General features: G+C 54.6%; 1 protein-coding gene across 1 annotated transcript; it reads left to right on the top strand.

Annotated features, from left to right (window-relative positions):
• The first annotated feature begins 18,287 nt into the window (after positions 1 to 18,287).
• On the top strand, positions 18,288 to 56,475 carry KCNK3 (potassium two pore domain channel subfamily K member 3). The gene is made up of 2 exons (XM_039238315.1): positions 18,288 to 18,868; positions 53,629 to 56,475. Exons 1-2 carry the CDS (start codon positions 18,586 to 18,588, stop codon positions 54,561 to 54,563), a joined length of 1,218 nt encoding a protein of 405 aa, XP_039094246.1. The 5' UTR covers positions 18,288 to 18,585; the 3' UTR covers positions 54,564 to 56,475.
• Positions 56,476 to 70,451: the final 13,976 nt, after the last annotated feature.

The following is a 70,451-nucleotide window of genomic DNA, read 5'->3' as shown; positions in this document are numbered from 1 at the left end:
GTCCATTTCATCACACTCACCCTGAGCCTGCCGCTCAGTAAAACTCAGTGGGTGCTGAAAGCTGTCAAAGTCATTACCCTAGAGCTACAGACAACCACTGGCTGACTTCTTCAGAGGGTGAGCATAAGTCTCTGAGGGCGGCTTCTGAGACTTCCCCAGGTCCTGCCCGTGAAGGGGGCCTTGGGCTCTCCCAAGGCAGATGTGGAATCCCTGAGAAAATGTAGGCCTCCCCTGACAGAAAGCCAGGGCTGGTGAGGAGGGCTTGATAGGCCTCCCTGTTCATGCCACACACACCACAGACAAGGACCCTGAGACCCAGAGCAGGGACGCAGCTACTCCCTGGTCACAGAAATAGATCCCAGGCGCCCCTGGGCTGAACCTTGGTCCCTCTTTCTCTTGCAGTTCCCCCTACCGTTCCTGAGCCTCTGCTCAGACATGGAGACACAGCCGTCCCGAGCCTGGGTGAGTACCCCACACCTCTCCCCACCTTCCCAGGTTGAATGTGGGTAAGGGCCAGGGCGAACTCCGGCCAGGGCAGGAAAGTGCTGTCTAAACATGCGGTGGGGCCTGCGCGTCTGGCTCGGCTGGCTGTCACCCGGGCCAGGTGGGCCTCTGACACACAGCAGGAATTTTCCATTCGCACATCCTCTGGCTGGTTGGATTCCAAGACATTTTTTAGCCTTCCCCCCGCCCCCAGTTGTCTCCCGTGACCCATGAAGTTGCACCCTGGGGTTCAGAGCATGGGTTCCTAAATTCTCAGAGGCTCCCGGGAGTCCCACCTTCCACCACCCTGGAGCCACTGGCTAGTACTAAAATATAGAATCCTAGAATGTAGGAGCCAGGAAAGAGCTTTTTTAAAAAATCTACACAGTGCAAATGACCTTCAGAGAGAAAGGTGACGTGCTCACGTTCACTGCACCAGTGAGTGGCGCAACGATGATCAAACACACAACGATGATCCAACCCTGACACTATTGTATTTCCAAGGTCACTGAGAGACACCATAAGCCACATGAGGGAGTTTCAAAGATGCAGCTGCTAGATCTCAGAAGAAGACTCCAGAATGGACAACAAAGTCACCAAGGGCACACGCCTTCGCTCACTCCTTCTCCTGGCCTAGCAACAGCTCCCGTAGCTCCTTCTCGAAGGCAAGGCCAGTGAGTGGTAGCTGTATCCCTCGGGGGCCTCTGAACCCCCATCTTGCATCACAGTGGTGGGGATGTTTCCCAGTTTGGGGTGAACTTGACCCCGTTTCCAGGGCATTCCTCGGACAGTGATAAGGGCCTTGACCTGGTGAACATGTGTGAAATGCAGAGAGGCTGAGCCCACATATTGGAGCCTGATTCTTGTGGGATCTTTGTCACACTGTGCAGAGGTCCACAGTAGGCTGCCATTGGCTGGAAGGTTGTCTCCAAGGCAGGGTCACCAGTGCTTAGAGCAATACCTGGGCCCGCAGACCAGGTTCACTGCCAAGGGGGAAAAACGGACTTACAAGCTGAATGGCATTCTGCAGGCTCCTCCCTTGGACCCTGGGAACGTTCCCCGGAGTCATAACTAACACCCCAGAGTGGGGTTCTACAACCAAGCTGGAACTCTGGAGCCCCCAGCCTTGTTCAGGGAACGAGAGGTAGGGGAGGCGAGGCCATTTGGCCCATGCAACTTTCAACTCCCATGAAATTCCTAGAATGAGGATCCCCAGTTACCAGCCCAGCATTTTTCCAGATTAAGTTCTGTGAGATAAAATCGAAGGGTGCTAGAGGAAAACATTTTCCGTGGTCAATAAGGTTAAATCGGTCCTGGTTCCTCAAACATATTACATATTTCCCACAGATCTCCTGAGACAGTGGTTCTCAGCTGCAGCAGACCCAGCCCCCGGGGGACTTTTGGCAATATATTTAGACATTTGTCGTTGTCACGACTGGAGGAGTGCTATTGGCATCCGGGGAGTAGAGTCCTGGGTGCTGCTGAACATCCTGCATTGCAGGGGACAGCCCGGCACACAGGGTCATCTGGTCCAAAACATCGTCAGTGCTGAGATCGAGAAATCCTGGCCTGGAGCAAACTCCCAAGGGGCGTGTCCAGGGTCCACAGTGCAGAGATCGGTTGTGATTCTTAGGGGATGCTCGGTGTCTGCTCTCCCCTCCAGCAGGAGAGGATCTCCTCCCTGCCCTGAAGCAGCGCCTGCCGCCCAGTACAGTAGCTGAAAGTGGCCAATTCACACTGTCCCGGCTTCTCTTGAGCTAGGGTGCGGGCATGTGACCTCACCCCACCAACAGGACGCAGCTCCCCAGGCTTTGAACCCCAAATGTGTGGGAACCACGCAGAACGCATTCTGGAAAAGATGGCGGCTACCGTCTATCTCCAGAGGCTACACTGGTGATGGTTTAAACCCCCTTTAAACTTAAGTTAGCAGAATTGGCCTCAAATGCTTGCAAACAAGAACTAACTCTGAGTGATGCTCAGTTTCCCCAAATATACTTGGACACAAGATCCTTTCTTCTGTAGAACATCTCAAGGAGCCTCTGTTCCATGAGCCTGCCTTGAGGAATACTGACCCAAATGACAAAGAGGGGTTCCTGTAACCCCTGCTCCAGCCAGAACCAGACCACCATCATGGTCTACCTCTCCCCAAGGTCACTGAGGATACCCCGCACCTCTCTCTTGGTCCTCGCCGAGTCAGAGATAGCCCCCAACTGCCCTCCTCTCCAGCACCCAGAATAACCACTGTTGTCTCCAGCCCCAAGAGCAGAACATAATCAGGGGGCGGAAATGATCGGGCTTATTAGAAGGTGGAAGGAACTGAAACGTGGATGTGAACTCTTTTACTCACGCGGGCTGAGGATGTTGGCAGGTCAGAGAAACGTTTAAAAAGAAACTTGAGGGAAAAGGAGGAAGCTTTAGGGAAGGTCAGCTATCTACCCAGAGAAGAGTGAAGCTATTTCAGAGAACTCTGTGCCCTGATTTTATGGAAGGTGCAGAGCCTGGTTTCAGGTGTGTTTAAAGAGAGCAATTTTAGACGCCAGTCATTCACGTACTCAGAAGTACATATTGAGCATCAGACGTTGTGCAGGTGCTGGGGAGAGAGTGTTGAGCCAAACAGACACACCGACCTGTCCCTTCCTTTCTCGAACTTATGGTGCAGTGGGAGAGACAGACATCCAGGGCCTGAGGTGCAACTGGTCTTTTCGTTGGGATGCATTTCATCCTCAAGGAGGAGAGGGGAGCCAGAGGACCATAGCACGAGGGACCCGCCCTCTCTGGGGTCAAGAAGGATTTCCCTGGGAAAGGGACCATCAGAAGAGCAGATGTGTGCCAGGTGGAGACAGAGGCGAGCCTGGGTAGAGGTAGAGGTAGAGTTCACTTGGAGGCTGAGACAGAAGGAATATGGTGGATTTGGGGACCTGAAAGAAGGCTCACAGAGCCCAGAGGGCCAGGGCAAGTGGACCTCAAAGCCAGGCTGGGGAGCAAGAGCCCACAGGCCACAGGGAGGTCCCAGTCTTCATCCTGAACGCACAAAGAACCGCTGGAGGGTTCAGGTTGGACTCACGTGACACAAGCTAAGGACTTAAACTAGAGAAAATGATACGGCTTCTTCAGTGGGTGAGGCCGATGAAAGGAAATTCGGCCCCAGATGCAGGTAGGCATCCAGGCGAACTAAAAAGACGGAGCAGCAGGGGGAAAGTGGGCTTCGGGAAGCACCTACCGCATGCTGAGTGCTTTCCATGGATTATGCACCTTACAGCAGAGCTGACAGAACCACAGAAGCCGTCCTGGCCCCGCACAGGTCCAGAATGTATGCCCCTCCCCCCTCCCTCCCAGGGCTTGCCTGTCCAGGCCTGAAGGCTGCAGAGAAGTTCTGGAAGACACAGGCAGGGCTCTCGAGAAGTGAGGGGGAAGGAGAAAGAGTAGGAGATAAGCAAGGGAGCAGGCAACCCACAGTGCTTGAGCTGGCAGCTCCGGAGAGTGGGCTGGGAAGGAATCTGAGAGAACTGGCCAGTCCAACCACCACCTTTCCAGACGAGGAAACTGGAGGTTCAGGGTTCAGGGGCTGAGCTGGAAATAAAGCTCAGGTCTTTGGCTCCTTTTCCAATGCTCTTTCTGCTGCTCCGGGTGTGTGTGTGTGTGTGTGTGTGTGTGTGTGTGTGTGTGTGTGTGAACACACGGACAGGACAAGGCCACCCTTCTCTCCATAATCCAGCCTGGCCGTGATGTTGGCAGGAATTAAGATGCTTATAGAAATGAAAAAAAAATTGCTGAAGACAGAAGTTAATCTCTATATGGGGGTGTCCAGTTTCAGAAAGGTCAATATCTTGCTTTTTTTTTTAAGTCTCCTTTCTGTTTTTTCAAAGAGGATTTGGTGTTCTCGGTGGGAGCTTAAGAAACAGATCAGTGTTTCTCTGCTCTGCTCTCCTTCCTGCATCTCTAGGTTTCTCTTACTGGACCTGGGGACAGGCATGTTGGATCCTGGCCTTGGTGCAAACCAGTTCTGTGCCTCAGTTTCCCTCTGTGTCCAGAGAGGCACGGAGCTTTCCCTTTCTGCGTCCCTCTCTCAATTCTCAGGGAGAAAGGTGTATCAGCCAGAAAGCAAAAAGGCTCAGATACAGGAGCGAAGAAGTGGGACTCACAGTTAAAGGAGCTCAGGGGACCTGGCCTACCAGCTGAAGGGAACCACGGGCCACAAGGAAGGCGCTAGAGGTGTGTGCAGAGAGAGGAGGAAGATGCAAAGACCAAAGTGTGTTGTGAGGAACAACCCAGGAGTCCTACATCCACCATTTACTGTCCGGGTGGACAGTGGAGACTTGCCTCCCCCTTTGGGAAAATGGAGATGCCAGTGCGACCGGACACGCACTGGATATGTGCTCTTACCACTGAGTTTGGGGGAAAACAGGAGAATTATTTCCGGGGTCACCACGGGTGGGTGGTGTGGCCATTTGTTTTTCCTTAACTTTAAAAAAAAATTTTCATGTTTATTTATTTTTGAGAGAGACAGATCGTGGGGGAGGGAGGGGCAGGAGAGAAAGGGAGACACAGAATCCGAGGCAGGCTTCAGGCTCTGAGCTGTCAGCACAGAGCCTGACACGGGGCTCGAGCTCACGAGCCGTGAGATCACGACCTGAGCCGAAGTCAGATGTGTGACCGACTGAGCCACCCAGGCGCTCCTTAGTGTGGCCCATTTGTATCCCCCCAGTCAAGTTCCTGGAGGTCAGCCACCTTTTGGAGTCCCTGCCTACCAGACCCCAAAGCTTCCTGGCCCCAAAATTCCCAGGAGACCCTCCTCTGAAGAAGGCTGGGCCACCCCCCAGGGCAGCAGGAGGTGAGCTGGAACCCTGCCCAGGGCTAATTGGATTCTCAACAATTTTGAGTACAACAAAAAAAGCAGGTTCCAGTTTCTCCAGATTCCAAAGGTCAACACAACTACCTCCCTTCAAGTCTGGAGCCCTGGCCATCGCCTGGAGCCCCATCGTCTCTGTGTTAGGCAGGGATTTTTCTTATTAGGAAACTCAGCAATGACATTCCAACTCAGTCAAGATCCAGGCGCTGTCATCATGTTGCATTCCCTTGACCCTTCCCCTCTCTGCGCCTGCTTCCTCACCTCTTAAGTAGCCACTTAGGCCAGATGAGCCCCCCACACCCACCACCTCACATACACACGAACGTAAGTTCCCTTTGGCGCTTATCTCAAGATTCTAAATTTCCACTGGGTCTCTGCTGAGTGTCTCGCCTGCCTCTAACCAGCTCGGTCTTTCCGTGGCCCAGTCAGACCCAGCAAGCCCCTTTCCTCAGCCAGATGGCCTAAGCCCCCGGGGGCTTCCTCCCTGGGCCGTGCTTCCGGGTTGGTTTCCCCCAGCCCTTATCTAGGAAAGAGGGAACAGAAGGAAGGGAAGGAAGTACTTCTGGCACGCCAGTCCTGAATTAAGGACCAGTGATCCCGTATCTCACCCAATCCTCCCAACCCATCTTAAGAAGGTAGATTCAGGGGCACCTGAGTGGCTCGGTTGGTTGCGCATCTGACTTCGGCTCAGGTCATGATCTTGCAATTCATGAGTTCGAGCCCCACATGGGGCTCACTTCTGTCAGCCTGTCAATGCACAGCCCGCTTCAGATCCTCTCTCTCTCTCTCCTTCTCTCTCTCTCTCTCTCTCTCTCTCTCGGTCCCCTTCTCTCTGCCCCTCCCCAGCTTGCGCTCTTCCAAAAATAAATAAATAAATATTTTTTAACAAAAGAAAGAAAGAAGGTAGGTTCACAGCGGGGCAGGAGTAAGTCCCACGCAGGGATGCTAATCCCAGAAACTGCTTTTCCCTCTGCCTCACAGCCACCTCCTTAGATCGACTCCGTTGAAACGGGGCAGAGTTCTCTGGCCTGCAGGTCTATCCTGACTCAGTTCATCAAGCCTTTATTAATAGACCAGAAGGTTTGCTTGGCAAGGTATTAAGGGACAGAAAAGGTCCGTGGAGCCTATAGGATAATTCTTTTCTGGCCTCTGGGCTGGGGCTCAGTCCCTCCCCTAGGGCAGTGTCAGGCCATCATCAGACACCCCTGCGCCTCTGGCAGCCGTTTTCCCATTTGTCCTTTTGGATCCAGCAAGTTACAGCTCATTCCTTTGGCCACATTGTTCCTTAACGACATCACTTTTTCCATCGCCCTGACGGCGTGGTGCCCTTCCGCGCGAGTGCTGCCTCCCGGCTGATCTCCCTGACACACTGTGGAGTCCGGGGATCACTGGACGGCACCGTCTCTGGACCATCTGAGATCTTCACAGAGCAGAGACCACGACCCACCCGTCCCTCTCCAGGACGACCCAACACCAAAACCAACCCTCAACCAGGTGGTTGAAAGGTCCTTCCCCTCACATCCCTTGGTGCACCGAAAACACTGCCCTTCTCCTGGGCGCCCACCTCAAAGCGTCACAGGCATCCTTAAGTTTATGCACAGCCCAGGGAACCTTCTGAGCTCCTGCCGAGGCCGGGTGCTGGGTACTCTGCTAGGGCTGCGCCATGGGCAGCTTGGCCTCCTCGTCACCTCACCTCAGATTGGTCATTGGGTCCCGATTGTTCACGACAGCCCTGTCTCCCGGCCCTTTGGCAAGCTGGCCTTCCCCTCGGTTCTGCCCTGTTTCCTACTCAGAGTCAAGCATCTGTCCCTCCCGGGGCAAACCCAGGCGCTGGGTCCTGGACCTTTCTGTGGCCATCCTCTCTGAGCTGCCTATTCATTCACACAGCTAGTATTTTCTTTTAGTGTTTGTTTATTTTTGAGAGAGAGAGAGAGAGAGAGAGAGGCAGAGACAGAGTGTGAGCAGGGGAGGGGCAGAGAGAGAGGGAGAGCAAGAATCTGAAGCAGGCTCGACACTATCGGTGCAGAGCCTAATGCAGGGCTTGAACTCATGAACCATTTCCAAGGGCTTTGGGGAACACTAAGTGCAATCATACATGTACCTAGGAAGATGTGCATTCCTGGCAGAAAGGCAAGAAAGAGCCTGGAGCATTTGGAAGAATTGCGAAGGATCTCGGATGGCTGGTGACAAGAGCCGTAAGCGGACCCAAGGGGATGAGGCTCCAGAGGTCGGAAGGGCAGATTGTGGAGGCCACACCAAGGAATGCAGGCTTGGCTCGGAGGGCCGTGACCTCATGTTGGATTAGCTCTGCCCACACACCTTTCGGGCCCCTCCACTGCCTCCAAATAGCGGTGCAGATTCTCCGGCTGGTGCTCCAGGCTTTCCAGCAAGCTCTGGGGCCAGGCTTCCCTCCCACCACTCCTGGAATAACATGGGGGAGAGGGTGGCTCCTTCCTTTTGGCCTCTCTCCTGGAAAATGATTTGTGTGGGGTGCCGAGGAGCAGGGCAATCCAAGCTTTCTTGGTGCCTCCTCCCCCCCCCCCCATATCTTACCCCCGCCCTCCTCCCTGCCAGCCTCATCCAGGAGAATCAGCTCTCCTCAACCCCAGCGTCTGAATCAAGGTTGCTTCTCCCTGCAACAAATGCCGGAAGGCTGTGCATGGCCAAGCAAGGCCACTGGATGCCAGGCAGCACGAGGGCTCCTCTTGGAGGACACACCAAGGCTTTGGTCTAATTACACCGGCCATCTGAGATCACCAAGGCCAGGGAAAGCTGGAAGTCAGGTGGCCCCCACGGTCTGCTCCAGCAAGGCCATCCTGCTCTCCAAGCTACAATCATGAAAAGTGAGACAGAGAGAAGAGCTGGAGAGGGAGAGCTGGGGCCCAGCTGTTAACAATAACATTCTCATCTTTTTTTTTTCTTTTATTGAGATATAATTGACCTATAACATTGTATTCGTTTAGGCGTACAACATAATCATTTAACATACATGTACATTATTAAATGTTGACCCTAATCCGTTTAGTTGGCATCCAACCTCACCCAGAGTTACACATTTTTTTCCTGTCATGAGAACTTTGAAGGTCTAATCTCTTAGCAACTTTCAAATATACCATCACAGCATCGTTAATTGTCATCACCATGCTGTACATTACGTCCCAGGAGGGTGAGGTGTGTACACTTCGCCCACACCTCCCCCTCTGGCAACCATTGCTCTGTCTTCCAAATCTATGAGTTCAGATTTTTTTTTTCAGATTTCACATAGAAATGAGATCACAGAGTATTTGTCTTTCTCTGACTCTTTTAACTCAGTGTGATGCCCTCAAGTTCCATCCATGCTGTCACCAATGGCAAGGTTTCTTTCTTTTTTGGGTCTGAGTAATAGTCCATTGTATACATATTGTCTTTATCCATTCATCCATCAACGGACACTTAGGTTGTTTCCGTGTCTTGGTTATTGTAAACAGCATTGCAATGAACGTGGGGGTGCAGGTATCTTTTCAAGGTAGCAATTTTACTTCCTTCACATAAATACCCAGAAGTGGAATTACTGGATCATAGGGTAGTTCTATTTTTTTTTTAACGTTTTATTTATTTCTGAGAGAGAGAGAGAGAGCTTGAGCAGGGGAGGGTCAGAGAGAGAGGGAGATACAGAATCTGAAACAGGCTCCAGGCTCTGAGCTAGGTGTCAGCACAGAGCCCAACGCGGGGCTTGAACCCACGAACCGTGAGATCATGACCCGAGCCAAAGTCAGACACTTAACCGACTGAGCCACCCAGGTGCCCCGGGGTAGTTCTATTTTTAATGTTTTTGGAAAACCTCCACACAATCTCCCTAAAGGCTGCCGCAACTTTGATTCCCACCAACAGCGCATGAGGGGTCCCTTTTCTCCTCACCAACACTTGTTAGTTCTCGCCCTTAACCATTCTCACAGGTGTGGGCGCTATCTCATTATGGTTTTGCTTTGCCTTCCCCAGGTGATTAGTGATGTTGAGCACTTTTTCATGTGCCCGTTGGCCATTTATGCCTTCTTTGGGAAAATGTCTATTCAGATACCTGTCCATTTTTTAAATTTTTTAATATGTATTTCTTTTTGAGAGGGAGAGACAGGCAGGCAGGCAGAGCGTGAGCAGGGGAGGGGCAGAGAGAGAGGGAGACACAGAATCCGAAGCGGGCTCCAGGCTCCGAGGTGTCAGCACAGAGCCCCATGTGGGGCTCAAACTGGCAAACTGCAAGACCATGACCTGAGCCAAAGTCGGACGCTTCACGGACTTAGCCACCCAGGCACCCCTATCCATTTTTCAATTGGATCATTTGGGGTTTTTTTTTTCCTACTGAGTTGTATGAGTTCTTTATTATTTTGGATCTGAACCCCTTATCAGACAAATGATCTGCAAATATTTTCTCCCATTCCATAGGCTGCCTTTTCATTTTATGGACGATTTCCTTCACTGTGCAGAAGCTGTTAAGTGCACATTCTCGCCTTTTAATCAAATTAATTAATTAGTCTTAGTTTTACATTCGTGATCTTGGAGTCCCCCAACCGCCATGTGAGGGAGGCAATGTGGAATTTGCTCCACAGTTTAAGGAGGAAACTGAGGCTCCCAGAGGGGCCATGGCTGGCCCAGGTCCCACAGCTGGTCACTGCCTTCTGTTTCCTCCATGACCCTGCTGCTCAGATGAGTTTGGTTCACACACCAGTTGTTTGGTCCTGACCCAGAATCCCAGCATTTCGGTGCTAGAAAGGGTTGATGTTTAAAATCTCCCCTCCACATCCTGCCAGTATCCAGAGATCTTTCGCGGAGTTCTTCCTCTGGGAAGAGAGCCAGCACAGATAGAAGGGGCCCTCCCATGGCCCGAGATGTCACCTGTCTCCATCTTGCTCATCTCTCTCATCTCCAGGGACCTCCTCTACCATTTTCTCCCTCACTAGCATGACCCAAATGAATCTGGGACTCAGAAGCCACTAAATTGTGGTAAATTTATGTTCAGAAACATACATTTCATTAAATTTCTAGAGGAGGGCATCCAACATTTAAAAAATATATAATTTCAGTTATTTTTTAAAACCATAGTCTGAGTAATTAGACCACGTTTCTGTTTTGTTGTTGTTGTTTTTCATTAAACTGCCTTGTTGAGATATGATTGACATACAAAAAGCTATATATATTTAGTGTATACAACCTGATGAGTTCAGAGATAAGTATACATCTGTGATGCCATCACCACAATCTATGCCATAAACATACCCATCACCTCCAAAAATTTCCTTCTGCTCTCTACTTATGATTGTTGTTATTTTTTATAAGAACTCTTAACAGAAGACCTTCCTTCCTGGGAAATTTTTAAGTATGCATTACAATATCGAGATGGACTACAGTTTTGAACTCTGAATCCTTTTGAGTTTATCTTCTTCACTTGACAGACCGGGAAACTGAGGCTCAGGTCAGAGAAGTGCTCTCCCCAGTGAAATTAGGCTCCTTCGTGACAGAGCCAAATCTCGGTCGAGGTCTTTGAGTCCTCATTCAGGGCCACCTCCATAGTGCTGCAGCCCCACTGTGGCCTGAGATCTGGTAGCCCGGGGAAGGGACCAGGGGCCCACTTTCTGAGCAGCCCCTCGCCTCAGACCAGCCCCCGTTGGCCTGAGGCTCGTGCTGCTTTGATGCTTCTACTCACGCATGTGTCTGGCTCAAATGGCTGTTCCTTTGGACTGCTGCAAGGGGCTGATTAGATGTAATTGCTTTGCCTAGAGCGAGCTATCTGCTTAATAGAATCAGCTCCCAGTAATTAGCCTGCCAAAGGCCCATTTCCCTTGCTAGAGTCCTAGGGCTTCCAGGCCCTTCCTGCGACCCGTGAGCATTGGGCCTCTGCAGGCAGATATGGGGCATAAGTCGGCGGGGCTTTGCTCGGGTTGGGGTGACTGCGAGAAAGCAGGGCTGTGAAGGCTTAGCAAGGACTCTAGGGGCAGCCTTCCCTGAGGCTAGGGAACTGCAGCATTTCAAGGTCTGAGGGACATAGCGCCTGGCATGGAGGGATGGCGCCTTGAATGTTGGCCTGAGTCCAACTGAACCTCAAGGGGCAACTCGTCCAGCTCAAACTCAGTACATTCAGCAACCAAGTCAAAAGGCATTTCCTGCAGACCTACTATGTGGCAGGCACTGTACTAGCTCCTCGGATCCTTCTAAAGCGGCTTCAACCCAAGGGACCAATGCGGCTGTGCTTGCTTACTTCCACTGACCAGGAGCTTATTACCTCCTGGGCAGCCCATTCCTTCTTCAGAGCCATATAGAAAGTTGTACCTATTTTGAGCTGAAAGGTCTTCCACTGTAGCAGCTCCCACTGCTCACCTGCCCCTCCTAGGCGATCCAGAGCAAAGCCATGGGACGGCTCACATGAGCCCTGAATCTTTGCTCTCCTGAACACCCCAAACGCCGCCTCTGGTTGTGTTGTGCCGGGTACCTCACGCTGGTGAGGCCCCTCATTAATCTCAGTAATCATGGCTGGGCCTGAACGCTGCTTCTGTGTGTCAAGCCCTCTCTCCCAGCATGATCAGGAGCCCAGCGATGGGGACCACAGGGCTCAGGAGTCCTCTCCCAGCAGAAAGAACTACAGCCCTAGCCAGAACGGGACACTATGCAAGGAGCACCATCGTGGTGACCCAGACCCTCCACTGAGGGAAAGACACCTAAAGCCTACTCATTGGAGGTAAAGTCACCTCTCTTGCCCTCCCCCGCTCCCCCCCCCCACCGGACACAAACATGCGTGCGCGCGCACACTGCTGTGCCCGCTCACAGGCGCCACTCAATCCTCACTGGCTGATTAATCACTGCAAGTGCTATTATAATTATTGCGTTTGGTCCTGAGAACAGGCTGTCTCTGCTTGTTTCTCAGAAGCTCTAAACCTGCAGAGGATTTTAAGATTTGTGAGGATGTTGACTGGATCTTCAGACTCTTTTTTCCTTAGCAGCAGTGTGCTTGTCGGTAAACACGCCCATGGCCACTCCAGCAGAGGACAGGCATAAGGGACTTAATTCTTGCTCTGGGAAGGAAGCAAGTTTAGGGACTTACCTTACAGCTAAAGGCTCAGAAGTCAGGAGAGCGGGTCTTGAGTCCCAGCTCTGGTCCAGCAACCTGTGAGGCTTGGAGGTGTCCTCTCCCCACGCTGGGCCTATTTCCTCATCAGACTGTATGGTCTGAGGTTTCCTCTAGCTCAAACTACTCCGGAGCCGTGGCCAGACACAGAGAGAATGTGAGTGGAGGGGGAAAGAAGGACCAGAAGATGGACGAAGGGAAGACTATCACTAAAGCCAAAAGTCTTAGAACTCACAGCCTCCTCTCATCTCACACACACACACACACACACACACACACACACACACACAGGCCCCAGGCTGGAGAACAGTGGCTGGTTTTCTCCCAGAACTCTCTAATCACCTGCTGGCCTGCCGAAGACCCCGGTCATGGTGGGATTGCTCACTGTCCCTGCCCCAAGTATGGAAGAGGGAGAGGTGTTAAAGGGAAAAGGGAAAGGGAGAGAAGAAGGCAATTAGTAGAAAACAGGGAGACACACAAATGGCGAAAACAGAAAAGTGAATCAGGAGCACCTGGGTGGTTCAGTTGGTTATATGTTCGACTCTTGATTTCGGCTCCAGTCATGATCTCAAGGTCCGTGAGTTCAAGCCCCATATAGGGCTCCAAGCTGACAATGCAGAGCCTGCTTGGGATTCTTTCTCTCCCCCATCTCCTCCACCCCCCAACCAAAGCTCATGCTTTCTCTCTCAAAATAAATAAATAAACTTTAAAAAATAAAAAAAAAAACAAAAAGGAAAAGTGAATCACATCAGAGTCGGTGAGGGCCAAGTCGTCAATCCTGTGCATTACTGGGGAGAGTAAAAACCAAGACAGCTGCACTGAGGACAGCCCGGCAGTGTTTGGGGACACTCTGGGTACGCGTCCCAGTGCGAATTCTCCACAGGTCTTCAAAGACACACATGCGAGGATGCTCATCTCAGCGCAGCATTCAGAGTCAGAGATGGGGGCCACCAAGGAAGGCCTCTCTAGGGGAAGAGGATGCAGACTTTGGAGCAGGTGTCTGCGAATGAATGAAGCAAGCCTGACCCCCGTGGCAGCTGGGCACAGACTGGTCGTTTCTCACTCTCACTAATGGGACACGTGAGTCTGGATGCGGAGCTGCTCACCCAGCTCTTCTGGGGCAGGACTAAGAACAGAACCAGGTGTCCACCCCCTAGCGCAGTGCTCTCTCCCCAATGGCTTCCAGAGCCTCTCCTTTGTGAACAGCTGCTTTTCTGTGTTTGGTTTGGGCTTGAGATGTTAAACAAATAGTGTCTCTTGACAAATGTAAGCCGGCCGCACCGGGACTGGTTATGCTCTGTAAATCCAGACTAATCCTCTGCGTCTCTGCCTCAGGGGTACACCCAGGAACACCTCAGTCATGCCCGAAGCACCCTGAAGCCAATCAACCAGCCATCGGCCACCAGAGGCCCCAATTCCTGGTGCAGCTCTCCACCCGCCATGTCCCTGTCTGGGCTGTAGCTCCTGGGCCCACCCAGCCCCTCCCCATTCTCAGGCCTCCTCCTAGCTGGCTTTTGAGATGGTTCTGGATTCTCCTTCCTACCGCAAACCAGGGACCCTATCACAAGATGAGGAAGGCCTTATCTCTGCTTTGCGCGAGCTTATGTTCTGGTCTAGACAGGATAGACCAGTCTATCATGTGAGGCTCAGGTCCAGCTAGTAATGAATAGAATAAAGCTCAGGACTTGAACCTGAGCTTGTCTGAGTCAGAGTCAGCTTTTTTACTCCCTACCTCACCCCTTGCCCCCATCCTCCAGCCAAAATGGCCAAGGATGGGGGCCTGGTGCTGGGAAACAATGGACAGAGAGGGCTCTGGGCCCCTCATCCTTCCCACCACAGTCCTGGCCATTGCAAGATGAGCACTGCTAATCACGGGGCCAAGTCTGTCATTAACATCACAGAATGTCAGATGGAAGAGACTCTTTGAGATAAGCAAGTGTCTCATTCTAGAAAAGGAAACTGAGGCACAGAGAGGCAATGTGATTCTCTCAAGTCCGCCGTCTAGTTGGTAGTGGGTGGTAGCTGGGCCCAGGCTCCAGGTGTCTAGACTTCCACTTCAATGCCCTCTCCCCATGCTTCCTTGGGCCTTAGGACGCTCACATGGGACTTGACCCTCTCTCCCTAAGCCAGGCAGGGCTTGCTCCAACTTTAGGAGTGTCTGTTGGCAGAGAGTCACAGAAGCAAATTGCATGGATTTTTCTCCCTCCAGACTCTGCTGTCTGTGCTCCTGGCCCCGCTGACACTGATCTCTCACCCAGCAGGTGTAGGAGGCTTTAAGGACTTCATCTTGTACTGAATACACAACGAACATAAGAACAAAGCACTGAGCTCCCCACTGCAGGGACGGGTGGCATGGGAAAGGTGGAGACCCTGGAGAAGATAATGAACCAGTGGGGAAGACAGATATTAAAGAACCAATCAGTCTACTAGGTAGGAGGAATGTCTACTGAATTGAAGCTTCGACAACGTGCTATGGAAGCACAGAGGCACTAGTGGTTCTGATTGGAGCTAACTGGGGAGTGCTTCACAGAGGGAGTGGCCTTTGTGTTGGGTCTTGAAGCATGAACAGGAGTTCAATAGATAAAAAATGGAGGAAGTACCAACATCCCAGCTTATGGGAGTCACATGAGTCAGAAGTAAAGCACGAAAGTACTTAAATGTGGCTAGAGCTTAGAGAAGAATGGTGTGGAAGATAAAGCTGGAAAACAATACGTGTATAATGTTTAGTACATTATAATACGCAGCAACTAATGATGGTTAAATTCTGTGCCATTTATCCTACCTCTGGTTGTGCCCTTCTCCCCACAAACTAAAGTGTTAAAAGCTGTGACTAAATCTTTTCACCTGATTCTTGGAAGAACTAGTGAAGCAGAAGCAGGCCAGGAAGGTCACGGGATGTTATAAATGAAGGGAGCATAGACATGTCCTGGTCCAAACCACTCCATTTATGGGCGTGCAAACCAAGGCCCAGGAAAAAAGAGTGACTGGTCCTGAGTCCCACAGGAAGCAGGTGGAAGAGATAGGACCGCAGCCCAGGCTCCCCAACTCCCTGTCCCCTGTTCTCTATAGTAGATCAGATTTCAGAAAATAATCACACACGAGTCTGACCAGCATAATGATTGGAGGGATGTAAAATATCTCTTTCTTACCTGCTCAAGTCTTCATCCACCGGCGTCACCAATGGATTGAAAAAATATAGAGCATGGAGAAGCCATAACTGAGCAGATTTTGTCATTGATAAAAGACAGGGTGGCTAGAGGTGCTTTCTGACACTTGGCCCTGGGCAGAAGGTGAGGCAGCCCCAGCAGGGGTGAGGATGTACAGGCAGGTCACAGGAGTCCTGGACAGAGGGAGAGGTGTAGGCTTCTAGATCTTTGGCACTACTATCCCGCCTAGGTCAAGGGTGAGCTGATGGGACTCCTGTCTGCAGGACCCAAAGGCTACTCAGAAATCTAGACTGTCACCAGCATGGCTTCCAGCCAACCAGCCCCCTCTCCTGAAGAGTAGAAAAGGAAAAGGGGCAGGGGGGTGGGAACCGAGCTGACCCCCTGGGCTCCAGGGATGCTATGGATGTGTCGCGCTTCCCTGGCAGCAAGTGTCTTGGTCCCATATATATGGGGAGTACAGGAGAGACCCCAGCCATGGGACCTAAGTCCTGGCCCCCCTTCACTCCCTGTGTGACCTTGAGCAACCCCCTTCCTACTCTCTGGGCCTCAGTTTCCTCATCTGTAACATGAGAGGATCAGGTTAGCCGATCTTTAAAGGTCCTTCCAGTTCTGAAGTGCTGTGAGAACAAGCTTCATCATAATTAATAATAAATGCCCTGCCCCTAAAGAGAGCTTTTTCCCTTTTCCAAAGCTCTTTCACTCATAATATCACCTTTCATCTGCACAACAGTGTGGCCTGGCAGCCAGAAGCAAGCAGACCCTGGACACACAAGCTTTCACACTGGAAAGCAGGCCTCTTGAGCCTTGCTCATCTAGACTGGCTTTGGGGGAGTTGGCTTCTGGGGTAGTTGTGGCCAGGAGGACACAACTGAGCTTCCACCCTCACCCCTAGGAAACCAGGAAAAGCAACACTTGTCTTCTAGGGAGCCAGAAGATGTCAAGGGGGAAGGCCTGCAATGGGCCGAGTTCATGACCAAAGGCATGGGGCCAGAAAGTTGGTGTTAGATCAATGACTCTGGGATAATTTCCTATCCTATTTACAAGTGAAAACAACTGAGGCTCCAGGAGTCATTACTGAGAAGAGAATGGGGTCAGAAGGCAGATTGAAGTCCCTTCCAGCTGAACAACCTTGGACAATTCTCCGCACTGCCTTGTGCCTCAGTTTCTCCATCTATAAAATGGACATAACCATACCTACCTTTTAGGATTGTGGTAAGACTAGAGATAATAAATGTAACGTGCCTAGCTTGACACAGGGCAGATGCTTGATACATACTCTTTGAGTGAATGGTTGAAAGTAGCAGTGGGTTGGTGGCCCCGCCTCAGAGAAGCATTAAAATGCCCAACAGTGACAGGTCAGGCCAGGATGTGGGCAGATGGCACTCCTGCTTCTGGATGGCTGCCTCCTCAACCTACCCACAGTCAGGGGCCTGGGGCCTCTTCCATCCCGTCTCTCCTCGTGGCCTGTGCCAGGGTCCCGTGAAAGACTCTCTGACCCTCCTTGGCAATGGGATTTGCATTCCGATCATTCTGCTCACTCAGCCCATCCAAGTCTGGAGCTGTTTGAAGCTAAGTGAGGCCTTGTGGGATCATCTGCCTTGGCACCTCATCGAGGAGATAAGGAAGTGAGACTCTGAGAGGGGCAGTGACGCCTCCTCTGAGGTCCCGCAGCCTGCGCCTCCTCACCGCCACTGCCACCATGTTGACAGAAGAAGAAACTGAGGCATAGGGAGGCCTCCTGCTTCCCCTCGCTTTCAGCAAGCCTCCTGGTCTGGGCTCCAGTCGCCCTGTTCTGTTCTGTTGGGATGCCTGATGTTGATGTCCAGTGCTATCTCTGGCTTCCCAGCCCAAGCTCAGCCTGGCCCAGGACAAAGGCTATGGATGTCTGGACGGCAAGATAGCCCCAGCAGCGCAGAGGAGGAGAGCCTGGGATTGAGTGCTGCTGGCCTAGGCTCCCAAGCCTGTGCTTTCCCAGCCAGTTCCAGGAGCCATGCTGACCTGGGAAGGGTCACATTTCATGAGAGCAGGGCTTTCCCTTGGATGTTGGCCCACGCGTGCCCAGGTCCACAGCTGCGCCCTGCTGTTTCTAAGACAGCCGGTGGCCTGGCGCAGGGTGGGGGGCGTGGCCTGGGCGGAGGGAAACTTGGCTGAGTCCTAATGCTGGCACTAATTCCCTGTGTGCCCTTGCTTGTCGCTCGACCTCTCTGCGCCTCAGTTTCCTCATCGACATAATAAAAGACAGGACAGCGAGGCCCAAGGTCCCTTCCAGTTAAAGCGTGCTGTGATTTCGGTGGAGATTGGGGTGTGGGCGTCGCTCTGCCCGTTCCTTTTCCCTTCCTTGCTCTTCTTTTTCCGCCACCAATGTATCTCCAGCTATCCAGGTCTCCCTGTCTCTGTCGCTCTTTCTGTTTCCATCTCTCGCTCTCTGTCTCTCTCGCTCTGTATTTTTCTGCCTGCCGCTTCTTTTACTGTGGCTGTGAGTCTACCTCTGGTTTTATCTCCTTATCTGTCACACCCCCCTCTGCCTCTTTTTCCTCGCTTTCTCTGTAGTTATAGGCGTTTCTCTCTGTGTCTAGTTATCTTTCCCTGGGTCTCTCTCCCTCGGTCCTGCCCGGTCTCTCCGCGGCTCTCCCGCTCGCTCCCTCACCCCTCCCCCTCCGCCAGCCCCCCTCCTCCCTCCCTCGGCGCGTCTCCCCAGTCCTTATTTGGCTGGGCGGGAGGGCTGGCGGGAGGAGGCGGCCTGCGGGCGGGGGGCGGGGGGCGGGAGCGGGGCCGGGCCGAGGAGGGCGGTGGGTGGTGCTGAAGGGACAGCTCCGCGGCGGCAGCGGCGGCGGCGTTGGCGGCGGCGGCCCCTGGGCGCGGAGCGGGTGCCCGGCGCGGGGAGAGGCGAGCGCAGCCATGCCCCAGGCCGCCTCCGGGGCAGCAGCAGCGGCGGCCGGGGCCGGGGCGCGGGCCGGGGGCGCCGGGGGGCCGGCGGCGGCTCGGGCGGGACGATGAAGCGGCAGAACGTGCGCACGCTGGCGCTCATCGTGTGCACCTTCACCTACCTGCTGGTGGGCGCCGCGGTCTTCGACGCGCTCGAGTCGGAGCCCGAGATGATCGAGCGGCAGCGGCTGGAGCTGCGGCAGCAGGAGCTGCGGGCGCGCTACAACCTCAGCCAGGGCGGCTACGAGGAGCTCGAGCGCGTTGTGCTGCGCCTCAAGCCGCACAAGGCCGGCGTGCAGTGGCGCTTCGCCGGCTCCTTCTACTTCGCCATCACCGTCATCACCACCATCGGTAACTACTCGCCGACGGGGGGCGGGGACCCGGGGGCTGGGCGCCGCGTACCCGAGTAGTCCCGAGCCGGCCAGGGCTGGGGCGGGGGGTGGGATCCCCCGGAGAAGGTCTAGGCGCCGAAACCCGCGCTGCCAGAAACCCGAGTTCAGCCTGGCTTGTCTGCTCCGCGGAGACAGGACTCGGGGGAGGCGTCGATTCCTGGCTCCGGACCTGACTCTCCGGCCGGGCCAGCCCTAACTTGTCCCTGCCAGGTTGCGCGAGGGCCTCAGGGGACTCTGAAGTGTGTGAGAGGGGCAGGAACGACCGGCGGAGGCTGGGGAGGAGGGGTGTGGCCGGACCAGGCCCTGGAGCAGAGAGCTGAGCGTAGAGCGGCGGGGAGCGCGCGACTCCTCCGTGTCCCTGGCAGATGGGCTTCCGCACCTTGGCGTGTCTACACCGGCTGGGGCTCCCGGGAGACGTGTGGATGCAGGTACTCTGGCACTCCACGGCACTCCCGCCTACTCTGGGTGCTTGAAACAACCCGTAACTGCCTCTGTGAGTGCCGCTTGGAGTGTGTGTGTGTGTGTGTGTGTGTGTCCACCTCCCAGAGTTTGGGCAAAGCCAGCCAGTGCCTTTAATTTTCTTAGGGCAGCAGATCTGATGCTGGAAGCCAGATCCAGTTCTGTCTGCCTTCTCTGCTGTCCCAGGAAAACAGTCACCTCGCAGGAATGGCCTCAGTTTTCTTCTCCAAACAGCGGTGCAGCAGGCCACACACACACACACACACACACACACACACACACACACACAGAACACGAATGGATATCCAGGAAAGGAATCCCCAGGAGGCCCTTGACTTGCTATTCAAAAGTGTCCAGATAGGAGTAAACACCTTACTCGCTCCCCAGGACTCTGTGATTCCAGCCCAGCTCCATCACTTTTCCCACTATATGACCTTGGGCAAGTCCCTTCTCCTATCTAGGTTTTAGGCTCACCTCCAGACAATGAGGGGTTGGCTGGCTGAAATGATCTCAAGCCTTCCTCCAAGTCCTGGCGTCCTCCCAGCCCACCTTCCCACAAAGCCCATTAGGATGTCTCCAGGCCTCCATCTTTCCCATTCCTTGTCCTCTCTCTGGTCCCCCTCCTTGCCTTGGCTGAGCTCCCAGGGGCTCATTGCCACATGGCATAGCCCATGACAAGATGGCAGTGTTTTCCTGGGAGTCTGCAGAAGTTGAGGGGGTACAAGGCAGGACTGGACGCTGTTCTTGCAGTCCATCCACTTGGGACTGTGTCCCAAAGCTCCACTCCTCCCTGGGGTCCATGGGGAGCACTGCCATGTAGTCTCTGGATTCCCCTTTTGGAAGAGGAAGAAATGGGCCCCAGGAGTGGATGGGGGCACCTCTGAGTCAGGGGAGAATAGTCAGGGCAGAATAGTCAGACTCAGATCTGCCCAAAAGGAAGCCTCCCCTCTCCCACTTCCCTGCCACCTGCCAAGGTTTCAGGAGCACTGACAACCAAGTTAGGCCTTCCCCCCACCTCTTCCCACATGTGGTGCCTTTGATTATGTGTCCCCTTTCTTAGTCCCGTGGTCCCTAGCTCCACAAGTAACTTCCCAGCTGACTTTGCCTGCAGCCTCGTTCTGTCACGGAGAGAGCTCCCCTGGACAATACCGTCAGAAAAAATCTCCCCAAAGTGCAGCTCCAACCATACCAATACCCTCTCAGAAGCCCTCGGTGACTTCCAGCAGCCCGTGGAACCTGGCCCATGCTCTTTCCAAATTTTAAGGACCTTCATACCTGGCTCCGAATCAATGTCCAAGTTCATTTCTCACTTCTTACCGGCATGATCCCCCACAGCCACCATGCTGTCTGACTCCTGAGAACACCTTTCTCTCCGTCTTCTATTCACCTTGTCCAAGCTAACCTTGCAGGTCCAGCTCAAATCCCACTTCCTCCTTGAAGTCTTCCAGACCATCCCAGGCCACCACTCTAGACGGCCACAGGACTCACCGTCAGGACAACCTGGAGGACACAGTGTAGGCTCTCTTGCATGGTTATTCACATTTGAGGGGATGTGCTTTGCCTCTTACTGAATGAACCTCCATGTGGGCAGGGCCCTGTGGTTCCCATCTCTGTTCTCCCAGTGCCAACACAGTACCCGGCAGCACACACGAGCACTCAGAGACTGCTGTCCATAGGCTTAAGATGCGCAGAAATGAAAGGGCATCCTCCTTCCCCTCCATCCCTGCCATTTCCCAAAGTACCTGTAGTCCTTACCAAGAAAGATGCTAAGAGCCGGGAGTAGAGGCAGACAGAGTACAGTTCTGGTGATATTTATTGACATACTGCTGGGCAAGAAGAAAGACAACATCAAAGCACCACCCTAGTCCTGTGGGGGCCCCAGAAAGGCACTGCCCACTTCCTGCCCCACCCAGCCATCCCTGGCTTTTTGTCACCTCTCTCTGGCTACGCCATCTGGCTGGAAACAGTCCACAGGGGCTCTGCTCTAAGAAAAGCCTGTCTGGACTGTGATCAGATGGCTGGAAGGGGCCCTATATTAAGCTGATCTTGACCCCAAACCCAAAGGCAACAGACTCTGTCCACCTGATCCCTCGGGAGACCCAAATAGGTCTCCCAAGGCACCAGGACTCACACCGGGATAGAAAAACGGCAGAACCCACCACTTAGTGATCCTAATGCACTCTCATCTCATCTCTTGAGTCTCAGCCTTCACCGCTCAGGAAAGCCGCCAGGTATCGTTAGCTCCGTTGCATAGATGAAGGTATGGAGGGGAAAGTAGGGGAAGGGACTCCCCCAAAGTCACACAGCTGGTGAGCAGCAGAGTTAGAGCAAGAAGCTAGGTCTTCTGACTCCAAGCCCAGTGCTCTTTCCCTGCCGGTCTCTTGGCTGCTTCTTCTGCTCCCATATGCTGTGAAGCCCAGAGCCAGCTGAAATTGGCATGGCCAAGACGTGCTCCGTGATGCCAGCTTGCTGGGTGCTCCCGGGGAGCTCTGATTGGTCAAGGGTCAGCAGGGTCTGAGTTAGTCATTCACCTGGTTAGTCACAGTCTCCATGAGCTACAAGGATTCCTCCAGCTCCCTCGTCCCTGGCCGCCCAGCCAGGAAACCCTTCCTTTGTTGTGCCCTAAGTTCATCAAACGCAAATGGAAACTCTTTTCTGGGAAAGCTTAACCTCTCTAGCTGTTGAGTCATTAAACTCCTCCGGGGCCCCAGCCCCATCTATTCATAGCCCAGAGGCTGTCAGAGCTGGAAGGGGACTCAAGATCAGCTAGTGCCACCCCCTCCTCTTACAGATAAGGAACCAGAGAGGTGACAAAAGTCACACAGCCAGAGGTTCGCAAAACCTGACTCCCCGGCCTCTGCTCCTTCCACTTGTTCAGGATGACTCTTTACTTATTAATATTACTAAGAGCAGTAACGGCAACAATAACAGTGGCCACGATTTTGATTATCTACTCTTTGTCAGGTTCTATACCCTCTCATTGTATTCTCTCACCAACCTCTCAAGGGGAACATTACATGACCCTTATTTTTCAGCGGAGGAACCCAAGGCTGTGTGTGTAGATGACTCACCCGTGGCCTTGTGACTTGAAAGTATGGCACTTGCCCAGATTCAGCTGAGCCTCTTTGACTCCCATGCCCTGAGTTTTTCTGCCAGTTCCTTCTCCACTTCAAGAACCCAGCCCAGCCCCATATATCTTGAGGGCACCAAGGAGCCAAGGCTTGTCTTTCCCCCTGGCAAATCCCTTCCTGGGAGAGCGCCTCTCACCCCAGCGCGCCGCAGCCAGCCTGCGGCTCCCCCACACCCTGGGCCCTGACCGACCCAGACCACGTGGCAGAGCTGTGCCGGGCACCAGGCCCCAGCAGAGACCAGCGCAGGCTCACAGGTGCTGTGCTCCCACACGTGCCCCCGTAATCCTCGGGGCTATAAGGCAACAAGAGGCCAGGTGATTGATGAGCTGATGGAGCTGGGGCAGAAAACCTTCCGCTCTGCTCTCTCCTCAGCTTCCGGCCTGTTCTCAGCTGAGCACAGGCTCCCATCACCCACCACGTGGCCTGGGAGTCCTTAGATTGTGAATTCAAGCAGGCAGCTCATGAAGGAACCTGTACTTTTTACATCTTTCCGAGAAGGAGGAAAGTACAGACGTGACCTGCCACCCCCTACATCCCAGACTCCTCCAATAAGAGAGTGAAAGGAGACATCAGCCATCATCCAAACACCCAGAGAGGTGAGTGACTTGCCCAAAGTCACGCAGCAAGTTGCAGGTACAACCCTGATTAGAACCAAGGCCTTTGGGAGCGCCCCCTGGAGTTCCCTCCATCACCCCAGCCTGTTCCCCTCACCACCCACCATCCCTCTTAGCACCAAGACCTCCGGTTCCCAGACCTCTGTTCCCAGTCCTCCATAGACTTGCAGGGGTGGCGTGGAGGGGCAGCCCAGCCGAGACTGGTCCTACTGCCCACTCTCAATCAGCGACTCCTTCCCCCCTGCCCACAGGCCACCCCTCTGCCTGGACCACAAAAGCCTTCCCTGTGGTGGTGTAGGAAGGTGGGCCACACTGCCTGGGTTTATCCCTCAACCCACCTCCCCACCCATCTCCCCAACACTCCCCCCCCCACCATTAGTTATGTGATCTTGAGTAAGTTACTTAGTCTCTCTGAGCTTGTTTTGTCATTTACAAAATGGGGAGCATAATGTCTGCCTCCCAGGATTCAAGGGATAATATAAAGGAAGTGCCTGGTACAGAGTAGGTACTTAATAAACAATATCTGCGATGATTAGTGTAATTAACATGATTTTCATGTATTATTACTATTAGTCCCCACACAGAAGGGAACTGCTTGGTTTCCCAAGGATTACCAAGACCACAGCCACCTCTGCTCCCTCCTAACTGGTAGAGGACAGGAGGTTGGGGACCAGAGGCTGCCCCATCCTTCCGTTTATTCTCCTAATCCCACTCCCCCTACTCAGGCTTTCCAGATCTTCACCCATGATTGGAGTCTGCCTGACATCCAGGCTCAAAGGCAATGGTCCCTTCTTTGAGCAGGCAGACCCTGCATAAACCAGTTAAGGACAGTGAGGCACACAGTAGTAGGAGAGCCTGCCCTGGAAGGGAGAGACGAGGCAGAGGTTCACTTCCACTTAGCCCAGCTGCTGGTCCTCTGTGACCATCAGTTTCCTCGTATACAAAGAGGGTGTATTTGATCAGAGGTCCTTCTGACTGTCATGCCCCCTACCTAAGTGTCCCATTCCCACCCATCATGGCTGGGGAGCTGGAGACACAGAGGAAGTGGGGGCAAGAATAAAACAGAAATAGAAGACACACGCCTGGCCACAGTGGGGACAGGACAAACACAATAAGTATTTTCAAAGAAAACATAAATAAGCACAGATGAGTGTAGTGCAAATCACCACTATAAACAGCTCTCAGCTGGCAGCACAAACGGTGAATCTGTGAGTTGATTTTGTAATAAAAAAAAATTTCAAATGATTTCCCTGCAGCCAGCCAGCAGCCAGAGAAGAGACCCAGGTCTGATGGAGATCTTTATCAGAGACCCAGATGGGCACTCCCTCACTCCCCACCCCTGCCTTGAACACAGGGAACTGATGTGTGTCCATAACACGTCAGGCAGCGTCTGGGCCACTTGTCACGGCCTGCGTTCCCACGGCCGCCCTGAGAGGGCAGGCATTATCTTTCTGTTCCCGGCAAAGGAAGGGAAGCTCAGAGAGGTTCTGAAATTGGCCCAGGACCCTACAATATAAAATGATAGTGCCAGGGCTTACTCCCAGGGCCATAGGGAGTATCTTTCACAGAGCCATGCAGCTCCCCATCCCCACTGCCCCCCACCCATGGAGCAGGGATGCCCCTTCTATATGAATGTCACAAATGATGCAGGATAGGTCCCAGGGTCCAGCTGCGGCCCAGCTTCAGGACGTCAAGCCCTCAAGAGTATTTAGCCCAGAAAGAAATCAGAATTTTAGCTCTAATCCTCTCATTTTACAGAGTGGAAACTGAAATTCAGATGGGAGAAGGGGCATGGTTAAGGCTAGAGTTACTCTCAGAGCTGCCCTTGGAGCCCTGTTTCCTGACACTACCCTGGGTGTTCCTACCCCCCACCCTCAGCCCCGAAAGCTCTTAAATAAAAGAGTGAGCGGCCAGCCAGCCTGCTCTGCTTGCCCTGGGTCTCCTCCTGACCTGCCTGTTAGCCTCTGGCCGTCAGACAGCCACATGACAAATGCCTTTCTAGGCTGCTGTCGCTGTGGAGAGAGCAGTCAAGGGTCCCAGTGATGCCACCGCCTCCCAACTTGTCCACGACTCCTCATTGTCCCGAAACTTCCCCCGCGAAGGTCCCGGGCAGCTCCTGGAGACCTATACCACACCCTCACCTGGAGCCACCCTACGCCCCGCTACTGCCCCAAGTCACACGTTCCCCTTCCCATTGTCCAGAGCCGGTCTCGGCTGCCCCTGGAGCAAACAGCTCCAGTGCTCCTGGTCCTGTGGCCTCTGTAGGATCCCTGCCAGGCAGGGGCCCACCTCCCACCCTCCGTCTCCACAAACACTGCCTCGTCACCATCCCCGATTCCCAGTGACATGCAAGGACCCCTTAGTGAGGGGGACACAAGGCTGCTGGGAATTCAAAGCAAGAGCCAGGCCTGGGAGCTAGAAACGGGGTTCTTTCTCTTGCCTTAGACAAATCCTTCCAGCTCTTTCTCTTGCTTCTGCTGCCTCTGAACTCACGGGAAGAGCAGACGCTTCTCTGGTGTGCCTCAGTCTTCCCATCTGTACAGAAGAGATGTTCCGCAGAGGATCCCTACTCCGTCATGCGGAGCCATTAATGGTTTGCAAATGCAGCTGTGCCGGGAAAGACCGGCTTGATCTTATTTAAATGCAGACTGGGAACCAGTAGGTCTGGCTCCGGGCCTGAGATTCTGCATTTAGGAATGCAGAAGCCCCCAGGAGACACTGATGCTGTTAATTCACTGTCCACACTTGGAGCAGTGAGGATCTAAACAACCTGGAGATCTGACTCCTGGAAAGGGACATGAGGCGTAGACTGTGGTTTTAAGGACAAGAATGTGGAGAGCTGGAAAGGACCCCGGTTGTGGAGCATCAGAGCCAATGACCTCAGAGCTGGTGGAGCCGGCCCTGGAGCCTAGGTGGGGCCATGTGCTGTGCGGTCACGCGGGTGGGGGAAAGTGAGGGGAGGAGTGAAGACGGGCTTGCCCCACCTCCTCCAGCCCCGGGAAAGCCTGAAAACAGGTGTCGGTGGTCTTCAGCTGTCCTCCTTTCCTCCCCCATCCACCAGGGAAGCTCCTCAGATCCATGGAGAATGGGTTCCCCAGAGATTAAATGGCCAAGTGGGAAACTGGCTCCTCCCTTTGTGGAGACTATGAGGTCCCAAGGGGCGGTGCAGCCTCCAGTCCCCCTTAGGAGAAGAGGTTTGGGCTCAATTCTTCTTTCAAGAAGAACCCCAGCTTCCCGTGGGCCAGGATCCAGACAGCAGGGGCCCATGGGGGGCCCCAGGTTCAAGGTCCTATGGTTACTAGATATACTCTGTTGTAAGTGATGATGTGGAATGGGGCAGGCAGGTGAAGGGCAAACTTTTAAGAGAGAGTCATCAACAACGGAGGGAACAGTCAGGGGAAGGGAGCAGCATGTCAAATGAAGTACACTGAATGGGACAGGCGTGGAGAGCACGCATGCTGCCTTCAAATATTTGCTGGGCTATTGCAAGATAAAAAAGACAACCTTGGGCTACTTGGGCCCAAGGGGTTGAACCAGCACCAGTGGGTAGAATCCACAGAAAGACATAACCAAGTCCAATATAAGGAGAACTTGTTAAAGTTGCAGCTGACCAAAGATGGACAGTGCTGCCTTGAGAGGTGGTGAGCTCCCCATCACAAGAAGACACTGGATGGGCAAGCTGCAGAGGATACCTGTATCAGTCAGGGTTCAGTCAGAACCAATAGAAGATATATATTAAGAGATGTGTTACAAGGAATTGACTTATGTGATGGTAGTGGCTGCTAGGTAAGTCTGAAATCCATAGAGTAGACCATCAGAACAGACAAGCTTGAAGCCTTTCCAGCATGGGCTGAAGCTGCCATCCACAGGCAGAATTTCTTTTTCGGGAAAACCTCAGCTTGGTTCTTAAGACGGTTCAAATGATTGAAGCAGGCCCACTCAGATTATCCAAGTTAATAAAACATAATCTCCCCTACTTAAAGTCAACTGATTATGGACTTTAATTACATCTACAGAATGCTTCACAGCAGCCCCTAGATTAGTGTTTGATTAATAACTGAGGGCTTTAACCTAGCCAAGTCGATACATTTAAAAGATCATCGTACAGCCCACATAACAGACTGGGGACTGAAATAAATAGCTTTTAAGATTCTTCCTAACCTTGGGGCGCCCGGGTGGCGTAGTTGGTTGAGCGTCCGACTTTCGCTTGGGTCATGATCTCGCGGTTCGTGGGTTCGAGCCCCGCGTCGGGCTCTGTGCTGACTGCCAGCTCAGAGCCTGGAGCCTGTTTCAGTCTGTGACTCCCTCTCTCTCTGACCCTCCCCTGCTCACGCTGTCCCTCTCTCTCTCTCCTAGAAATAAATAAAAAAAAAAAAAAAAAACATTTAAAAAAAAAAAAAAAAAAAAAAAAAAAACATTTAAAAAAAAAAAAAAAAAAAGATTCTTCCTAACCTTGAGATGCTTTAATTTCTTGATCTTCAAGGGGGCAGCCTGGAGAGTCCAAGTTCCCAAAGTGGACTAAGCAGTGTCTTGGGGGCCCCCCAGACCCTCCGGGTCACCTTCCAAATAGAACTGGCTTTAGCCTTCATTTCAGTTCAGTTTACCAAAAATCAATGAGGTCTCCTGAGTGCTAGGCACTATACTTGGCACCGCAAAAATAGAAAACTAAGACCCAGTTCCTTCCCCACAGAGCCTCAGGTCCAGTGGAATCCTGAAACCACAAGCTGACCATTCTACATGTTAAATCTTAGTAAAGTGACTCAAAATGGAGATCTGAGAAGGCTTCCTGGAGCAGGCAGTACTCAAGGGAGCTTGAATAAGGAGTGAGGATGGGCAGTGAGAACTTTCTGGGTGAGGAAATAGCATGAGACAGGCTGAGGGGCATGAGTGTACCCAAGAAAGTGGCAAGGGCAGATCCCAGAGAGGCTGACTTCCAGAGTCTGGTGGGTGGACTTGATTAAACCACTGGGTGCCCCATGACCCTGGTTGAACCATTGGATCACCTTAGTTGATTAGTAGGTACTCCATGAACTTGGTTGAACCTGAGGGTGCCCTGAGAACCCCAACTGAACAAGTGCCCCCAGGATTCCAGCTGAACCACAGGGTGATGAACCTGAATCCTGACTGTCCCCCTTCACCCTCGCCCTGGTCACCCAGCAGACCTCAGCCCCTCTAGCCTGTCACCATACTTCCTTTTCTGGGCCACAGGGCCACTCCGGAGCTCAGACCAAACCCAGTTTTATGGAGGGTATGTATGCAGGAGCCCCAGGGCAGCACTGACCTGAAGGAGATGATACTATCACACAACACTGTGTGGATATTCTCTGCGTGGACAGCCCCAGACCCCAGCGCTCAGACCCCTTCATCTCTGCTCAAGCCTTCACAGCTTGGCATAGACTCAGTGTCCCTCTCTAGGAATGTGTAGGGCCTCTCTTGACCACAGCCCCAGGGCAGAAATAACCATCTCAGAAACATCCGGAGAGGCACATTCCAGCCCGCCAGCCACAGGACCGTCTGGGGGGCTCTCTCCAGAGACCCAAACTGTCAGGCCCCAGTGGAGGAGCCCAGAGAGAGAGAGAGAGAGAGACGCCAGGCTCTCAGACAGGAAGCAGCCCTCTCCGGGATGGATCCAGTCCTCCTCCTAGTGCTGAGGGGCTCCCTGGGACCTTGGGGGAAAGCCGGGGGTGCGGGCAGTTGTAGGCAGAAGGAAACCTCAGATTGATGCACAAAGGGGTCTGCCCTGGGCTGATCCGTCCAGATCTCAGACCTGCCTGAGAAGCAGCCACTCCCTACAGAGCCTGCCTCAGCTCCCAAGGTTAGGAACCAAAGTTGCCATTAGCTGGGAGCTTTCTCTAGGCTAAGCCCATGACCCAGATCACCTCATGCAGTCCTCACAGCCACGGCAGCACTGTTACAATCCCCACTATACAGACCAGGACGCTGAGGCTCGGTGCGGGGGGGAGGGCATGCAAAGGCACACGGCTGGCAAGTGGCAGAACAGGGATGTGTAAATCTTGCCCAGCCCTTGGAGTATAAAGCACTCGGTCACACGGTATCTCTTCTGAGGCTCCTGTTGACCCAGAGCCACCAGTATCATTGCTCCTACTTTGCCAACGAAGAACCCAGACGGGAAAGCATAAGGAGCATAATCCTAAGCCAGTGATGTGGGAGCAAGAGTCAGCTCGGGACCCCCCCCCCAAACCTAAACCATGCTCTCCCCTGGAACACAAGTGTCTTCGCCTCCTACACAGTGGCTAATGGTGGGTTATTGCCATGACACAGACGTGGAGGGTTGCAGACGTGTGTGTCAGCCTGTGGAGGGCAGAAGGGGCAGTACTGGGGTGGGGGGGCAGTTGTCACTGGGAGGACTTAGTCTCACACGTTTGTCAAAGCCATCTTTCTTTCTGAACAGGACGGGAACCCAAGACTAGAAAGAACAGAGTGACGGTTCTTAGGCGTGGCCAGTGAGTGAGAGAGGGGGCTTTGCCAGGGACAACTTGGGCAAATCACCTGCTCCCCGGTGTGTTGGGACAGGTAAGATGGCCCCTGTGCACCAAGTGGAACACTTGTCCCCAGTAGCAGCTGTTGTTTGGAGCCAGAGTGATGGGTGACTGGGCCTGGCCCTACGACTTAATGCATTAGGCCTGGGCTAAGCCCAGGAGCCTGTAAGTTTTAAACCCACCTCCCGGCCATGAAGAGATCTGCCTCCAGGTTTGCAAAGCTCAGGAGAGAAGAGAACTTATTAGAATCAGCACTCTGTACTTTGGAGGCTGGGCCACTTGCCAGCCAGCTGCTAGCATTTTCTTTCTGGGTTTCCTTGGTACTTAAGAAACATTCAAGGGGTGGTTGAGGAGGAATCTTTGGATCTTTGGAGTTCATGAGCCAAAGCTCCTGGGGTGAGCCCAATGGTGGAGACTGCAGGAGTCAGTGGGTGGCCCCAGGAGAAGGCGGCAACTCCCCCCCCGCCCCCCCCAGGGAAAGGGGACTGGGGGTCTTAATGAGTTCCTACGGACAGGTTCTGCCTTCACGGCTTAGCTCTCAGGCTGCTTTCAACCCCAGGGAAAGGATCAGCCCCAGCGAGGCCAGTCAGCCATGTGAGCACCACTCTCCTGCGAACAAATTGGGGGGCTTTGGTCCAGCTGAGCCAGGTGACTCCCTCTTCCGAATGACCTCGTATCATGGCTTTTCCAACAGTGAGGGTTAAACAGGGTAAGACCCTCTGGGGCCGCTCTTGGTCTTTGGTCCACCTCTAGGTGGGGCCAGAGAGAAACCTGGTCCCAAATTCAATGGCAGACCTCCTTCCCTTGCGTGTCATGCCCAGCTCTGTGACCCAGAGTTGGAAACACCCGCCTTTCTTGGGACCCAAGAGGCCCTGAGGTCCCCTGCCTGCCCCTCAGAGTCAGCCACTGGATTCACAGAGATGGGCTATGTGTCCTTTCTCAGAGCTGTGACTAACGACAGCTCACTGCAGCTGAGTAAGGAAAGTGGGACACACGGTCCCCTCCACTGTGTCTCAGTTGTCTGGCTGGGAGACCCACAGCAAGTCATATCCCCCAGGCCTCATCTGCGAGGGGATGGACTGGTGTGTCTGGGCCCCCCGTACAGCTCCGACGGCCTGTACTGGACCCGCTCCTGGCCTCTACTTCCAGCCCTTCCTAAGAAGCACACTACGCAGGGTTACACGCTTGTCCCCACTTCACCCCATGCTGGCTGAGCCCTGGAGGGACTTCCTTCTGTGTCAGTCCCAAGAATAGAGGAGGTCTGCACAGGACCTCCCAGTCACCCCTTTCAGAAAGAAAGCATTTCTGACCGTGGCCGAGGCCCCGCTTATCAGCAGAGCAAGTCCGCCGTCCCTGCCCCTGGGACGGCTGGAATGCAGGAGCCTCCCACCGGAAAGGGCGGCACCCACAGCCCTCGGCTCCCACAGTAGTCCGTGGGTGGGGTGTGGGAGGCAGCCGTGGCGCTGAGAGCAGGCTGACCCCAGCCAGTGCAGTCTGACAGAGGGTGGCCAGGAGAGAGGCTGCAGACAGTCTTCCCAGATTGCCTCTGGATCCGAGCCAGCCCGGGATGACTGCCCTGGGGGCCAGTCTATGCAATCGCCCTAGGCCAGCTCAGGGACTTCCAAGGCCCTGGAAGCTAACATCCTGCTCATGGACCAACTTTCAACATCCCACCTAGACCCGTGACCTGCTAGATCTCTGAGGGGCCCGGATAGCCCCTGGGTCTTCACAAATGCTTTCAGATCTCAAAATGTCGATGATAATCACGTGATTACCTGCTGCAGAGCCTACACAGGCCGACTGCAGGTGGTGGCAAGCATCTTCCTCAGCCTTTGGCCGGAATGGGGTGAGCTCAGGGTGCTGACACTGGCACACTCGTGCAGAACAAGGGCTCTCAGCTGGGCGGTGGATGCCACCGCAGCAAGCCCTGGGGTCCTTGGGATTCTTTGCAAATCGCTGATTCAGTGCAACACTTCTCTCTTCCGGATGAGGAGACTGAGACGCAGGGGGCAGGTGGTGGAGGCAGCTGGAGAGTGACCTGCCCCAGCCACCAGCAGTTCCATAACAGAGCCAGTCCTCAGACCCAGTCTCCCGGCCCTTTCTACTCCCTCGATATGCCCACGCAGTCATCCTGCACTCCCTTTGTTTCTCGGAGCATCTCCCGTGCGTCAGGCACTGTTCTGGGCCCCGCAGACTCAGCTCCTGTCTTTCCGGTGTCTACAGTTCAGAGGAAGTAGGTGGGTGTACCCAGGGCTAGGTGGTCACAAATAAACATCATCTCACTGGGAACAAGTGCCAAGAGACAGTAAGACAAGAAGATGTGGTAGAGAGAGGGATGGGCATAGGGTCCTGTATGATGCAAAAATCAGGAACAGCCTCTGGGGGGAGCAGAAGGGGGAGGGATGGCAAATGCAAAGTTCCCAGCAGGCCACGGCTTGGCATGTTTGAGGAACAGGAGCAGAGAGAGCAGTGGGCTGCAGCGTACCGAGCCAGGAGGAGGAAGCACAGAAGGACCGAGTTTTGCAGGGCAACGGCCATGGGGTCAAGAGCTTGGATTTTACTCAAAGCGTGATGGAAGTCACTAGAAGGTTTTAAGCCCTGTGTTATGGGATATGACGACAGTCTTTACCAGATCCCTGTGTCTGCTCTGGGGAGGTCAGGTGGTCGTAACTCAAGAGGGAAGCAGGGAGACCTACCAAGGACCTGCGAGAATGAGGGTAGGTTGGACCCAGGTGGAGACTGTGGACATGGTGAGCAGGCATGGCTTGAGGGCATGTGTGGGGGCAGAGTGGCTGAACCTGATGCTGGACACGATGCATGCGCCGGGGGAGAGGAGGGTGGGAGAGGACCGTACGCATCAAGGAAAGACGAGAGTCAGGGATGATCTTTGACTTAAGCAGCCGGATGGAGGGTAAGCATTAGCTGAGGCAGAACGTCAAACCCGGAGAGTAACAGGTTTGGTAAAGAGATGAGACTCGAGATTTCTGTTTCAGACACACAGGTTAATTTTGAGACGCTTATTACAAGGCCCTGTGGGCAGTTAGGTAGACAAGTCTGTGGCTCAAGGGAGAGGTCAAAGCTGAAATAAAAATCTGGGAGTTATCAGATGGAAATAATATTTAAAGTCACGAGGCTAGATGAGATCAGCTGGGTAGAGGGCGGAGCAGGGGAGAAAAGCCCAGGGCCAGCGCCACCCCCCCCCATCCCCAACACCAGGAGGGAGGGAGCAGGAAAGGGGGCCTGCCAGACACTGGAGAGGAACCTGGAGACCAAGAGCAGTGTTTCAGGAGAGAGGGAGCTGTCAGCTGCCAGCTGCTGCTGGGAAATCAAGTCAGATGACCACAGGGAAGCAACCACTGCAACTGGCAGCCTGGCGGCCATGGGAGACACTGACTGTGAAAACAGTGCCACGTTCAACAGCTCGTTCCAGCAGCAGAAGGTGGTCGGGGCGACTTTTGTATCTGTGGAGCCGGAGGTGGAACCGAGGTACCGAATTCCGAGAGAGGCAAGGGAGAGAACACACGACATCACGGCTCCCTCCCCGTCTGCAGGCCTTTTTCATAAATGCTTCGCAAACCCTCCTGCAGAGGCCGGGGAGCAGTGATCATTATGTCCATTATGCAAACGAGGTCCAAGTTCCAGCTTGGTTATCAGCTCAGGGCTCCCAGCCAGGGACCCAAGTCCAGGCCCATCTGACCCCAAAGCCCCTGCTTGCCGTGCAGCAGCCCCCCCACCCCAGTCAGCTCCTTGCTGCCACTTCCCCCATCTGCCCCCCCTCCCCCTCCATCCTGGTCCTTTGATCGTTGCTGCCAGCTTCCAGCAGTCTTGGCCTCTGCTTCCCTCCTCTGGATAAGCTCTGCTTTTTCTCTTTGATCCTGCAAGTCTGTCCTCAGCTGTGTCCTCAGCTAGGCCCCATGTCCCTCTCTCTGTCACTGCAGTATGTCCTCACACCCTCTGCCAAAGGTGGGGGATCTGCAAGAACAAGGGTCTTGGAGGGGGTGCCGGGTATGTGGGATGGGAGTGCGGCTCCTGTCCGCCCCCCAGCCACTGCTTGGGGGCTCTTCAGGCCTGGCCAGGCTGCAGTCCAATCCCCACTTAGCACTGAGGGTCCCGCGATGCAAGCTCACAGGCCACAGGGGCCCGTGGAGGCAGCCGGGAGTGGACAGCCAGAAGGGCAGTGCATTCTTACCCTGATGGATCGAGATAGGCCTCAAAGTTCTTCTCAACAGAGTAGAACACATGGGAAGTAGTGGTCAGGAGTCCCACATAGGGCGCAAGAGCTGACAAAAACAGCTACCTGGCTGCCACCACATGCCTTCAGAGGACAGCGGGACTTGGGACCCCAAAGTCCATTTTGGAGCCAGATGATTCCAGGGGAAAGTCACGAGGCACAGCCCAGAGATGAGTAAGGTAGAGGGGAACCCTGCCGGGACCCGGACCACGTCGCTCTCCTCCCCACCCTGCCTCCGCGTCCTGATCCACACGAAGGAGGCCAGCCAGGATGCCCAGGACCACCCCCAGCTCCTACCCTCGGATTCTGAGGCCCTGCCCGCCCCCGGCTGTGCTGTGACCCGGCTCCCAACTAGAAGAGATGAGCAGAGGGGACACGCAGGCACCACGGGTCCCAGCCACACTCCCCAAAGCCCTGAGAGGGGGCTGCAGTAGTAATTAGCTTCTCACACATCCCCAGGGTTATTTTTAAGCCTCGTTCTTCCCTGGTTTATTTTTAAAGTAACACTGGCACGTGGCTGGCCAGCTGCCCTTCCCAGGTGCCCGTGCCGATTTGGGCCAGGAACGGTGCAGGGCAAGATGCGCCCCTCCCCCTGGGGGCCCCCCACTGGGTGCCAGAGTTAACCAGCCCCTCACTGGATGGCAGGGGAAGGTCCTGCTGTTCTGAAAACCCAGGTCCAGCCTGGGGCGAGCAGGTGGGCTGGCAGCAGGAGACACCCCCCCCCCCGCCCTGCCTCCCGGAAACTCTCACATGTCCGTCCTGCTGCTGATGCACACACTGTGTGACCTTGACCAAGTCACCTCACCTGCCCATTGCCCATCTCCCTCATCGCTGGGAGAGTGATAGCCACACCTGCCTCCCTAATTGTCAAACACTCAGAGAGAGAGTGAGAAACTGAATCAGTTCACAACATGAAGGAATATACTAGGATGAACTCTCCATTCAGACGTGCTGCCCTGCCCCCCATCCAACCCTGCCATCCCACCGAATTCCCTTGAAGCCCCGCCTTTCTCCCTGAATGAGTGACTCCTCCGTGAGAGGCTTCTCAGTTCCCTCCATCTCTTACCCACCTGCCCTGAGACGAGCCTTCCACATTTGCAGTCTGGCTAAGCTCTGATCCAGGCTGCCCGGGGTGCGGGGACAGCTGTCAGGCTGTTGGTGGCCATTAAAAGGCTTCTGCTTGGGATGGGGGTGGAGAGGGCCAAGCCACCCCTACCCCAACACCTCCCCCCACCCACCTCCTCCCTGGCAGCCTTCCAGAGAGCTCAGCTATGGAAAAGCACTGCCAAGGGTTAGCTCCAAAACGCTTTCCTCAGCTACAGAGCAATGGCTAAGCCTGGAGAGGTATGACATATGGCAGAGGACACTGAAAGGCAGGTTGGAAATTTGGGCTTCTCTCCCTGTGATCAATGGGGAGTCACAGAAGGTGTCTGAGTGGAGGAGTGACATTTTGAGCCAAAAGCAGGTTTTTATGCAGAGAGCAGAAGTGGAGCATAATCTGGAAGTTGGTGGGGGAAGACTAAGGAGGGGACTGGAAAGCTGCTGAGGAGGTCTGGCCCAAGCCCAGACTGGAAAGGGTGAGGACCTGGATGACAGTGGGGGCTAAGGAACAGGAGCAAAGGACAGGACTGGGAAGGAGGAATGGCTAGGACAAGGTGTGCAGGGAAAAAGAGGAAGGGAAGGTGTTCAATCTGGTTGACCAAGGAGTGAACACGTTAACAGGAATCAGACAGTACAGAGAGAGCCAACATGGAGGAGAATGTTGCCTTCAGGTTGTCACACCAAGCTTGGGTGTCCTGGTTCAACCAGGTAGAGCATGGAATGGATCTGGAGGCAAGTTCTTGGTGGCCTTCTCTGTGGGCCAGCATCAGAGCAGCTCATGTGAAATCTTGGCTCACTCTTAAAATCAGTGCAAAGGACCAGCGGAAGCAGGAGAGTAGAGCATCCAGGAAGAAGGCAGAGGAAGCCTGGCCATCAAGGATGAGTGTGCCCAGAATATGAAGGACACCAAGGATGCCAACATCCAAGACCCTCTGTGCGGTGGTCCAGCTTGTACACTGTCCAAAAGAATCCAGCTATGGATTAGGAAGCTGAAGTTCAGCGTGCTCAGCAAACTATGCACTCCCAGAGGCTGCATCCACCCAGAGGGGCCCATTTTTTCTCTAATTGTCCTACAACGCCACACAGGTAGGGCAGCCCTGCCCCTCTGGGTCTGACACTCAGGAAATTCCTGAAGTTTTCAACGAGATTAGTCTTGGTGAAGTGGGGGCAGCTGGAGGGATGAGAGGGAACGCAATTCTTGGGGGAAGTAAGACCAAGGGAAGAGCATGGTAGACCTGTCTCCCTCCCTTTAAAAAAAAAAAGAAAGAAAAACTTGAGGCCAATCCTGAGACACTAGGAGAGGACATTTGAAAATACCGCCAAATGGGGGGCCTCCAGAAACAAAGCCAGGAGGAAGAGCCCAGAACCAGGGCAGTAAGAGAGTCGGCCTTGGGAAGGGAGGCTCTCCTCCTTTGAATGGGAGAAGGTGGAAGGGAGCAAGGCTCACAGAGAGAAGAGGAGAAGTATTACGGGGAGGGCCTCACTCTGCCATGTTCTAGATGTATGACCTTGAGCAAGTCACTTAACCTCACTGTGACTCAGTCCCTGCATCTTTAAATGGTGGTAATAATAGTACCTACCAAATAGGGCTATTGAGAATTAAAAGAGGAACCTGTTTTCGCTCGCTTGGAGCAATGTGGCATGTAGTAAGCACTATATAAAATTCAGCTAGTATTATTTTGAATTGGGGAGGAGGGAGCTGTGACAGAGGCATTTAATCATTTGAATAAAGTCAAGTGCAGAGAAAGCTAGCTCGCCCAGCTTCCACACTGGAGGTGGGGTGGGGGGTGGGGGGCACAGAAGAACTGTAAGCAGTAGCTGGAGAGAGCTGGGTCCCACAGAGACAGCCTGGGTCCTGGGGATACTGCCCAGCTTGGGAGCTCTTGACACCATAAAAAGCAAGTTCAGGACACGAGTGCATAAATAGGAGCCTCTATAGGCCATAGGAGCCATGAAGTCATTCTCCTATTATACCTGATTCTGGGCTGTGAACAGCGGTGAGGATGGAGGGCTTAGAAGGCGGCAGAATGGCAGAGATAATTGAAAAGGCTGGGACATCAGAGGTCGGAAGAGAGGTGGCGAGCCCAGGGTGAGTCAGGCAGTGGGAGGCAGGCTCAGGGATGCATGTCTGCATCCCTTGTCTCTGTGTGAAGGACAGTGTCCCCAAGGATGGGGACAGCTGCTTGCTGTCTCCAGTGAGAACAACAGGCTGCAAGGGAAGGGTCTGGGCCTTGGTCATTTCATCCTGCCTAAGGAGCACTTCCGACAGGACGTAGGGTTCAGTGAAATGTGTTTCCATGGAGAGCGATGGAATCTTAGCCTCTGAGCAGAGTCTGTCTTTGTGGGGGAGGGGCTGGATCAGGGGACTTCTTTAAATCCTACACAACTTGAAGGAACAGCAGGGCCCAGAGGCCAGGTCCTGGGAGGGGCTCCCTCTGGCTATACTGAGGCGCAGACTGTCTGCCCATCTGGTTCTTGCATTCTCTGCCCTGGACACTGGACAGAGTCGTGTCAAGAGGCTCCTGTGGGGACACGTAGGGTGCTGGAGCCCGTGTGTGTATGCCTGTGTCTGTGGGTGCACTTGGGCACACACACTTGTGTGACTGGTGGGGGTGGAGACACCACATCTGCAGGCCGGCTCAGAGGGAGAGAAGGTCCCGGCAGCTGGCTCCAGGCTGAAGTCCCTGTTGCCTGGAGTCCCTCTCCTCCTGGGCACTCTGCCAATCTGCACCATCTGAGCTCCTGAGCCCTGGGGAGAGTGCTGAGCCTAAGAAAAGCCTCCTTCACATCTCTTGGCATCTGCTCTGAAATTCCCTGCCAGCCCAGAGCTGTCTGGGCCACTAGCCACAACCAGAAAGGGGAGTATGGAAGCAGGTGGTGGAGATGGGGTCTATAGGGGCCACACTCACTCCAAGACCTTCCCACCAACCCCAACCCATTCATTAAGACTGGCTTCCCGCATCGGCTGGGAATCCGCTGCGGACACCGGGCAGGGTGGGCCAGAGGAGAGAGACCCACCTCCGTGCGAAAGCCTAACACAGGGCAGCGAGTGGCGAGGGCAGAAAAAGGTGCCGTTCTTCCACTTGGGGGAAAGTGTGTCCAAAGAGAGGGCCCAGAGCCATCCTTGGAGGGCAGGGGAGATGAGGAAGGAATTCCAGACAGCTGCAACATGAGGAAGGGCCCCGAGGTGGGATGTGGGAAGGATGCAGGGATCCCTTGCACCAGAAGGTACTGGAAGTGTTGGGCCACTGGAAGTGTAGGGGGTAAGGTGTGGACAGATAGTCTATGTGCTGGGCCAGGACACCCCAGACAGCATCCGTACATCTGGAGAATGAAAGAAGGCCTCTGAGTGGTGGGTGGCAGCTCAGAGCTGTGCTTAAAAAAGTAATAACATTAATAACAGCTCCTACTTCCTGAGACTCTCCGGGTGCCAGGCCCGGTCCTAGGCACTTCGCACACTGTATTTCTAACGCCCAGGCCGCCCAGCTACCTAGCAAGAGAAGGGATCACGGGGTGAGTTGTGGAAGAGGCAGCAGGTCTGGAATCAGGGGGCCTAGATCTCTGGTTCAGCTCTGGGGCTGTAACCTTGGGTGAGACCCCCACTTTCCCAGGCTTCGCTGTCCCCAGCTGTTGAATGTAGATCACCCCTGGCCGGAGGGCCACCCAGGGCTGCTGTGAGCAACAAGAATGTTCCTAAACACTGTAGAGTGCTGTGCCCACGTAGGTCTCCTGGATCTCAGCCAGGGCCCTTCCGCTGTGTTGCTCACCTCGTAGGGCACACGTCGTTCGGTGCTGGGAGCCCAGCCCCTCCATCTGCAGCAGCCTGAGTTCAGTCAAGGCACAGCCCCTCTGGGCCGGCACAAGCAAAAGGGAATGGCAGCGCTTTGCCAGTGTGAAGGCCAATATTCAAAAGCCCAAGCCTCTCCCTCCCTCTCTCGGCCACACCATCCCTGTCTCTGCTGTACCCCGTCACTCTGGCTTCTCTTCCCCTGCGACTCCGACTCCCATGTGGCTTTGGCTCACCATGGTCCCAGCTAGGGCCCAACTCTTTGGAACCTGCAGCTCAGCTCCCCAAAGCTGACCAGCTGGCCAGCCTGTAATCACAGTCCCTGAAAGAGAGAACCTGACTGGCTCGGCCCAGCGGACAGCTTGGGTCCTCTTGGATCAGGTGTCCATCAGTCATCCAACCCACTGCAGGCTAGGCTGAGGTCCCACGGCGTAAAGGGGCTCCCCAGGCCCTCAGCTAAGGTTGTTGCAGAAAGGGGAAGGCACTCCAGCCATGACCTCGAGGACCTGTCCCTTTGCCTGCTTGCCCCTCCTCACCTCCTGCTCCGTGTGGCTCAGGGCCATACTGAAGCATTCTAGGAGCCTCCAAAGAGACCTTCAGAGGCCTGCTTCCTGGGACAGAAAGGACCAGCCTTTGGAGGGACACCATATCCCTCCTCGCATGGTTTGAACACCCACTGTCCTGCGCTGAGGAGCCTACAGATATCTTGGGATGACAGCCCATTACACACATTTTCCATGCTCTGTCAACCAAGTGCATGGTGCCAGGGACACCAGAGTGTCTGCACTCCAAAAGCCAAAAGATCTAGGTTAAATCCTAGATTTGCCAAATTTTATCAGTCCTCCGCCTCCCTGAGCCTCGGTTTCCTTATCAAGATGGAGCTAATTGCGCCTACCTTGAAGGTCATGGTGAGGACTGGAGATAATTAATGTAAGTGTGCCGGATCGCCATTAACAGCAGGAGCGCTAAGGGCAGGGCAAAAGCACAGGCTCTCCTCTGGCCTGGGAATACCCTCCCTTGCTCCCCCCCCTTCCCCTCACACTCCTCCCTGTCACACTCCATCCCCTCCCCGTTCCCACCTGCCACCCCATACCCAGCCTCACACAGTGGGTGCCAGGAGGCAATTCTCCACCCAAGGCACCAAGCCTGGGCCCTGACCGCCTCTTAAAAACCGTGGTCCAGCGTCCAGCACCACCCAGGCCAGCCGGGCCCCCTCCCCACGTTCTGTGCGAGCAGACTTGACTAAATGAAGCTTTGCTCACGGGGGCATCGTTGAGTGTTAGGAGATGGGCAAACATCCCAGGCAGCGTCTACCAGGAGAGGGGCAGAGAAGGAGGCCGTGGTGCAGAGAGCTGAGAGGAGGGGATGCCGCTGGGGCCAGCGCAGGAGGAAGGCTCCTCAAGAGCGAGAAGGCAGGGGGTAGGGGGGCGGGAACACAGCACCCAGCTTTGCATCAGCATAGGGAGGCGGTGAGTGTGGTCAAAGGAAGGAAGGTCTTCACAATAACTCTATAAGTCTAGAATTGTTCTAAAATTAAAAGTTTACTTAAAAGAGTAAATGGCAGAAGGAGGAAGAGGAACAGGAGGAGGAAGGGGGAAAGACAGAGCACGGCCGCAGACAGTCACCTTGGCCCAGTATCTAGTGACGACCAGGGCCGCGCAGCTCTGTGTACCAGCCAGGTGTTGCGCCAGCCCTGAACAACACTCCCAGGTATCCAGGGAGACCTTAGGGAACACGGGTGCCATGCTCCCAGCCACCGAAGTGGGGCTGCTGGGCCCGCCAACTCCCCCTGGTCCCGGGGTGCCCACAGTCCCACTGTCTCAGCAAAACACCTCTGGCATAGACTCCGCACATCCTGGGGAACGTCTTTACTTCAGGGACAGTCTTCTCTCAGCTTCCCGTGAGCCCGTGTCTGTTCCCAGAGGGCAAGACCGAGCCACCCTCAACTCCAGGTCCTCTCCTGGCACGTAGCAGTGTGGCCGGCCCAAAGCAGGGGGTGCTTAAGAAATGTGTGCTCAGTTAATTAACTAAGACAAGCCAAGGGGGATGAAGCCATCTTTGCCTCTGACTTTCCAGCTGATATTCTGGAGACCAGCCAGGTGCTGCCACCGCCTTCCTGGGTCCCTTGCTGCCCACACGGCCTCCGTAGGCACCGTGCCTCCCTCTTCCAGGGCTGGCTCTGAGCTCCCCACTGCCTCTTGCCATCTGGCTCAGACCGGAAGGGCGTCTCCTGGGGCACACCAAGGCCCAGCCTCCTGGGAGAAGGGCCTGGATGGGAAGAAGGAAGAATGGTAGCTGGAGCGGGCATCTGCTTTGAACCCAGTCCCGAAGCCCAGGAGGCCACCGAGACGCAGGAGAAAGAGAGCAGGAAGGCCTGGCTCTGCCACATACCCGTGTGGCCCTGTCCAAGTCACCCAGCCCCTCGGTTCAGTCCTCTCAGCTGAAAAGCCTTCCAGAACGCAGCATCTAATCAACTAATGTTGTCTAGATGGTGCACGGCGACAGGCCTGAATTTGTACCTTGACTCAGCCTCTCGCCGGCTGTCTGGTTTTAAATGAGTAATTCGAACTTTCCGTGTTTCTATTTTCTCACCTGTAAAATGGAGATAATACCTCTCCCATAAAGGTTTTGTGAAGACTAAATTAAATGACATGCGTGAAGCACATCATACAGTGCCTGGCACACAAATGCTCAGTAACTGTGAGCTTGGTTATTACTGCTGTTATTCCTACTACTACATTGTACTACCACCGCCATTGCTATCAGCTGTGTGTGCTGGGGACTGAGCTACCTGGAAGTACAGGATACCACTCATCCTCAGAGTCCAGAGGGAGACTAGGAGAACAAAATGAGAAAAGAAGGAGGAAGGGGTGGTGTGCCTAGGTGGCTCAGTCGGTTAAGCATCGGACTTCAGTTCAGGTCATGATCTCACGGTTCGTGGGTCAAGCCCTGCTTCGGGATCTGTACTGATGGCTCAGAGCCTGGAGCCTGCTTCAGATTCTGTGTCTCCCTCTCTCTCTGCCCCTCCCCCACTTGCGCTCTTTCTAGGTCTCTCAAAAATGAATAAATGTTAAAAAAAATTTTTTTTAAGGAGGAGGGGAAGTAAAGAAGAAGGAATAAAGAAAAGAGAAGGGAGAAAAAGCAAAGAAACAGCTAAAAAAGGAAAAAGAAGCAAAGATGCCAGGGCCCAGGAGGCTGGTCTCCAGGGCTAGAAGGGGGTGCAGTTAGGGACCCTTCAGGGCTCAGCAGTCAGTAGGGAGAACCTGGGGCCTGACAAGGCTCCCTTGACTGCCCTGGCCCGTGTTGGCCCTCTCCTCCCTGACTCCATGTGGCCTCCTGTGCTAGGAGGCTGCATGGGGGTTGGCCCAGGGACTTCAGCTGCCTCTGCCTCAGCTGGGGCGGGGTGGGGGGGGGTATTCAGAGCATTGCCGACCTGTCTGGCCAAGCTGCGGCTCCCTTGCAGGAAAATGCAAGGGTTGTCAGGCGATCTACATCATCTGCTCAGCGCTGACTGGGACAGCTCTGTGCACACGCGGGCCCCAGTGGCTGTGCACCTGACATGCACCCAAGGGCTCAGTGCTATTGTTTGGGGGAAATGACAGTGCTTTCTCCACTGTCTGTGGGGCAGGGTGCACAGCCCCTCTGGAGGCCCAGAATCCGAGACTGTCACAGGGCTTCAAGAACATCTCTAGCTTTTTCATGTCGCACAGGAGGGCATCCAGGCCAAGAAAAGGGCAGAATCTTGCCTGTGATCACACAGTGGAGGAGCTAGAACCAGACCCCAGGTCTTCTGACTTTCATTCCTATGGAAGAGGCCTGGGGCAGCCTGGGGCAGTGGACAGAGAACTGCCTTTGAATTTCAAGTATGGCTATAGCATCCATGGCCAGGGATAAAACCCTTTACTTCTCTGGGCCTTAGTTTTCACATCTGTAAAATAGGAATAAGAAGAGTGACACCTACAGGGATATGCACAAGCTCAAATGATAGAAGATAAAGAAATGGCTTTGTAAATGACAAAGCTCTGCACAAGTGGAACACAGGAAATATTACTATTTTAGAACTTAGAGCACTTGCATGTATTAAGGACTCAAAAAGTCTGCTGGTTGAGTGGATGAATGTTTGAAGCCTGAGTGATGACTCAGGGGCTCCGAGCACTGATTTGTTTAGGTGGGTTGGATTCCGGAGGCTTCACTGAGGGGGTGACTTTTTGAGATGGGCTTTGATGGAGGAACGGAAACCCATCAGGAAGAATAAAAAGCATGAGCAGTGTCCACATATGCAGCTGGGGCCTCCAAAGAGCTGTGGGTCCCTATTTTACATGCAGGTTTGGGCTCCAGACCCTGCTCAAAACTCACCCCTCTCCTCTGGGCCCATGTGTGGCACATGGAACAAGGGGACCTAGCAATTTATTAAATCCTAAAATATTACATGGTCAGAGAAGACATAACCTTCCAGTCTAACAGTCCATTCGATAGGTAAGAAAACTGAGGCTCAGGAAGCTGACATGCCTTTAAAAGGGCCCTATAGCAGACTCAGCAACCTAGGGCCCATACACCAAATTTGGCCCACCGTCTATTTTTATAAATAAAGTTTTATTGGAACACAGCCGCATCCATTCATTTCCATATGGTCTCTGGCTTTTGCCTGGATATAATGGCAGAGCTGAGTAGGTGCAAGAGGCCATATGGACTCTGAAACCTAAAATATTTACTATCTGGCCCTTTGAAGAAGAAAGTTTGCCAACTCCCATCCTACGGCAAGGTGGTGGCAAGAGCTGGGATGGGAGCCAGGCCTCTGATTCCTGGTGGAGTGCTTTTTAATTCCATGCACCCTCGCCCCTCTGGGCCCATGCTGCCCCTGTAACACAAGCTGAAGGGTGAGACTTCAGGCAGCCAGGTTCTAGACAGGCTCAACTCCAGGACGCACGGGTAGCCACCAGGAAACACCTGGGCTAGCCACTGTTATCCTCGTGACAAAGCAGGGCTCCTTGCTGGAAGGAGTTCAGCCCCCTTTGGGGGAGTCTGACAACGAAATGCCAGCATGGGCCTGCTTCTCCTCCATGGGCAAAACAGAAAGCCAGAGAGTGTTAAGTGTAGGACTCAGGCCAGCCAGACGCCAGAGTTAGAGACACAGCCTTTCAAGAAGCGCACAGAGGAGGACAGCTGCTGAGGTGGCCAAGTGTGCTCTCAATTGTGCTGTTGAATTACTTTCTCAGTGCCAGGCTGTCCCTGGTGGATCCATTTAATTAAAACCTCCCCCAGATCCAATCTGTTAGAAGTTCTGAGTTCACACATGTCCTGTCCAGTTGGACATAAGGATGCAGATAGGCCACAGCCACCTGGTACAGTGACTGGCCTATACCAGACCCCATAAGCCCCGGGTCAGTGCACTTCCAAGGACAACCCAAGTCGCCGCCCTGTTGTGTGACACAGCCCATCGCGGACCTCCCCCTCTGGTCATCCTCCCTGGCTCTACCACGTTCACCTCTCAGGCTCATTGTCAATGTCTCCCTTCCTTAACTTACTTATTCAATGGAGATTAATGTGCCAAGCGTTCTTCTGAACACGAGGAAAACAGTAGTAACAAAAGAGACAAAAATCCCTGCCCACATGGAGCTTACAGTCTAAACCATTGAAAGTAAGAGCATCTCACACACTGTGTCTCTACTCTTCCCTCCCGTCTTCTCTCCTCCCCTCCCCTCCCCTCCCCTCCCCTCTCCCCGCCAGAACTCAGTTTAGGCCTGAGCACTTGACAATGGGACCCTGTGGAGGCCTCCTAATGAAACCTCCTGCCCCCCCTCATCTCCTACTGCTGCCTCCCTGAAACAGGGATGGGAGGAAAATGCATCGTGGCACACCCCTCCCCTACTCCAGAGCTATCCATGGTTCCTCACTGCCTTCGAGTTAAGAGTTGAATTCCTGCACCGACTCCTCCCCTAACCCACCTTGCTCTCCTCACCAGCCTATGCGACTCAGGTAGACTTTCTGCTCCAAGAAATCCAGAGCTTTTGTTGTTGTTTGATTTATAATATTCATTGCTAGCAACGTATAAAGGTCATCGTTTTTAGAAAATATACAAGACATAAGAGCAAATTAAAATTAATCATGAGTCCCATGATTCAAAGATAAGCTCTCTGAGCTTTTCAGTATATTTCCTTCCAGCTTCTCTTTCTACGTGTGTGTAGATACATTTTTTATATTTATATATTTAGCGTGGCATCCCATTATCCATCAAGTGTTGTAGCCTTCCATTTTTATTTAACATTCTATGGTGGTTTTCTGAGTAATTAAGAGACTGCTGAAGAGTATATTTAATGGCTGCACAATAGCCCACCGCATAAACATACCTTAATATGTTTAACCAAACCTGATTGGTGAACATTTGGACTGTTTACAATTTTTCACAATGAAAACGCTGCTATAAACATCCCTGTTCATAAATCTTTGTTCCGATCTCTGGTTATTTTCCCAGCAGAGATTCTTAGAGGTGGCATTGCAGGGTCAGTGGGCAGACGCGTTTCTAAAGGTTCCTGATGTGTATCATGAAGCTGCCTTCCTGAAAGTCTGTTGGTTCCCCTTCCCGCCCCGCCCCCTCCCCCCACCTCCACCCCCAGTTTTGTGAGAATGCCCACTAGCCTCGGACAGCTGTATTTTCTCTGCTCCTAACGTGCCATGTGTCTCCATGCATTGTGTCTTTGCTTCAGCAGCTGCCCTCTGTCAGAACCCTGCATTTCCCATCCATCCTTCAGAGTTCAGGGCAAGACCACCTCCTCCATGAAGCCCCTCCTGACATGCGAACTAAAGTTTTCCACCTCTAGCCCTCCTTCAGGCCCTGTCTTAAGTTCTTCCTAAGATCATTCTCACCGTGGCCATGCACTTGACTAATGTGTGGAAGAACAGCCTCTTCTTCATAAGGGACATTGAAGGGCTTCCGCCGAGATGTTTCATCTGACTCACTTCAAATAGAACGCATTTTGAGGTCAAGGACCATGGTTTGCTCATCAGAGCCTACTTACCTTGGCCCCATTACCAACTCCAAGTCTAGCCCAACCTCAAGCTAGCTCCTGATTTAATGGGGTTTTACCACAGCCTTCACTATTCCATTGCCTACCAGAACAGTCTTCAGGATGTTCCCCTCTGCAGCAAGGACTGACTAGGACAGAAGGCCCTGGATTCCAGTCCTGGCTCTGTGAGGGACGCATCATGTCCTAGGGCCAGTCCCCGTCCCTCTCTAGGTCTACTTATTTAGAAAATGAGTGTCTTGAACTACGTAGTCTCTCCCCCTCCAAGACTGATCGCCCCGATGGCCCCAGGCACCCAGAGCAGCCCTGGGTTGCCTCTGAGGGCCGCTGTGTAAAGCGAGCCTCTGGGATAGGCCGGAGGGAGCTGGCCAGGGAGGCAGGCCTGGCTCCAGGCCAGGCTGTGTCTGCAAACACTGACCTTGGCCGCCGCAGGGATTTTCCATGACACCAGCACCCTCCCCCCTCCTTGCTCCCCCTAATCCCACGTGGGCCCAGGGAGGGTGGGGGATGGGAGTGGCAGAGGACCCTGAATCACAGCGATGGGGCACCTGTGGATGGGGTACAGCTAAAAGAGAGACAGGACAGAGCAGTGAGCCTACAGGTGGAAAGTCTGGTGGGAAATCAGGAGTAAAAAGAGCACCTGCCTGTGTGGAATGAGGGGAAGAGCCAGAAAAGGGGCTGGGAAGATGGGAAAGAGGCCTTGGAAGGGGGCGGGATGCAGGGAGGGAGGGTGCTATGCTTCAGAGCTGTCCTTCCTGAAAGCTCTAGCCCGGAGGGGACAAACTCCAGACCCAGTGCTGCACACAGGTCCCTCCCCCCAACCCAGGTCCATGAGGTGGCTACCCAGGTCTCGCTGCATCAGGGTTTGGCCAGGCCCAGGGAAGGGGGGATTCCTCCTGGGCCCCTGAAGCTAACCTCATTTTGCAGGGCCTCAGGGCCACTGGAAAGACAGGAGGTATGAGTCACTAAAAAGGCCTTCCTGCCAAGGCCACCTCCCCTCCCCCCTAAGGGGAGGTTCCTCTCAACTGCACCCCAGACTTCGCAGCTTTCTGGGTGGAACAGCATTTTCTTTTTTTTTTTTTTTTTTTAAGTTTTATTTATGTGTTTTGAGAGAGACAGAGACAGCGTGAGTGGGGAAGGAGCAGAGAGAGAATCCCAAGCAGATTCCGCGCTGCCTGAGCAGAGCCCAAGGCAGGGGCCCAAACCCGGGAAACCGTGAGATCATGACCCGAGCACAAGCAGAGGAGGGGCAGAGAGAGAGGGAGACACAGAATCTAAAACAGGCTCCAGGCTCTAAGCTGTCAGCACAGAGCCTGACAGGGGCTTGAACTCACCAACAGTGAGATCGTGACCTGAGCCGAAGTCAGACGCTTAACCGACTGAGCCACCCAGGTGCCCCTGAACGGCATTTTCTGAGCAGCAGCCCTACCAGGCCTCGCATCGGACACTGGGGGGGGGGGGGGGGGGGGGGGGGGGGGGGGGGGGGGGGGGGGGGTGGGCGGGGGTCTTACTGGTCCCCTGGGAGCTCAGAGCCCTACAGAACTTGTCTACAGCCCTGAGAGCAGAAAGGTGAGCATTGTAGCCAGACAAAGGGAGCCTCCAGTGCTAGCAAGAATCCAGGAAAGTTCTGGAAAAGGTGTTGCCTGAGCTGGACCCTAAGGCTAGAGGAGAAGGCGGGCACGCTCTTCCCCGCCTCCACCAGGAAGCCTCCTCCCTCCTCCCAAGGGCCTGGCCACTCCTGCCAGCTTCCTTCCGCCTCATCTCCTTTAACACACCCATTAGACTCCTGCGGGCCTCTCATCCCGCCTCCTGGCTCCACACTGCTGTCATCTCCAGACCAAGCAGGCAGCTCCCTGTCTGCGCCTCAGGCCCCTGAGGAGGCAGGGTGTTCAGTGGGCCTTTCTGAGGGGACCCACAGGTCTGGGCCTGACTGTGGTCTGCGGACCCCGCAGGAGAGCCCAGCCTCCCTCGGGGGGCACCTGTGTCCTGCACCTAGTCCCCTGGCTGCCTGTGTGTCCCTCGAGCCCCCACTTCTCTCTGGCTGCCCCACGAGGCCCAGGCAGCTCCAAGGTCAGGCCCCCTCCCCTGTCCAGCTCTGCAGCAGCCCAGCTTAGCCCAGAGTTCACCACCTTTGGGTGCCTCAGGCCACAGGTCTGATCCATCTTCCCTCAGGGCAAACATTAGCCCGACTGGTGCCCTTATTTACATTAGATAACCAGGCTTACCAGGAACCAGGAAACAGGGTGCAGCCAGGCATTGCCAAGGGCTGTGTGTTTCTCATCTACAAAAGGGACGGGGCACCTGAGAATCTTGAAGTCAGAGACCTAGAAGGAAGCCCTTAGAGTTCATGATGCTCTAGATGAGCATTTTCCAAACTGTTTTCCAGAAACACTTGTCCCGCAGCGCATACCATAAAGACAGAGCTCAAAGGTCAAATAAGTGGGAAAACGTAGCACCTTCCTCCCCCCCACCCCCCGACTTTAACCAACCTTGCACATGTATGGCTCTGATAAAGCCTACACATAAACCAGTGACCACAAATCCTGTTAAATTCAGCATCCAGGTCAATTGAGCCAAGCAACCCTTTCCTCATCCAACACTTACGAACAGTCCGTGGAACTGGTGTTCCAGGAAATTAACTTTGGGAAACACTAATCATGGGCTGCTAGTGCTAGAAAGAACTTTAAAGACCAGAATCTAATCTTGATGCTCCCCAAAATATTCATACTCATAATGAATATTCATCGATCCCAATGTCCTAAGCATCCTAAGTCTGCCCACGCCTCAAAATCCCCACAGCAACTCTAAGAAGTATAATTAGTCCCATCTTACAGATGAGGAGACTGAGGCACTTAGAAGATTCCGTTACTTGGTCAAAGCTGAAAGCTGTTTGGCTCCAGGCACTGCGCTGTCATCTACGCCACTAAGCTGCCGAGATCCCCTGCAGAAAATAGAAATATCTATGTTCAGTATTTTGAAAGCATAACAATAAGTGAATTCGGTCTCTGGAATCAGCCCCTGCTAATTCAAAAGTTCTGATTGGCAGGTAGGTTCTTAATTACTTGTGATGGGGAAAGAATTCATTATTGCTTTCACAATGATCTCTCCGGGGCCTGCTCTCTGTAGTAGCTGCACTGATTGACACGCGCTTCATAAATAAAATCTTTCAAAATCTAGGATCTACAAATGGGTGGGTTAGCAGAAAAAAATAATAAAAGGGGGGGGGGGAAATTGGTGGGAAATTTTTATCTTGCCCTATCCCACAGGTCACAAAGGAGGAAAGGAGTAGCTCAAGGAACAACAAGAGTGACGGCCAAGGCCAGGGCAGACCCCTGGATCTCCAGCCTCCTTAGCCCCATGCTTTTTTTCTCCACCCAAGGCTATGGCCAGAGTTCTGGCTTTGTGGCCAACTGGGCCAGGGGTTGGAGGTCAAGCACTCAGGCGGACAGGCACACAGTGTCAGTGGGGACAGGCAGCTGAGCCCGGTCCAGCCAGGGCCATCACCAAGGGTTCAGACTGGCTATTTGTGCTTTAACTGGGAGGAAATAGGCTATAGGGAGAGCATCGCCCTGGAAGACAGCTTTGGCCAGTTTCTGAGCTCCTCGGTGATACCAGGAGGAAAACAAAGAAACTGACGCCCAGGGCTTTCTATCCAGCCTCTCATTTTTCCTGCTGCCCTGGATACCCAAAATTAATACTTATGTCTGACCACATAGCTAATTTTATGTCCAGCCAACTGGCTTCCTCAGGTGGATTCTAAGTCTTCAGCCAGGTTTCAGTGCTGTCTCTTTGCCTAGCTGCTCCTAAGCAGGGACTGCTGGGCCCCTGTTGAACGAACAAGTCAATCTTGGTCACGCTGCACCAGAGGGCAGAGGACAGAGTGTTGTGTTGGGAACTGAGTATCCTGGCTTATGGTCTTGGCTCTGCCATTCGCCTGCTGTGTGACCTGGAACTGCTCACTTTCCTTCTCTGGGCCTCTCTTTCCTCCTCTGTACAACATAAAGACTGGGTCATTCGATCAGCTTTTCTGATCTCTGAGAACGGCTTTTCTGGCTCTGAGAACCTGTAAGTCTGGTGGATTCGGGAAGAGTGGCTGGGAGAGGAGGGGGTGGTGACAGCCCCGTCAGTGCTCTGAGTCTCATGATCGGGACATGAGTTCTGGCTGGTCAGCCCATCAGGTCCTGTGAGGGAGGGTCCTCAGGGAACCTGCCGCAGAGCACAGCTTCTGTGTGTCCGTGACACACAAGGACAGATGGACCCGCTCGCCAGAGACTCCCAGAGCTGGACAGCAAGGAGACGATGGGGGCTCTCCTTTGCCCCGTCTCTCATAAACCCACGCCTGATGTGGGCAAGGACCAGGCCAGCAGCGGGCCTGCTGGCAGACAGACAGGCCTTGCCAAACTCCCCATTACTTCCCAGAAGTCCCGGGGCCCCCCGGGAGTGGCTCCATCCCAGCTGGCACTGCTTGCCCCAGGGCGCCCACGTCAGCAGGTCCTCACAGCTCCCTTGCCCTTTTACCCCACGACAGGGGAACAGACGAAGGGACGGGGGTATGCGGACCCTGGGCCAGGTACTCCGAGAAGCCTCTGGCTCCCCGGGCATCACGCTCCAGTAGCCACCGTGCCGCATCTGGCTCGGGGCAGTGCCAGAGGATGCACTTCCCAGAGGAACACTCTCCTCTCGGGGCCTCAGTTTCCCATCCCAGTCACCCTTCCTGGGTAATGAATTGGCTCTGAGGCATCGGAATGAGCGATGAGTCAGAAAGTCCTAGAGGCCTTGGCCAACCCGCAAGGTCTCTCCGGCCCTTTTCAGCTATAAAACAGAGATCGTCAGAATAATGGCCTTGTGGAAGTTTTTCAGGATTAAGGTTTAAAATGTATCTGAAGGATAAGACCTCAAGCCTCGGCCTGTGGCGGGGACGGCGAGCCCCAGGGGGGTGGGGTATCTGACCCGAAGGAAAAGGCACATCCAGGCTGGGGACACCCTAGACAGGACAGTGGGGCACGCGGCTCTGGCTGGAGAAGAGGCATCGGGTAAACCTGGATGTGCCATTGAGTGAGCATCAACAGGCGCAGGCAGGGAACGGAGTCAGCACTCGCCGCTAGGAGCTGGGGAAAGCACAGGCACACTCAGGATCGGAGCCAGCAGAGACAGGGCGGACGCGCACAGGCCCAGGGGAAGAAGGTGGCCACACGTCTGCTGGCACGTAGGCTGTCCTGAGACCAGCGAGGGCCCCTCTGCAGCTGGGGGACTTCGCGGGCAGCTACAGTGAGGCCAGGCCTGTGGACACTGAGCTCTCCTGACATGGGAAAAGTGAGCACAGGGCAGGGGGGAGGTGGCAGTGAGAGAGGGTCCTTCTCCCCTGCCCAAGCAGGTGGCCCCACCCCAGACCACACCCTCAGGCAGCCTTCGCCCTGTGAGATCCCCTCCCCCCTGCTTCACCACCAACCCCAACGATTCTAAAGCACTCACATGTCTAGCTTACATGTTTCGTAGGGCAACCAGGCTGGGTATTAATAGCTGTGGCTCAACCCCCCCCCCCCCCCCCCCCCAGAGTGCACACAGGGCAAAAGAGGTCCAGAGAGGGGAATGGATTTGCCCGAGGTCACACAGCCAGCGCATGGTCAAGCTGGGGCTGGGCCCATGCTACCCAACCCCTGTCCAGCCCCATCCACGATGCCATGCCCTCCCCCATGCCCAGTGCGGTGCGGGCCTGGGGGACAGGGAAGGACAGGATAAGGAGCCGTTCTGGCCCAGGGCCCGCCCAGCTGTCGAGGTGAGCTGTGGTCTGGCCGCTGCGGCTGGGCTGGCGGGCACAATCTGTTCTCACCCTTCTGGGACGCAGACAGGCCAGGCATGGCAGCTCACCAGCTCACCGGCCCCTGGCACAGAGTGACACAGTCACGCAGCTAGGTGTCCCGATGGGGGGGGGGGGGAGGTAGGGGAGCCCATTCTACGGGCAGCCCACAACCTCGCACACTCCAAGAGACCGTCCCCAGATCTCCCTGAGCTTTGAGGTTCAAGCGGCCTTGGGCTGCTGGAGATGCCAGCTTTACTGGAACTGAGCTGCCCCCCAGGCGGGAAACGTGAGGGAAATCTGGCACTTCACTCATTACTAATCATAGTGAGCCATTATTGAACACTTGATATGTACCAGACTCTAGGTTAAGTGCATTATGCACATTATCTCATTTATTTCTCCCGAAAAGCCCTAGGAAGCAGGTTCTACTTATTAGCCCCATTTTACACATGTGGAAACCAAGGCTCACAGAGGTTTAAAAGATGAAAAAAAAAAAAAAAAAAGAGGACAGTCCTTGAAAGAGTCAGGATTTGAATCCAGACCAGACACCAAAGCACATGGTACCCTACCTTGCCATGCACATATTCTGGGCATACGCCACGGGCACGGCAGGCAATGTGGAGGGAGACGCTTAAGAGAAACAGGACAAGGTCGAGCCAGTGCCCACCCTACCACCCCAAGCCTGTATTCAGCTGTACATATGGGGGGATAGAGCAGGGGTGGTGTAATACCGGCCCTGGAGTTCAAAGATGAACATTCTCAGTGCCGCTCAAAACACAGGAGATCACTCTCAGGGAGGAATCCAGGACAGCTGCATGGAAGAAGCAGCATTGGGTTACATTTCGATAAGGCTTAGAAAGGAGGAACAACGGGAAATCCTGCCAGCCAGCATTATTTTATTATAACAATCCTATGAATAAAAGTAATAAATCTTAACAGTCTAGTGAAAAAAAGCAGGGCCAGGGCCAGCAGACTCAGTTTACAAATGAGGAAAACAGGCTCGGAGAGGGGGTGTAGTTTGCCTAAGGTCACACAGCCACTAGTGACAGGGCCAGAACTAGTGCCCAGGGCTTCTGACTTCCCATCCAGGGCCCCTTCCCCTCCGGGTCTCCAGGCACAGCGCCTGACGCAGGGCCGTCTGATGGTTGGCTCAGAGGGAAGCTCTGCCTGGCTCCTGGCTCTGTGAGGGCTGGGCATTGGAGGCAGGAGATGGGGTTGGGTTTGTCTGGCTGGTGATAGTAACATCTGGAAGTATAGGCAGAGGCCCTGCTTTAACGAGGGCAATGCCACCTCCCCATGAGGACAGACCCCACTTTGGGCGCAGAGGATGGTCCTGGGGCAGCAGACTGCAGGCTGATGAAGACCCTGGAGCACCAGGGCATCCAGCTGGCAGAGAGGCACTATCCCCTTGCCCCCTGACACTAGCAGGCCAGCTGCCTCAGGGACACTGGATGGCCCCAGTTGCCATCTACCTGTCATAAGCTTTGGCTGGCAGCATCCATGCCTCGGCTTCCCTCCCTCCACACTGAATCACAGGCTATCCAATCTCCACCCCTTACAGTCAAGAAAACTGAGGCCCAGAGAGGACAAGGAACAGATCCAAAACCCACAAACACTGAACTAGACACCAGCTCTCCCAAATGACCTGCCAGGCCCCCTTCACACTATCTCTGCTGCCTCTGGACCATAGCTCCCACAGCACCATGAATCAGCTCCTTCTTTAGGTTTAGAAACCAGTTAGGTCTTTGAAGGCAAACAGACTCTAGTTCAAACGCAAGGTTGCTCTACTTCCAAACGGTGTGACCTTGGAAAAGGCACTTGATATTCCCCGTTTCCTCCTTCCTTCCTCCCTACCCTATGAGGCTAACCAGGTGCATCAGCAAGGAACTGGCACCATGTGCGGGGTCGAGGATGTGCCCCTAATCATGGGCTGTCTTCTCTTCGGCGGGAAGGAGAGGCCTGTCTCTGCGAGGCTGGGGAGGTGGAGGGCAGAGACCTCAGGGAAGGGGCAGGGTTTCTGGAAGGGCGGCCCCACAGCGCGTGCTTTCTCTCCTCTTCCCCGGCTTTCCCCCAGGCTACGGCCACGCAGCACCCAGCACGGATGGCGGCAAGGTGTTCTGCATGTTCTACGCGCTGCTGGGCATCCCGCTCACGCTCGTCATGTTCCAGAGCCTGGGCGAGCGCATCAACACCTTTGTGAAGTACCTGCTGCACCGCGCCAAGAGGGGGCTGGGCATGCGGCGCGCCGACGTGTCCATGGCCAACATGGTGCTCATCGGCTTCTTCTCGTGCATCAGCACGCTGTGCATCGGCGCCGCCGCCTTCTCCTACTACGAGCACTGGACCTTCTTCCAGGCTTACTACTACTGCTTCATCACGCTCACCACCATCGGCTTCGGCGACTACGTGGCGCTGCAGAAGGACCAGGCGCTGCAGACGCAGCCGCAGTACGTGGCCTTCAGCTTCGTGTACATCCTCACGGGCCTCACGGTCATCGGCGCCTTCCTCAACCTCGTGGTGCTGCGCTTCATGACCATGAACGCCGAGGACGAGAAGCGCGACGCCGAGCACCGCGCGCTGCTCACGCGCAACGGGCAGGCGGGCGGGGGCGGCGGGGGCGGCGGCGGGGGCGCGGGCGGAGGCGGCGCGGGCGGCAGCGCGCACACCACGGACACCGCCTCGTCCACGGCGGCGGCGGGCGGCGGCGGCTTCCGCAACGTCTACGCCGAGGTGCTGCACTTCCAGTCCATGTGCTCGTGCCTCTGGTACAAGAGCCGCGAGAAGCTGCAGTACTCCATCCCCATGATCATCCCGCGGGACCTCTCCACGTCCGACACGTGCGTCGAGCAGAGCCACTCGTCGCCGGGAGGGGGCGGCCGCTACAGCGACACGCCTTCGCACCGCTGCCTGTGCAGCGGGGCCCAGCGCTCCGCCATCAGCTCGGTGTCCACGGGCCTGCACAGCCTGTCCACTTTCCGCGGCCTCATGAAGCGCAGGAGCTCCGTGTGACCGCCGCTGCAGGGCCCGGAGCGCCTGGGGGTGCGGGGCGCCGAGGGAGGGAGGGGCTCCTGCCGGGAGGAGCAGCAGGGGTCCGTGCGGAGGCCCCATGGGACCCTCCCCACACCCCTCCCCACCCTCTACCCGCCCCCACCCCCATCTCCCGACTGTGCCTGCTCGCACCAGCCGGCAGGAGCCCGGGCTCTGAGGATGTTTCAGGACATCCGCGCCCTGCAAATTCCGAGAAATGTGAAATGTGGGGGGTGGGGGTGGGGGAGGGAAGGCAGAAGCTGGGAGCCTCCCATCCCTCTGGAAATCTAAGGAGCTCCCCCGTTCTCAGAGGCCCTGCTGGTACCCAGACCACCCCCCACTCCCCCCTCCCCCATCCGGAGGGAACTTCGTGTTCTGTGTAAGTTTGCATCTCTATTTATACCTCTGTCCTGGCAGGTCTCCCACCTTCCCGAGGCTCCAAAAGCCAGGGTGTCTTTGTTCAGGTCACCCCCCACTCAGCCCCACTCCCCTTCCTCATCCCCAGCTGTGTCTCCCAGCCCCCCACTACCTTTGTGTTGTTTTGCATGGCTTTGCAGTTATGAAGAGAGTGGAAACCCAGCAGTCCCTAAAGCTAGTCCCCAGAAGGCAGGCCGCGCAGAGCAAGGACAGGCAGGCTGCAGGAGGGACAGAGGAGGGAGGGGGAGAGAGTGGCCCTCTAGTCTACAGGGCAGCCTACCGCTAGATGAGGCTTAACTGGCCTCCAGCCTCAGACGCTGCCCTTAGAATCAAACAGAGAACTTCATACTTGCCATCCCCAGCCGCTGTTGACAATGACCTACTCTTAAATCTGTGGAGTGAGTTTCAGCCTCTGAGACCTGCCCTGGCTCCCCATTCAGTTCACTCTCACAGTAGCCAGTAGGGCAGCAAGGCAGGGCTGAAGCTCACGACAAAAAAGGCAGGAAGGAGCCAGGGCTCCAGGGGGTTGGGAGTTGGGCAGAATGAGCTGGAGAACCGTCGGGCATATCCAAGTGGGACATTATCCCTGGCTGTACAGCCGGCGTTGGTGCCTGTGTCCCAAGTAGCCCACCACCGACCCCACCTGCAACCCAGAAACCCAGGTGCAGAGCAAGCAGATGGAGGTGATACCCTAGGCTCCATCACTGGGCCCCACAGCTGGAGGTGGTGCCTTGTCTCTGGACAGCATTGGGGTGGGTGAGGGGCATCCCCCCACTCGGAACTGCCCTCCCATGCTGTTGCCATGGCAGCTCCCTACCACTGCTGAGCAAGACCAGCCCTGGGATTCAGGGATGATGAGGGGACGGGGTCCCAAAGGGCGGCAAGCCTCGGCCGCTCCCCAGCCACGTGCCCCGGCCTCGGGGAACCCCTGAGAGAAGTCCGACCTGTGTGTCAATCCCATCTCAGCGTGGAGGAGCTGGCTGCCCAGGTGCCAAGAAGGGGGCCCAGAACCCAGGGGTGACCGGTGTGTTTATGTGTGGGGGTGGGGGACAGTGCTGGCTGCCTCTGTCCTACGTGTGACCCTGCCCTCGAGGGGTCCTGTCCCGTCAGTCCCGAGGGAGCCACAACCAAAGTTGCAGGGAGATGGTGAGGAAGGAGGCCAAATGGTCTTGAGCAGAGCATGGCTGACTCCTTGGTCTCCAAGCTGGGTCTTGCCCAGGGATCTAGAAGGCCAGCGTTGCTTCCCCCCTCCCCCCCTCCCCACTACAGGCAGCCTTTCTGCTTCCCCAATGCCTTATGCCTGGGCACACTGCCACAGAATATGCAATACACGTGGGTGCCCCCACGCCCACACCCCCACCCCGGGCAGCCCCTGGACCCCAAAGGCTGCGGCTGCCATGCCCTCCCTTTAGCCCCTCCTGCCTATCTGTCTTCACAATGAGAATGGCGCCTAATAAATGCTGTCCATGGAGACCAAGCTCAGGCTCAGCTGCCTCTGTATCGTATCCCCTTGGCACTGCCAAGGAACAGCCATTTCCCCGCCGAGGTCTACAGACACATCTAGCTGACACACCACAAGCTGACTACACTCTTTGTTTCCGGGGTCTTAGGAAGAAGCCCCAGGGGCAACACTGGAGGGGTCCCTTTTGTGTTTTCCTCCAAGATCCAGATGGTCTCATTGTCATCCTGGAATGACCAGGAGAGCAAGATAAGACTTTAGAAGAGAAACCACCTGGTCCAGTCGTTCCCTCATACATGAAGACGAGGAAGCCCAGAGTAGACAAGTCACTTGCCCTGAGTCACACAGCAGCGAGTGGCAGACCCAGGGTTAGAACCAGAACTGAGAATACTGAGTCCTGTTCCCCCCTCCTCACACAGCCTACACAGTTCAGCCAGACACACCGCAGCTGACAGTGACACCTGCCTATCTGCCAGAGTGGGGATTCCCTTCACCAGTGGGGACCCTGGCCTCAGTGGTCTGATTGACACAAAAATGTCTTTGTCGGAAAGAGATACATCACAGGCGCCTGTCTTCGGGGTATATTTCTCTCCGGGTGTGGAGGGGGCAACTCGTCCTGGGACGGGGTCCCAGATCCCAGAACAGACCCAGGGAGCAGAGGCACACTCCTGGCTGGTGCCAGAGGCTTCCACACATCACTGAGTACGGCCTACAGTAACCTCGTCCACCACAACCCCATTTCTATCTATCTGCATGCCTCGCTGCCTACCTATTTCCCTTTCATGAGATAATACTTAACCCCTACTATTGCCAATGCATTCTAATACTTCCTATCCTAGTTCGTGTTATAAAATGCTGGTCACAACCCACTAGATTGGTTTCTCTGTCCGCTAATGGTTTGCTCCCGGCAGGTTGAAATGCTCCAGGGAAATAAAGGCAGGTGGGGGGGGGGGCGGGAGGGAGGTGATAGGGGCATCTTCTCCAAGTCCCCCCATCTACTCACTTGGGTCACTTGAAATATATAGGGAGAGACCTATTTACTGGGGGCTCAGAGCTCAAGGAAAGAGGTGGTGACCCCCGCGCCCTCTCCCAGGAGGCAAGACACAGCCAGTTTTCATTAGGTGCTCCTGGAAGCTCCTCACAGCTGCCGGCGGGCTCCTGGGACCCGCTCCTCACCGGCCCACGGTTCTGAGGGTGGCCGAGGCAGAACTGGACCCTAGCTCCTGCTGGCTCACCCGTACCTGAGACCACCTCGTCAAAACCCAGGGCTTCCTGCCCACGGCCCAACTGTCTCTGTCTCTCTTAGCAAAGCTAAATGCCATGACAGAAATGATGTCATTTCTGAGGTCAGCAGTGACCCCTACAAGGTTGCTTTTACTTTCTTAAGCAGGTCTTGCAGGACGCAAACATGCTGACGCCTTCTCTCCTGTCTTCCTCGCCTGGGGCAGAATAATCAGAACTCGAAGGACTCCCCAGGGGGCTGCGTTCGCCCCAGTCTTTCGAGGTGCACCCCAGCCCCTGTCCCCGCTCCCAAGGGCTCAGCTTCTTTGGGGGAACTAGCGTGGGCCCTCTATTGCCACAGGATGCCGTCCACACCCTCCTCTCTTCCACGCAGCATCTGAGGCCTCCTGCACTAAAAAATATATGCACAGCAAAACAAAAATAGAAAACCAGCACCGCAGAGTGGATGTGGGGTATAAATATACCAAGATCTCCGCTGATGCGGTTACTCCGTGTAAGCTTCAGATAGAGACAGAATCTTCCTGGGAGCCCAGAGAGAAAGAGGCACGCCGTGACAACACTTCCCCAAATGTGTCCCGCGGCGTGCCTTGTGGGAAAAGGGTTCCGTGGGCAAGTGGATCTGAGGAAATGCTGCACACATCTCACTCACTCATGGAGCTTCCCGAACCATCGAGGCTCAGTAGAGGTTAGGAAAAGCCCTGCGGCAAACATAGCTGTCTACCTGCGCTTAACCCCATACCGCCCACACTTGGTTCACAGCACCGGACTCTCTGTGTGACATCTCCACACCCCCTGTGTTCCACGGAGCACACCTAGGGACGTGCACACCTAGTGAAATCTCTGCCTCCTAAAGAGAGAGGCTGGTCCTTCCTCCTCAATGAATCCTAAGAGGAGTTAGCTTGTAAGCCCTTCTAGAACGGAAGGCCATGACGTTTGCAAAATACAGATGTCATTGCCAATCGTGCGTCTGCTGAAAACCAAGGCTCGGAGCAGCTCACCTGCCAAGATCGAGCAGTGGATCAGGGGCAGAGCAGGGATCCGAGCCCAGGCCCAACAGCCCCCAAGCATGTGCTCTCACCCTCTCACTGCGCCCTTTCCCGCAGGGTGGTCCGCGGCTTCGGTTAGGGCTTGGTGGAAGTCACAGAGCTGTTCAGGACAGCTTTCTAATTCAGAACCTTGGGGAGAGGGGATACTATAAACCTAAAAATGTCACTCTCCAAAGATGGCGGATCCCAATGGAGCTCAGAGGTCCTATCCTACCTGAGGTCCACTGAACTCCCACTAAAGACCACTTAGCTCTTTTTACAGGTTCACCATTGCCCGGTCTGCCAAGCCCATCAGCATATCCACAACTTATCTCGGGAAGCCAGGACTGGGGGAAGCCTTCTGTAGGACAGGCATACTGTCAGAGGAAAGACAATTGCCCATGTTGGCCATGCCAGCCTCCCCAGCCAGGGCACACCTTGCCATCTCCACTGAGAAGCATAAAGCAGGGGCCCCCTCTCACTCCCAGAGCTGGGTTCAGGTTTGAAGGCTGAAAGACTCCATTTCCCAAGGGACCCTCCCCCAAACAAACAGTGGGCAATGGACACAGTCTGCTCCTCTTGCCCAGGTGTCAGTGATGCGGGAACAACAGCCTTAGGCACTGCCACCACCTTTGGAAGATTGCAAAGAAACGCACACACCCTCCCACACACTCCCGTAGATCCCCAGCCCGGCTCCTCTTTTTCAGAGGAGGAGATTTTGGCTCACAGAGAGGAAGTGAGATGCTCAAGGTCGCGAAGCAAGATAATGACGTCGCCAGGATTAGTATCCAAATGGGCTCACTTTCCTGTCCCCTCCTCACGCACACAGAGTAAGGACCCAGATGAAAGCTGCTAATCTCTGAGGTTGAGTCATTCTGATGCTGGAAATTTCCCACATGTACATCTGGACAAACACCAGGACACCCTTGCCCCTTCGTCCCCCAGCTGCAGGAGAGGACTTTGTGGTGCCCACCCCTCAGGCCAGGGGCTGTGATGGACCTGACCTCAGTGATCTCCTCTGGCCATGAACTCCCAGGAATTCACATTACAGCATTTTCCACTTACAAAGCTCTCCCACTTTGTTCTCTCCTCCGATCATTGGGAAACTCTGTGATTTAGGTGAGGATTAGCATCCTCATTTTACAGATGTCAGAACTAAAGCTCAGGAAGACCCAAGGTCCTGAAAGCTAGGGCTGTTTCACATTGACCTCTGTATCTGACAGCCAAGCTGACCACTGGGACGTTTCCTTGGCAGCAGGGTGCACATAGATGCCATGCTGTTCTGTGGGGGGGGGGGGGGGGCAGTCCCCAGGGACACATGGTTCACAGAATCCATTAGCACAAGGAGACAAGGGGTCGTGAACACTTTACCCACTTCACCATGTGTCGTGGGCAGACGCTGCCCAGAGCCCTAGACTTTGGACCAAGGGAAGCAGAAGGTCCAGCCTACAACCCCTGCCCTTCGGATGAAAGAGCCAAAGGTTCCTGGGGAAAAGGTCATGACTTTGACCTAGACCAAATCCCGAAAACAACACTCTTCCACAGTTCTGGTTCCCTAAAGAGGGAGCATGTAACCAGCTCATCCTCCGCTATAGAGTATTCTGGTCTGACAACCGGATCAGAGTGGCAGGAAGAAGGCCACATCCCTGTGCCTGCTTTGGAGTCATCCTCGGGGTTAGAGAGGCACTATCCTTCTGGCAGGCACGGGTCCAACTGGGGAGACCGCAGGCGCTGCGGGGGCGGGGAGCCTGACCTGGGCCTTCCTATGCTCTGTCCTCACCTCCGTGGTAAAAACTCTCTGTCTGCCTCGTCCAGGGCAGGAAAAGCTGTGAGGATACTTTTGGCCACCGAGGGTACGGTACAGCTGGCGTCCTTACGTAAAGGGGGCCCCAGAGAATTAAGGGTCCATTCATCCTTGAGTCTCTACCATGTGCCACAGACTTTACAGATCTTACAACTACCCTGTGAGGCAGGTACTGTTACCCTCAGTTTGGTAGATGAGAAAGGTGAGACTCAGAGAGGTGAAGTGACTTACCCAAAGTCACACAGCTAGTAGGTGGCAAAGCCGCTCCAGGACCCTCTGGCCCTTAATCCCAGGCCCTTTCCACTGCTCCCCATGCCAGGTAGGCATCTAATCCAACTTTCCTACCAAAGCAAGAACTGCCACAATGGCTTCCAGCAAGTCATACAGCCTTCACTTACAGGACCGTCACCCTCTGAGGCAGCCCCTTCATTCACTGAGCAGCAGCTCTGATGACCATAAATGTCTTCCTTCTATTGAGATAAGAACTGCTTCTGGGTCTGGCTATGCCCTCCAGAAGCACATGAAGTAATTCTGTCTGTTGTGGGCATCTCTCTGGGATTCAAGATGGCTCCCCAGGCAGAAAGGTGTCTCTCAGTCTTCTCTCTGTTAAAGGCCCCATACTTTCAGCCATACTTCCCATGACAGTGTGACTAGACACCCCCCACCCACCCAGGCAACCCCCTTCCCTGTAAGAGCTTCTGCTTACTTCTTCCCCTGGGACTTGAAACACCCAGCCAGCACAGAGACACAGTGACCACTGTCTCTCTCTTGCTCTGGATTCTACTCTCTTATTAAAGCAGCCTAAGAGTCCCTCTGCCTGATAGGCTCACACAGAGCTTGCAGCACAACAAATCTTCCCTGGAGTTTGTCACATGAGCCACTGTGGCAGATACTACTGGATACCTGATCAAAAATCATCTGTGCGCCCTTCTGCCTTGATGGCAGAGGACTGATGCTCTTCAGGTGCTCACCCTTTCCCAATCTCATTTCTAGAGACTAAATCATGGTGACCTCCAGCATCTTTCCAAAGATTGGACCAATTATGTGTGTGCTCAGTTCTGGTGAAGGGGCTCTTCAGGGAAGTCCGCTTGGGTAGAAAGGCTTTTCTCCTCCTAAAAGAAATCGCGGTGGACAGAATGCCACTCTACCTGGACTGGACCTCACCAGGTCTATGTGTGATGCCTGGAACAGCGGCAGGCATCTTGTGACCACGGGAGAAGACGTCGTGGACACAGTGAGGAGAGCAGAAGGAGGAGATGGAGAGCTTACCCTGTGACTGTGACGCTGAGCAATCTCTGGAACCGCTGACATCAGTAACTCATGTCACAGAAGGCAGGGAGTGGTGCTGCGGGAATGGGGTGTTCCCCTTACTGGCAGCTGCAGGCCCCGTGGCCCCCAGGCTCCTGCAACGGGATCACTCCGCAGTGTGAACTTGGTAGGCCACGAGCAACACTAGGTTGAGTCCCCCATTCCTGTCTCTTAAATAACAGCTAGAGCCAATCCCCAAGCTTTGTGGCCACTCTGGGGTGTAAGGAAGTCCAGTCCAGTCTAGCTCGGTTAAAAACTTTCATCTCAAATCCATTTCAATGTTAATAGTCTCTCGGCTCCAGAGGGATTTTGAAAGGGAAAGAGGCATATTCCTCTCCCCGACTGCCACCCCCTATTTCTGGCTATTCCACAGTCGGGCTGCCAAAGAGGGCCGAATGACAAGGGAAACCTGCCCTGTGGCCCGGCGCTAAGTGCTGGCTCTCCAGGGCCCTGCGTGACATTTTCAGAAGCCATAGAGGAGCCTCTTCAATGTTGTGTCCCACAAAGGGACAACCCAATGTCCCCACAGCCTGCCCTTGGGGGAGGTCCCCTCACAGCTACCTCTGGCCCCACAGCCAGCGCTCCTGGGTGGAATGCTGTAAAAATCCCACGGTGACCCCAGCACCTTGCAGTGTCACCTACAAGGATATCCGCAGGGATACTCACACATCCTAACCATGGCAGACAGTGAGACAACCCCCCTAGTGATCCCTGCCACCTCCCCCCGCCGTTAAACAGACAGAGGGTGGAGCAGCAAGTTCACTTCGGAAGTATAGACACCCAACCTGGGAAGAAGACGCCCCCTCCCCCCTGTAGTGTAACTTGTATGAGTGAATCCCCAGACCACTGCCTCGCTTGGCCGGGTGGGGGGAGGGGGACCATGGCATTCTTCCCCCATGCTGACAACTCATGGCCGAAGTGACCCTCCCTCCTCTCTCTGCTCTCCTGCTTATTGATCCAAGCCAGGGAGGACTAAGGACACCTCTTTGTCCTTGCCTGGGCGTCCTGGTAGCAAATCCCAGGTAAGAGAAAAAGTCGGTGCGTGTTACGAATGTCGCGAGCCAGTCCTCTCCTGCACAAAGCTGGGAAGTTGCTCTTTTTAATGTCAGTGAACAATCTCACCGACTTAGCGCTGCCAGATCTTATCTGGTTTGTCCCAGGCTTTCGATGGTGTGCCAGGTGTTGAAGCCGGGCTCCACTATTAAATCTGTACCCACTGTCTCTCAGCTCCACGCCACCCACAGATTTGATAATTCAGCCTTTGGTGCCATTATTCATACCTTTGATGAAAATATCAAAGGGGACAAGATAAAACAGAGGGCCCTTAATTCACGGTGACATTTATTCCCGCATGTTCCTCGTGAACTGTTATTGGCTCCGTCTCCTCACCCTTTCCTTTTATCTATGCTCTAAAATTGTCTGTTTAATCAAAGCTCACAGGTGGCTGGGCTCCAGTCCCATTAACTCAGTTCCTGAGTTCCCGGATGTCATTGACCTGGGCTGGCGATTTGAATTTGCTGAAAATAGCAAGTGCTTCCCCGCCTGGCACAGCTTTTGCCCCCTTCCACCCCCCACACTGGCACCTCTCTTTGGGCTTCGTCATTCTGCTCCCCTCTGCTCCACACCTGAGCCCCAGCTCTTGAGCTGAGCGAGGCCCTTCCCACCCGCTTCCCAGCTCAGACTCAGCCCCTCTCTCAGACGACTGGTCTGTCCCTGAGGGGAGGGCAGTCACTAGAGCGATGAGGTGGCCCCAAGAGTTGAGATCTGCCACAGGAAACCGCCAGATACCCAAGGCCCTGAGGTCAGTTGGGGCCGAGGTGGGTGGAACAAAGAATATTTATTAAGCAGGTGTCAGGAGCTGGGCTAGGTGTTAGCGGAGGCTTGTCACAACTCAGGGGAAGTAGGCACAATTGTCTCCGTCGACTGGGTGAGGAGAGGAGGCCAGGCAGTGGCATCGCTTGCCTAAGGTCACCCAACCCACCAGTAAGTGGCAGAACCAGGGTCTGATCCCGAGCCCGTGTGGCTCCACCTTCCAGGCCTGGCCACTACAGCCATGGCTAGTTGTCCCACTTTGTCTTTTCACCTTCCCAGGTTCCCCTCCCAGATGACTGGGGACCCAGGTGCTGCTTCAGGAGCCTCTGGGAGGCAGGATGAGCCTGAGCACAGCCCTTCCCAACCCACCGGGAGGGAGCGGCCGGCTGCGGGGGTGACATCGGGCTGCGGGGACACCACTCCATTGTTCCCAAGACCTGAGCAATTTGGGATTAATCTCCCAGATTTGGCACCACACACGCGATACGAGGCTGCTGCCACCCCACCCCCTCCAGCCCAGCACAGTGAACAGATGGGCAGACCCTCCCTGGGGTCTAAGTAGGGCGCTGCTGAGGCTGCTGGGAGCAGGGAGGGAGGCCAGTCAGCTGGGGAGAGAGAGCAGGGATAGACCCAGCTCCAGCCCACCCAGTCCACCTGTCTCCAGTGGAAGCAGAGGGTCAGCTCTCTGCTGCGGTGGCGGCTGGGGCTGCCACATGTCGCAGAGACTCCTCTCCCTGGGAGTCCCTGAGCAGAGCCTGAACAAGCAGTGCCAGGGGGCCTCTCGAATTCCAAAGTCCTTAGCCTGAGCCCCTGGAGCTTCTGAGCAACAGGACGTTCCCCCTCGGGGCTCCAGAGTGAGGCTCAGGCAGCAAAATGCCCAGAGCATCCGGGTCCTGAGCACAGCGGTGTGGGATGGGCCACCGCATGCTCCCACAATGCAGAAACATAAAGACAGACAACTATCAGCATTGGTGGGGCCTTAGGAGCCATGCGTCCTCTTTATGTGGCAGAAGCCAACGGTGAAACTCAGGAGAGGGGACGTGCAGGCAGCAAGTGGGTGACAGAGCTGGGGCCTGCAGGCTCCCTGATTGGTGCTCCTTCCACATCAACACGCTCGGCGTTTGTAACAGTCAAACACCGAAACAACTCACACATCCACCCGCAGGTAACCGGACCAACCAACTGCGGACACCCATGCCGAGCACAACTCGCTACTCAGAAACACAGAGCTTGACCAGCGAGTGCTACGTGCAGCCTGGATGGGCCACAAATCATCAGACAGAAAGTACACACTGTATGATATCATTCACAGAAAGCTCTGGAAAGTGCAAACCAATCCAGAGGGACAGAGAGCAGACCAACGGTTCTGAGAGAGAGGGTGGCACCAGGAGGGGCATCGATGGGGGCCCCAGGGAAGGCTCGGGGGGATGGGTACATTCACTATCTTCACGCTGCAGTGGTTTCCCAGGTACACACGTATGCTGAAAACGATTCAATTCTACAGTTTAAATATATGAGCTTATTACATGTCTGTGTTATCTCAGAAAAGATGTTTATTAAAAAAAAGCTGCTGAGGCGTTGAACACGGTGCACCTGGGACAGGGGCGGGGGGGTTAAGCACCCCCACCCACGCCTCTTTGCATCCTGGTGGCCAGGCTGGGGCATAAGTTCCCCAAACCTTCTCACCAGAAGGTCAGTAAGGAGGCCACTGATGCTTCTGGTCAACTTCTGCCCACCCCAAACCAGAAGGGCTCTAAAGCACACTGTCCTGAGTGTCCCTCCAAGGCCGACCCACCTCGTGGGTAAGGATAAGCAACCATGAGGCCCCAAGGAGTGTTGCAACATCTAGAAATATCTATAAAGGTCCACAGTGTGACCTACAACTTTGTGCCTCTGACTAGTGAAACGAGGTCTCCCAGGCCCTGGAAGCCTGGGGGATGAATGGAAAGTCTCCCGAATCCACAAAACAGCATTTCTTTGGCTGTTTCTTAGCCTTTTAAAATCACCCTCTTGGCTCCTTCCAGGACTCCGGAGGGGTCTCATGCCACCTACACCACTGTGGGTGGTCACCGTGTACCTCGTCAGCTCTCGGGCCAGCCCCTACCCCAGGGTGACAAAGAATCATGGGGCCCATTGCCCTGCCACGTGGCATGAGCTGCTCAAGGTGGGGACCAGAGTGGGGGGGGGAGGCTCTGTTTCTACACCAGTGGGAACAGAGGCAGGCTGCCCTGCTGCTCAGGCCACAGGGTCGCCAATAAGGACAGTCCCCATTCCCCCCTCCATCTGGAGCCCCATTGTTTTCCAGAAGCAATTTCAGAGCGTGCTGTTGGATGCTCTGACATTTCGTGGTAGGCCTAGTGCCCATTCCCTAGGTTTTTACTCCCAGCCTATGACTCAGCCCCTCTCCTGAGTCCATGAGGCCTAGGCTGGATGCACGAGAACCATAACGCCACACCCCCTCAGTACTTACAGGCCAGCTGCCTCCTTCCAGATGAGACTGGCCAAGAAGTGCCTCAGATCCTGATGCAAAATGACCCTCAGGCTCCTCATTGCAGCCAAGCAGCCTGCACTCTTGGTTGAATCCGACTTTGGCCCCATGGGGACCCCCATGCTTAGCTCCACTGCTAAGACCCAGGCCCTGGGGACAGACCTGGACAAGGCCCATTCCCACCCACCCATTAGAAGTGTGATCACACAGCGAAACAAGCTTTGCAGAAAGAGCCGAAGCTCAGGGTGAAGGTGTGCAGACTGAGTGTGGGCTGAGACAGAGGGGGCTCCAAGGCTGGGGAGAGGGTGGGTGGGGGTAGAGCTGGCCCTGATCGAGCCTCGAAGGAATGCTGGGATATAGGAAGTGGCAACAGCACTTCAGAGACAGGAATGTGAGTCGGGCTCAGGCCAGGGAATGCTCTCAGAAGGATCTAGAACAATGGGAAGGCTGCCTTGGTAAAGGAAGGGAAGGACGTAGGGGCTGAGAAGAGCAGCTCTGTATCAATCTCCTTCATGGCTATGTCCCTAGAGCCTCACAGGCATCAAAAGATGGTGTGCAAGTGTGAGAGGGTGGAAAGGAAGAAGGACAGGAAGGGGAGAAGAATGGAAGAAAGACCTTGGAGGCATCCACCAAGCCAGGAGTGGGTATATTAGCCCACAGGCAACAGGGAGCCAGGGGAAGTTTCAGAACAGGGCAACAATGCATATGATGTAGAGTTTCCAGAAAATAAGCAAATTTGCAGGCAGATGGATACACCAGCTCCCCAGAAGGGGGGCTCCCTCCCCGCGCAGCCTAGGCAGAGGAACGGCAGGGAGCACACAGCGGTCCAAGAGCTGGAAGGGCCTGGGATGCTCAGCTGCTGCTTCTAGAGCCAAGAAAAGCTACCCTCCCTGCCTGCCAGGGAGGCCAAGGAAGGCCCGCAGCAGAGTCCGGAAGGGAGAAGATTTTTAACACCCTGGATGGAACTTCGCTGGCTCTCCCTGGCCTCACGTTTCACAGGACCTTCCAGCCCACAAATCAGACCCCTGGCAGGGGTGGTGGCAGCCGCCCCAGCAGCCATGCCTCCGGGCAGGGAGGAGGGGCAGAGGCCTGCAGGAGTGCGCTGAGGACAGGAGGGGCAGGTGCCCCAAGTCCGCCTGGCTTTTTGACCACCAACAGCTGAAGAAATTCAGGAAAGCCAAGTTCCCCTGGACACCACCTCCCTCGGGGCCAGCTCTGGGCTCGGGGTGGGGGCAGGCCATGTAATGGGTTCCCAGGATGCTGGACCAGCTTTCTGCCTGGACCGGACTGCTGTCATACTATTCCCACTTTGAGCATCAACAGTCGACCAGCAGCTGCTGTCACTCTATCCTGCTCGAGGTGTTAAGACGGGCCTTGTCATCCATTATCCCCCATCTTCCACTTTATGGTTAAACCCTTCATCTGCCCCCCTGAACCTATGATGCGGTCAAAGTCGTGCCCACCCTGCAGATGAGGGCTCCGTCCTTCAACTAGGCCAGTGGACTTGTCCAAAATCCCACAGCTAAAACACCTAGGAAGAGGAAGCTTTTACTCCCGAGACCAGAAACAATGAGGACTGGATGGACCTTCATGGAGAAACTTACAGACAATTCACGTTAGGACCAACCTGTCCCAACCCCGTGGGTCTGCCATGGCTGAAAGGCCCAACAGGGAGCATCTGATTCTGCCCCTCCATTGGTGAATCAGGAGACCCGATGTAGTAAGCTGAAACAATGTGTCCAAAGTCATAGGAGGGACGAGGCAGACCCAGGCTCCAGTGGAAAGACCTCTCTGGTTTTAACAATCATGGAGATCGCTTCCGGCCTTTTGGCTAAGACCAAGTGTAACAATCGTGGAGAGGGGCGCCTGGGTGGCTCAGTGGGTTAAGGGTCCAACTTCAACACAGGTCATGATCTGGTAGGTTGTGGGTTTAAGCCCCACGCCAGGCTCTGTGCTGACAGCTCAGAGTCTGGAATCTGCTTCGGATTCTGTGTCTCCCTCTCTCTCTGCCCCTCCCCCTCTCATGCTTTGTCTCAAAAATAATAAACATTAAGAAAAAAAATTTAAAAACAATCTGGAGAGAGCCTGTCCCCTTCCTTCCTATCAGTGACAATGCCCCATGTCACTGAGGATGCACTGAGGGCTGTCAGGAGTCATGCAGGCCCCAGGTCACATCTATAACGGGGCTGTGAAGTATCCACGTAGTTCTCCCCTTTCCCTGCCTCGGTTAGCATAGTGCAGAACTAATCATTGTACAAATTTGGCCAGAGTTGGAAGGAACCCCAAAGGCATCTCAACCTGCCTCATTTCACTCATCAGGACACTGAGGCACTAACCAAGGAGGTGGTCATGGGAATCTGCACCTTCAGCTGCTCTGAACTGAGAGACTAAGAGTCCAGGAGAAGCCTGGCCATGCTGGCCCGGGGGGCGGGGGGCGGTGGGGGGGGGAGGTTGGCAAGGGGAAGGGTGGGGACGAGCAGAGTTATGAGGGGCACAGGCCTAGCCCCCCCCATACCCTGTTCCCATAGCCCAGGCAGACACAAGCCTGCCCCCAGGGACCCATGGGCCAAGTTAAAATGACCTATTACAGGGAAGAGAGCATCTGTCACTACTGAGTGCCTTCCAGACGCCAGCAGTCACTCTCCCCATTTTACAGATGAGGCCAAGGCTCAGGGAGGCTGAATGACTTGTCCGCAGTCACAGGGTGGGAAGGAGCAGAGCACAGACGGAAAGTACAGTGTTCCCCTACCTGTCATTCCCCTCAGCCTGGGCTCCTGGGTGGCTCTTTGCTTTGGGATGGAATGACCCACTTCATCTCAGCCAGCATCCCTGAGATTGGGCCTCTGCGGCCCTTCAGCTGGCCCTCCCCAGCCCCTGCTTCTGGGATCACTCCATGCTGTTTCCCAGCACCCCCCCGGGGCCCCTCACACAGATTGCTATCATCAGACAGTGCTAAGTCAGCCCCAGGCCTGTCAGGACCAACTCACCAGACCCACTCCTTGAGAATCTCCAGGTAACCCACCTGGAAATCTACATTTTACCAGGAACATCCCAGAAGCACTGTTTTGAAAAAACAAAGTGAAAAAAAGGCTCAGATCTGCTGCTCTTTGGGTCTCTCTCCGCTGAAGAAAGGAAAACCAGTTTCCAGTCTACCCTCTGAGGGCTAAAGCAAGCAGAGACGCCCCTTTGGTGGAATTGAAAAGGAGCCCCTTCCAGGAAGGACACTCTCGAAGGGTGAGCAAAGAGCCCCTTTGTGAGGCAAAAAGGATGTCCCTTCCTCAGACTCACAGCACCGGGGGATGCTCGCTGGGCCACGGAGCCAGGAATGCCAACGCCCCTCCCACACGATCACTTTTTCAGTCAGGAGAAGACTGACAACTCCAGACGCGTTTTCTGCTGCCCCCTCCCTGCTAAAGCCCATCTCTGCTGCAAAGAAAAGGTCATTTTCCCCTGGAGCCGCTAAAAATTACACATTAACGGCCCTACTGATTTCCAGCAGTTTCAAATGCTGGCTTTGGCCAAAGACTTCTTAAAAAGGCCATCCTCCCTTCTTATTCCATAGCGTTTACATTTTACAACATTTAAACAGAACTGCTTTTAAGCAAAGATATGCAGTACTTTCCTCTCATGTCCCCATAAAAAGTAAAATCTGGGAAACGTCGACATCGGATGGCTAGGGAGTGCCTTCTGAGCCCAGCAACGATGAGCAACTTCTGCAAAATAGTTCGGAAAGGCTGCTGCCTCAGACACGGGGACTCCTTCCTCTGAGGAGCCCCATCTGGGCTCGGGGCTGGGGATGGAAAGCGGCCTGTCCACTCTTTATCCACATGACAGCCCCACATACTGACCCTTCTGACGGGTCAAGGGCAGAGATTTTACTAAGAGAATTACCCATAGTACTTCATTTGCCAGATCAACCCCGTAGGGTAGCTATGATTATTACACTCATTTTACAGATGAGAAACAGAGGCTCAGAAGGGTCAACAGACCTGCCCACCCGATTCCACAGCCCGTGCCCTTCAAGGCTCCCTGCCCCTGCGAAGCTGTCCCTGAATTGACAGGGAGCCTGAAACCTTGAGCCAGGCCTGGGACCCCGCCACCTTCTCAAGCCAGGCCCCTCTGCCCCCATTGACTGAGGATACAGTCAAGTTGAGGCCACTTGACTGTATCCTTTACCTCAGCCTTCAGCCATTCTGTTTTGTCACTCCGGACCTCTCTGAGTCACTCATCCTACAATGCCCAAGATGGGGGCTTGCTTTTTGACGTAAAAATTCCCCCAGGTGACTCCATTGTTTTTAAAAGCTGGGTGGGCCTC

This window comes from Hyaena hyaena, unplaced genomic scaffold (genome assembly GCF_003009895.1).
Source record: "Hyaena hyaena isolate Hyena2069 unplaced genomic scaffold, ASM300989v1 scaffold_138, whole genome shotgun sequence".
NCBI lineage: Eukaryota > Metazoa > Chordata > Mammalia > Carnivora > Hyaenidae > Hyaena > Hyaena hyaena.
Note: the sequence above shows the minus strand (reverse complement) of the source record. Positions and strands in the feature narration are given on the sequence as shown.

Coding starts and splice junctions, on each gene's coding strand:
- KCNK3 (XM_039238315.1), top strand. CDS start 18,586: ATGAAGCGGCAGAACGTGCGCACGCTGGCGCTCATCGTGTGCACCTTC. Junction 18,869..53,628: donor CACCGTCATCACCACCATCG/GTAACTACTCGC, acceptor GCTTTCCCCCAG/GCTACGGCCACGCAGCACCC.